Source organism: Equus asinus, chromosome 7 (genome assembly GCF_041296235.1).
Source record: "Equus asinus isolate D_3611 breed Donkey chromosome 7, EquAss-T2T_v2, whole genome shotgun sequence".
NCBI lineage: Eukaryota > Metazoa > Chordata > Mammalia > Perissodactyla > Equidae > Equus > Equus asinus.
In genome coordinates, this window is record NC_091796.1 from 69,174,591 (window position 1) to 69,246,679 (window position 72,089).

Genomic DNA, 72,089 nt, shown 5'->3' on the forward strand with positions numbered 1-72,089 from the left:
TGGAGGATCCGCCTCTCGGATGCCTTCTTTGTTCACATATCTACATCTTGATGCTCTTCCGTCTCTCTCTCCACACAGCATCTCCCCCTCCAGGGCTTTTCCACATGGCTTGAGGTTCTCACAAACTGGTGGTGTCAGGATACTCTGACTTCTTATATGGTGGCTCAGGGTTCTAAGAACATATGTTTCAAGAGTTTGGAAGTGGCAGCTGGCAATCTCTTAAGGCCTGGACCTAGAAACTAGCATAACATCATCTCTGCCACATGCCATGGGTCAAAGTCACACAGCCTGCCCAGAATCAAAGGGAGAGGACATAGGTCCCCCAAATATTTGGGGGAGAAATGTACTAGACAGCAATAATTTGTTGCCACCATCTTTAATCTGCCATACATTTCCTGCAGTCCGATACGGGAGGTCCTGTTGCTACACATCCTTGTAAACACTTAGTATTGTCAAACTTTAAACTATTTGCCAAACTATTTGCCAATCTGGTGATGAAAAGATAGCAATATTTTTGAACACCATTTATTGAATATTTACTGTGTGTCAGGCATTGTGCTAAATGCTTTGCGTTTTTTTCTCTCATTTTAATCTTAACTACAACCATGTGAAGTAGATACTATCCCCCTCAGAGAGCTTAATTAACTTGCCAAGGGTCAGAGAGCTAATAAGTAGCAGAATGTAGATTTGAACAGAGATCTCCCTGACTTTCACACGCATGTATTTAATTTTTCCTGCCTGACCCAGAATGTGAGCTGAGATGGCGATTTGAGGCAGAGGTTGAACTATGAAGAAAATGCAAGACATTAATGATGATTAAATAATACACAAAGTAATAAGAAAGAAAATACGACAAAAATTTTATTCATCTAACTTGGGGGCACCATTTCTCCCTTTCTCCATCAAGCAATGAAAAATATTTACTTGACTCCAAAAGTGAAAAACAAGAAACAAAAGAAAAAGAAAAAGAAAAAAAGAAACAACAAAAAAAGAAACTTTTTAACACTTGACAGGAATCCATATTACAGTTTTCGGAGAGGAGCTGGAGCTGGCCTCACGGTGCATGGAGCCTGGAGGGAGAAGCAGATGCATTCCTGTCATCTAAATCAGAGCAATGGTGCACTTCTGTGATTTGACCAGCCCAGAAGGGAAGGACAAAAATGCTCTTGCCACAGGAGATTTTGAATTACACGTACCTTCCAGCCTGAATCAGAATCCCACTGGTCAATTTTCTATTCTCTGTGTTCCTTTTCCCAATGAACAGGAACAAGGCTGGTGCCACGTCAGCATGTCATTCACCAGCCAGACATTTACAATGAAAAATCCGCTTTTCCAGAGTGTGAGGATTCCCAGGGCAGGAGCCAAAGCCTCACGAATTCACACGGAGACGTCTCACGGTTACAGAGCTTCAAGACCTAACATGCCCCGCCCCCATTTAGTTCGTGGATTGGTTCCCTTGTCCTTGAGGAGAATACGTTTTCTTGGATCCACTTATTGGATACTGAGTTCAAGTCAAAACTGATTTCCATAGGCAAGTTAGTTGTTTAATATCTGGGGTTCCAGATTCCAAATCATTTGGAATCCTTCCTTAGATACACCATTCTTTCCCCCGACTTCATTTCTTTTCGTTGACTGAAGTAATCTTCCTACTCCTTCTTTCCTCAGCCTGTGCTTTTCTAGGCACCTCTCTTGATTCATTTTCCTCTCTCAGCACCGTTGGAGAAGTCTCAATATGTTTTCTTCGCCTTTACTGTATCTCATCTTAACCAGCTTGTTTCATTAAAAATTGGTACTTCCAGGTTTCTACATGTGTCTATTGCTCTGAATGTTGCCAAAGTGGTTAAGCTTAGAGTTTTATCTACAATAATTACCCAAATTTGAGTATCGCTCCAAAGGGATGGGATGTGGATTATGTATGGGATCATTCATCCTTTGCTTCTTTGCCTTTTCTGTCTTCAAGAATGTTGCGTTAGTGGTTCTGCAGTCTGGCTTCACTTTCGGCTGCCTTCTTATTAGTTGAAAGCTGGACCGAAGAAGTTCTGATCACACGGAAAGTCCCCAGCTGCTAGTATGACACACACACACGCTCAAATTATTGACTTAAAATAGCAAAATTAGAAATTCTTTTAGTTTAAGAATCTCATGTAGAATGTTATTTAGGAACTATTAATATATTTGTGGTTTAAAAAATAACAGAACTAAAAGGAAGAAAATTTGTGCTTGTGGATAGCACACTACCCACTTGATTGTAGGGGACCCGAGCCTGTCAGGGCGATGTTCTCAGTCCTGACAGCTCTCCTCTCCTAGATGATTTAGTAGCCTTCTCAGTTTCTAGAAATGGGTTTTCTACTGTGGTGACCTCTAATGGTGACCAGATGACGGGGAGTCAGGGAGGAGCCTGCAGGTGTCTCTCGTGGAGGCAGTGATGCCAGCGAAGGCTGTGTGAAAATGTGTCTACTCTTTCCATAAATCAAAACTAACAGTTCACTTGAAAAGATCTACCAAGCATTAAGAGCTTTAGACTTCATTTTATTTTAACATCACTAGGAGTAGGAGGTTTGGTTCTACTCAGCCTGGGGAAAAATGTCTGATAAGCTTTTCTGGGAACCCTGTATTGTGAGCACACACAAGATGTGTAAAGGGACATTGTCTTATTTTTCTGCTTTGAAGCAGAGGTGATTTCCTAGATAGCTGTAGAACTTCTTCTTGCCCCAGTTCTAGGATTCTGTGCAGAATTGAGTCTTTTTGTGACATTTAGAGTCAGAATCTTGAGAGGCTCTTGTCCTCCTTCTGGCGTCTCCGGTCTTTGATGATTATTAGGTGTTCCCTCTTTAAACTTCAGGGATGTTAGAAACAAAACAAGACACAACAAAATGTTCTCTGTAGGCCTCATTGGTCTCTTTAGGTTCTCACTGGCCTGATTTGGGAGAAAGGTGATTTAATTTAGAGCCAGCTACCTTTAAGATTGGTGGAACAACATCTTATCGTATAACATGTTCCAAAGGGGAGTCCCGGGTGGGGGTGGGGGGTGGGGGTGGGTGTTGGCACCAGGACAGCTTGAGATCCTAGGCACTATGCTGCTCTCACACGGATGCTCCAGCAAATGGGCTATTGCTTTTGTCTCCTCCTGCCGTCTTCTCAGGCTGCCTCTGTCTTTTTTTCCGTCAAAGGCGATGTATGATTTATTTGTCTTTGCTTTTAAGTGAAGTCCCATTATACTACTACATGCCATATACAGCTGAGTCTATGAATAAGCACAATTAAGAGACAAAAAAAGTGTTTGGTCAATTTGAAAATTCTTTATACACTTTTATGAATATAGATAAGCTAGTCAAATGTTAACTGATATTTAATTTATTAATACAGGTACTCATCTACATTTAAAATGACATAACGAAAATAATATATTAATATAGAAATATTACTTTTTTCTACTCCCAGTTTCCCAAAACAATTTTATTCAAACTCTTTATATGTAATTTTTTTATGACTTCTGCTTAAGTGACAACACAGCTTCCCAGAGCTCACCATTCTCCCTTCTAAGTTGTTTGAAAAATAGCACTTTTGAATGCCTGTGTAAACGGAATCACAAGAACCACTGTGCCAAGCCACAAACTGGCTAACATTAGGTAGCTGGTTTTTCATTGTCATGTTGATAAGTATTTGTGATTTCCCAATGTAACCACTTGCTATATTGCTTTTAAAAGTTATTTTTAAAGGCTCGTTGGTTTATTTTTAACTACATTCAATAGTTGCAGATATAAATCTTAACCTACAGGAACAAATGACTAAATCCGGGTTAAATTTCTTTTGTTTCCTTTTTTACCAATTGCACACTGACATCTCTAACTACCCTAAACAAGCATGGATTGAGGTTGTTTTAAGGCTTTTGTGCCTTTCCCCCAAAGCACTGTGAAGTTCAAAATAAAATAATTGAGAAAACGCCTTGTTAGTTGTGAGATTTTGTAAGGAATCTAAGGAAAGACAACCCATTTTTTAAGGGATGGCCGCTGGGAGGTAGAAGAAAACGTTTGCCTTACAAAGGGCATTTGCAGTGTAACAAAGTGAGTCTATCACCAGAGATAGGAGGTCTACAAGAATTCTACTTTTTTATTTAAAGTGTCCATTTAATTTGCCTAATATGTGGAAGTACTTGTTAATCCGTTTCCTTCTCTTACTTTCTGCTTACAGTTGGGTTTGATAAACCAGTGGGAGGAAATGTGGAGAAGGCCTCTCTGCAACTTGCTGTTGTTTTCTCATACGGGTTCATTCAAAAGTCCCCTTTAAAAAGAGACAAAAGAGGATTATGTCTGCTGAGCAAACCCTTTCAAATCTAGCACTTTGGACAGAGAAAAAAATTGGATGGCAGTAAAACCGTTATAATTGTTAAAAATATCCGTGAATAATGAAACCCCTGTGGTGGGCTTGTCAGATTGCATGAGCCAGTTTTCTATATGATGTTTTGGAGTGACCTGGATCATTTCTTGATTCGGTCCTCATCATCACTGTCATCATCATTTTCATCATTACTATCATTCGCTGATCACTTATGGCGCCAAGGACTGCGCTCGTTGATGGACACAAATCACATCTCCTGGCTGCACACTTACATTCCAGCTGGCCTGTGGCAGGAAGCTTTGGAGAGGAAAAGGGTTGGTGTGCAATAACAGTCTTGCCCACCTCTAGCTTGTTTTCAGCCCCACGTCAATCTTTATAATATCAAAACCCATAAATTCATGAAGCGAACTAGCCTTATGCAAACGACAAAGTAAGACGAAGGATTCTCCAGTTCCCCTTGCTGTCGCCTGGCCTGCAGACCTAGTGCCCCTTAACTTACCTCCCTGCCCACTAACTCTTGCTTTCTTTTGGGATTCTCTTCCCTGTAAGGCTACTCTGTGTAATTGTTTTGTGTAAACTTGAAATTTTGAAGATTTGGCCTTGAAACCTGGGTTTCCCACTTAAGAACTGTGTTATCTTGAGCAAATCACTTAAGTTTTCTTATCTATGTTACAAGTGGTTGTGTGTGAATTGAGAGACAATGGCTGTTGCTGAGGCTAGAGTGTGATTTTGGTCCCAGGTGTCATTTGCATTTTAATGCAGCATTTAACCTGAAGGAGTGTTGGATGTGGGGATTTGAGTGAGAGAAGCCTTATGAGGGAGACAGGGTGTCTGTTTGGGGGCTGGAGCTGGGTACAGGGCTGCCAGCACCCCTAGAGTAAATTGTGATGGGGAGGTAGTTATTGTCATCCATCCACATCTGCCCTGTCTTCCTCATTCTCAGATTAGGACCATAGACTCTGAAAGCTCAGATTTTCGAGGTCTTCTAGCCCCAAGTGAAGTAACTTAGGCCCCGAGAGGCAAACGGTCTTGCCCGAGAGTACGTAGCTCACCAGCATCAGAGCTGGGGCAAGAGCCAGATGTCCTCTCTCCCAGGAGTGGAATTGATAGTTAAAGACCAGGATTGCAAGCGTCCATGTTTAGTCTGAAGGAGGCTTGTTAAATTCCATTTCTTCCTCAGAGTTCCTAACGGAAGCTTTTAGATACCTTATGCTTGCTTTTTTGTGAATCCTCTGGGTGAAATGATTTCACAAGAGCCTTAAAAAGGGAGTCAGGGGGGCTGGCCTGGTGGTGCAGTGGTTAAGTCCGTGCGCTCCACTTCAGCAGCCCTGGGTTCACAGGTTCAGATCCCCGGCACGGACCCAGCACCACTCGTCAAGCCATGCTGTGGCAGCATCCCTCATAAAATAGAGGAAGATTGGCACAGAGGTTAGCTCAGCAACAATCTTCCTCAAGCGAAAAGAGGAAGATTGGTAACAGATGTTAGCTCAGGGCCAATCTTCCTCACACACACAAAAGAATGGAGTCAGTCTTCTGGCCTCAACACTCCCCACTGAAGGCTGGTTAGGACTGTGCTGGGATGGAGATAGTCTCTTGGGCCTGAGGCCCTGCGTGCAGTCCTTCCAGATATTTGAGGAAGTGTGGGGAGCCCTGTGACGAATTCAGTGGGCGTCCAAAGTTGTACACTGGCTTTCATATGCAGACTCTTGTCTGAGATCCTGACTGTTTCTATGATGAAAGGTTTCAAGCATGCAGTAAAGCATTAAAAAACTGTAATGAACACTGTTACTCATTTCAGCTCCTCTAATCTTTATTTTTCCTTTTACACCACTTTTAGAAGGAATAAAACAATACAGGTTCAGGGGAAGTGCCCTGAGTACTCCTTCCGCTTCCTTCTTCCCTTGAGGAAACCACTACTCTGAATTCGGCATTCATCACTTTTTTGCATATTGTGTACTTGACATATGTATCCATAAACGTATGCTCTTATCCATAAATAGTACATAGTCAAGTTTTGCATGCTTTTGTAGTTTATATAAATAGCATCGACAGTACGGTTCCCATATCTTGATGATTTTGTTCAACATCATGTTTGGGGATTTATTCATGTTGAAAAATGTAGTCCGTAATATTTCAACTGCTGTAATTTACATTGTATGGATATGCCACTGCATATTTATCCGTCTTTCTGTTGCTCACCTGTCTCATCATCTGCACACTGTGCTTTAATCTTTCCTCCATCACTGTGTGACTCCTTCGGGGTTACGCAGCAAACCACACCTCACTGTTAGAACAGGAGAATACAGGTCATGATGCAGAATCTAAAGGCGAGCACGTAGGGTTTTGAATGGTAATAATGTGGAATTCTGTTCCGGATAATGTGAGGGCCACCTCTAAGCTTCGTGAAAGAAAATTTGTTTTTGTAATGCTAGGTTTCCTTTCCTCCTGAAGCGTATTCAAAGCAGACCTCTGAGTGACTTTAAGGTTGTATTTTTAAGGGATTTTTTTTCTTAAACAAACCATTTCTCTCTCTTGTTCTTGTTTTCTTCTTTCTACTTGTGAAGGGGGCCCAGTTGGACCTGAATGGTTGCCCAGGAACTTTGGGCTGATTCATCCTTTATTTACTGCATGTTCTTAAAGAATCAATAAAAAGGAGGGGGAAGCCTGTAGGAGGTTAGTTTGGTCGTTCCAGGGAGGAAGGTCAGGAACAACTCTTTCCGGCTCCACCGCCCCCGCCAAAGAAACTTCCCATTCTGCCTGACCCAGCGCCTCCCCGTGTGGGCACCGCCCTGAGCACACGGCTCCTTCACTGTGGCTCTATCTCCGTGAGGTCCCCTCTTCCACTCCTTCCTCTCCTTTCCTGGATCCATGAACCTCACTGAACTTATCCCATCTGGTTATGGGACGTCCAAGATCTCAGTTTAACTATATTTAGCAAGGCTGGGCTCACGTGTCCCAGCTCTTGGGGAGAGCTATTTCCAGGAAGGCAGAGGGCCAGTGGGGGGGCGGGGGGGGGGGTTGGGAAGGCAGACAGCACAGCTGCAGGGGACGGTTGTAAAAAAGATTAAACCCTCCCCACAGCTGAGTGTATTTTACCAATGTAAATGTTGATCTCCTTTTTTTAAACCCTCAAGGGACCTGGAGGAGCGGGATGTATCTCTGGAACCTTAACTAGGCAAAAAATGGTATTCTGGATGGGAATGCAGCTGACCCAAGACAAGAAGCTTCAAGAACTGAGAGAGGGTCGCAGAAAGGTCAAGGGAAAGGAAGGTGGGGGGATGAGGGAGCTCAAATGGAATGTTTCAGGCACTGTAAGCTTTTAAATAAATATTCCCACCCCTGCCCTTGGCTTATCAAGTTCTCTTAACCTTTGAAGTTGGCTGATCTTGCCACCCTCAAACTCGCTGCATTCTAGTTGATAGAGATGGGATCCGGTTTGAGCTGTCACGTTGTCCCAGAAACAGATGCAAATGAACACTGGGAGGTGTGATATCAGGAGAGCAGTATCTGTGGGGGCCCTGGGGCCTGCTGGGGAAGCCGGAGTACAGGTAAGTGGCCTCCTGACCTCTGGATCGGATCGCCTCACTGTTCTTCTAGGGTGCAGCTCACAGACTGGGGTGCTCAGGCGGCCTTGGCTGGGGGCTCATGCCTCCTCTTAGAATGTCTCAGTTTCTCTTTCTAGTGTAAGCTAACGATTTATTTGTGATATTTCATTTAAGATACTCCTCGCTTAATTGCAGGATTATCAAAACCAAAACAGCAAGCTCCAGATGTGATGAGCTTGTGGTGTGGGAATGGTCATAGGATTGAAAATATTTGAGAATCATTCCTTTTGAGTGTTTCCTGTGGGCCACATGGGTGCCACCGTCTATTTTAGGACATGATAAATCATATTTAAGAAGGATTAACATTTTCTGAACACTCCTCATTTTCCCCACACTTTGCAAAACACTTTATATGAATTCTCATTTCATCTTTCCAACAACCCCATGAATCCATCCTGTTTTATAGATGAGAAGATTGAGGCTTAGGGAGATTCAGTGATTTCTCCAAGGTCACAGAACTGTTATGTGGAAAAGCCAAGGTTTGAACCCAGATCAGAAAGGATCTAAGGTGCCTGTTTTCACTGTTACTCTGCATGGTGTGGGCCACGCATCTGTACATGGTACACAGCATGTGGGATTCTATTTCAGTGAGGATGCACCATTGATTTGGAAATTGCCTTTCTTATTAGTGTTCTTTACAAAGTTCACAGGGCTTTGTTCCTGGTATTAAAATTAGGAGGAATCTTTAGATGTCCCAGGAATTTCCCATTTTATCTTAGTCAAGCTGACCACTTAAGTCATTCACTCATTCATTCATTCATTTGATACTTACTAGGTGTCTGGTATGTCCCTGGTACTGTGCTAAATGCTGAAGAGGCAACGGTAAACAACAGCAGACGTAGACTGTGGGCCCATGGAGCTGGAGTCTAGCATAATCAAATAATGACAAAATTGTGAAGTTTCCCTTGGGCTAAGCACTGTGCAGGAGGAGTACAGGGTGTGGGCATTCATGAGGTGGGGACCTGGGTAGTCGGAGGGGTTGGGGAAGGCTTTCTGGGACTCGCTGCAGGAGCGATGTGCGCACGGAGAGATTCCATGACTGGTTGGGATGCTGTCTTTGGCTCTCAGCAGAGGAGCACCCTTTGAGAAATTCCTTGGATTAGGGCTTTTACTTGGGGTCAGCCTCTTTGGCCGGGAGAAAAAGATGCTCAAGGTTTTGAGAAGTCCAGGCTTGTTCAGAGAGTCAGCCAAACATTTCATATGCTCAGGCACAAGTTAGCATAGAAAGCCCAGCAGCAGGAGGCTCCCACTTGTCCAGCCTAAAAATGGACCTGAATATCTCTTGTCTGTGGAAAGTGGTCATCACAGGGACCAGCACTGTTTGTCTTGCTTGTACCATGTACAGGAAGCCAATCTCTAGAGTAATCTAGTATTTATTTAGGCTTTATGAAGGCATATGCAGTGAAATTTCTTCCACATGGAATAGCAATCAGAATCCTGGAATGCTAATGGTGGAAGGAGGTTAATGACCATGTTTGGTTCTAGCTCCCTATTGGCCAATGAGGGAGGTGAAGCCAGTGGTCAGACTTACATACTAGGCTCCCTCATTCATTCACTGTCCTAGGTGCTGTGGCCACTGTGGAGATCCAAACAGATGAAACTCCTGCCCTCGTTGAGGTCATGCTAGAGGGTCTCCAAAGTTTCCTAGCCCAGTTCTCTTTTATGTCATATTCACTTTCCAGATCTCTCTTCTCACTGGAAAGGAGTTCTCCTTGAGGCAAGAAGGCATTATTTTGATCAATGACTTTTCTGAAATTTGGAGCTCAGAGTTACAATGACCAAGGCAAATACCCGGGAGAACCTTCTATAGTAAAGTGATGCCAACATTTTCCTTAATTAACAAACAGTTCTTCTCTTGAAAAATGGAATATTACTGCCATGGCAAAGCCATGCTCTCTTTTGACTCCTAGCACTGGCTAGTGCGGGCGTTAGCTGGGGATTGTTGGGAACATTTGATTTTATTATTGCTGTTTGTTTTCTTTTATTGTTTCAGCAACCAAATGTTGATTTTTTTTTTAATGGCTGTTTTTGTTTATTGTTCTTAGAGTAAGAGTGTGTCCATTGGAGGTTGAAAAATCATCTATTTCTCTGAAAGTCATCTAGGCCTAATGTCTTCTTGTCAGATTATTTTTTTCATTTTACTATTTCTGTGTTAAGCGAGGAATGAGGTACTAACATTTTTTCCCCCTATAAATGTCAATCCCTGAAAAGTAGTATCTACTTGCTGAGTGACAGTCACCAGTTTTAAATTAATATACTGTTTTCAATGGTCGACTTTCCCAGTGAGGTACCATATATTTTTATGGCTGATGACCCTTTTGTGTGGAAACTAGATTCCCAGATATCCCAAATCAATGTAATGTAAGCCTAATAATAATAATAACTTACACTTATGCGGTGCTTGCTGTGGGTTAGGAACTGTTTCAACTGTTTTAAGAGAACTCATTTTAATTCTCACAATAATACTTGGAAAGTGTGTTATTATACAGATGAGGAGGCTGTGGGAGAAGGCTAAGGACCAGGATGTTAAAACATCACCTTTAGTTCAGCAATAACTCAATAATTCCTCATTTCATTCCCAAATCTTCACCAAGTATGCTGAACCCAACCCCAAGTCAGTTGTTTGAGGCACAAACTCACACTGAGCTTTCAATCTCTCAAAGTCAGAACTGATAACGACTTTGGCCACCAACTGGTTCCACCACCCTTCCTCTGTGACTCTGCATCAAACTTGCAGGGAAATCAAAGCTTCAGTTAAAAGCCCCACACACTCTTCACCCTGCTTCAACTGCCTTTTATCTAAATCTCTCTAATGATATGCTCCTGATGAGCTGATCTTTGCCATTGAAATTCTGGTTTTGTTTTGTTTTATATTGTTGTGTTGTCTCTAAGGGAGGTCATTTAACACATGAAAATACCCCTTACCCCCCTTCAGAGCTGCAGACTGTGCCACGTTTTATCAAGTTAAGGCTGCTGGCTTTTGGCAAGCAGTGATGGGTGTATGGGATTCAGAGGTCAAAAGTTCTCATCCTTGCTGCTCAGATTGTGGTCCAGGGACCAGCACCAGCGGCATCACCTGGAAGCTTGTTAGAAATGCAGACTCTCAGGCTCCAGCCCAGACTTACAGAACCAGAATCTGCATGTGACTGGTTTTGCATTAAGGTCTGAGAAGTGCTGTTACTTTGCAGGCGAGAGAATGGGATTGTTTGGGTTAATTTTAGGATTTTAGCTGCTTCACGTTGTTTCTCTTCTGTCTCCCCATCCCCAAGTGTCCAGGACAGATCTTTGCTTCGGTAATTTCTCTCATTAATATGCTTTTGTGTAAGTCTTAAAATGAAAATGGGTGTTCTCCTTTGGGTTTCACACCTGTTCTCGTTTCATGGAGTGCAATGTCTCCAGACAGCTTACATTTAAAAAAAATTCTGAAATGCCATGTGTGTTTCACAGAGTGACACTCTTTGTTTCTCTGAAGTTTTCAAGAAATATTATCCTTGTTTTCCCATGCTTCATATTGGTTGAAAAGAATTGTTTTCTTTTCATAAGCCAACTATGATACAGCTGCTTTTGATGTGAGATTAGAACCAACATCGCTGAGCCAAATCGTTTGCTTTGAAGTCCTGTAATTGCAGCTTGATTTCGACTAGATGTATTTCTTATCTAAACAAACCAACAGTTAATCCTTCATTGGGAGCATTCTACTGTTGTGATGGGTTTGGAGTAGCACTTTACTTATCAAATTGCTTATTTACTTTTCAAGTGGAAAAGAATATATTACATCTTTAACCATATTTTAAAGTTCCCAGGACTTAAATCAGAGCTCTCAGGTTTTGGTTTTAAATTTAGTTTTAATCTTAAAAAGAAAATCGTGTGAAGTTAAATGGACCAGGAAAAGGCACATAGCAAATCAGCATAGTCCTGGGACACGTAAGAATTCAGGATTTGGGGGCTGGCTCCGTGGCCAAGTGGTTAAGTTCGCGTGCTCCGCAGCAGAGGCCCAGGGTTCAGATCCTGGGCGCGGACATGGCACTGCTCGTCAGGCCACGTTGAGGCGGCGACCCACATCCCACAACTAGAAGGACCTGCAACTAAGTACGGGGAGTTTGGGAAGATAAAGCAGAAAAAAAAAAAAAGAATTCAGGATTTAGAAAAAACCTAGCTGCGGATAAGATTTTTGAAGAAAATTCAGAATGCCTTTGGAATGCTGCTGTGATTTTCAGTGCAGGCATTTATTAGGCATATACTGTGTACATAGTCCCATGTTGCCACAGCTCTGGAGAACATATGTCCTAGATTTTCTGGAACAGTCTCAATTTCATTTTTTCATGGCCAGACCACGTGTCTCGATTTCTGGTCCAGCAAATATGTTCACCACAGGGGAAGCAGAGAGCAGACGGTGGAAGAGCTGACTCTCAGTGAGGAGTCTTGACACCTTGTTTCCTTCTTCAGATGAGTCTTTGCTCCACCTGGAAAGGGTAGGAAATGGTTCAGAAAGCACACCAGACTGGGAAAAATTTATGCACACGGAAAGATTTTTAGGAAACTTTGCCCCTCTGGCATCCCCTTTATTTCACCCTGCCCCAGAAGAATTTGGTTATCTGCAAAGCTCAATTATAGGCCAATTAAAACTCCATTTGCATTGGACGTTGGAGATTTTTACAAACAAATTATGCAATCAGTGAATTAGGCATCAGTCAATAAAGTCCACACAATTAAATATTTTCATTAATTTATGTTCAAGACTAATAGTTCAAACTTGTCTGCTTTTATAGTCAACTTAGATTAGCTAGAAGAAGGAATTTAAAGATAGTGTAGTTGATCTGAATTTAAGGAAAATTACAGGCATCTTTTTAAACAATGTCCTTTCAACCTTTTTCCCCATCCGTACCCTCCTAATAGTCCTCAGTTCTTTAAACACATAAACAAACAGCAATAATGCCAGTTTGCATTTATTTTCACATTTATTTCTTCTGTGTAGCCTCCTGTGGAGAGGGCCTCCGGTGGAGGGGCCAGTGTGCAGAACAATGAGGGGATCTGCTCACCAGCTTTAGAGGCGAGAATCTGGGAGTGAGGAGGTTACCCGGGCGCCTCGTCTCTGCTTTTCCAGATATTGTGCGCTTAACGGGCAGCCTGCAGAACAGGGATGTGCCCACCCCTCTCTCTGCTGCCTTGAAATCTTCAAAACAAGGTGAGGAACTTCAGTTTAGACACCAAGTGTCCTCACCGTCATTTTAAGTGGTTATAGTTCTTGTCTGTGCAAAGTTATTTGCCATTCGTCTTTCTTCCCCAGAGTTGGAGGTCGGCTGCAGCATCCTGGGAAACACGGACTCCTTCAGGGTGCGGGGGAGGAAAGGGAGTGGCTGAGGAGCCAGACATCTGGGTCTGGATCGGGGCTTCCCCGCTTTCTTGCTCTGTTTTGGTAAGTCACTTAAACTCTATGAACCCCAGTTTCCTCATTGTAAAATGTGCACAATACAGATTTCACAGGCTTGTTGTATTAAATGAGAGAACATATGTCAACCTACCTACGGAGCTACAAAGAAAGTCCTCCCAGGTTATTTTTTCCTGATGAGTTATTTAAGGTTGCTATATCCTCTGCAGTTGGCACAATAACCCCCCACCCCAGCTGTGGCATGTCTCAGGAGATACCTCCCTGTGGAAAAGCCTGTAAATCATTCATTCATTCATTTGCTCGTTCATTCAGCATATATTACATATCAGGCATTAGGAATATAAAAACAACTACGACACAGTTTACTCCTGAGGGACTCTTCAGGGACCCCTCACTACATTTATCTTAATCATTGTCTTTTACAAAGGCTTCTTTTATGGTCTCAAATTTCTGGCCTGCCACCTGAATCGGCTGTTTCCTTTCATTTGGAGTCCATTGACTGGCCAACTGCACTGACCAGCAGACCATTAAAAAAAAAAAGACTATGATTTCTCTTTATTTGAGTTAATTTAATTCATACTATCACTGCTTATCATCTTCAAAGACAATTATTGCTTGTGGGAATTAAAATCCACAGATTCCAGGGAAAGATACAAACATACCCTCATCTGTCTAACACTTGGTAATGCCTCCTGTAGTATTGTATACAGTTGGCGTTGCATTGATTAACATGGCCTGAAACTTAGTAGGCACCTAGTATTAAGCGGAGTAGAGCATAGTTCTCAGAGAGCAGACAAGGCCGCATCTGCCATTCTGCTGCTCTGTAAATTAAGATTCGAATCAAAGAACCCAAGAGCAGTATCATTTGTAGCCTCTGGGTGAACTGGACTTGTTTTCTGAATAGGCGCCCCCCAGTGTAACTGTTGGGGGCGTGAACGGCGTGAGGGGACACGGGGTGCCTTCTCAGCTGGGCCACTCTCGCTAGTAAACAACTCATCGCCTGTTAGCTGTGACTTTGGGCAGCTCACTTGGTGTCTCCGAGCTTCTGTTTCCCCATCTTTAAAACAAGCATCCTAACAGCACAGAGCTCTCTAGCTGGCGATGAGGATTAAATGGAGCCTGTGTAAACTGCCTGGCCCACAGGAGCAGCCGGTGAGGGGTGGCTGTTCTCCTTAAGTCAGGTGCGGGGACCCAGGAGGTTGGAATTTTGGATGAATGGCTTTGCCTTTGGAGATTAACATTCCCATTATTATCACATAAATCAAATGGACAGTCTTTGAGGGTTTATGGCCCTTCCATCTTCCTAGGAGGCACTGCTTCCTCCAGATGTAGTTCTTAACCCAGAGGCCACCTGGAGGGGTTCCCAAAGCATCATCTATTAACAGGCTCAGGGCTGTATATACCCAGGGGGGAGGAGACAGTCATTCCCTGGGGATGGGGCCACTCCAGGTCCCTGCCCCCACCCCCACACTTTATTTAGCTTTAGTTCAGGGAGGAGGGCAGCAGGCCAGCAGATGGGAGCTGTTTCATCTTAGCTGGGTCAGAGGTTAATGGAGATAAGCAGTGTCTTCTTACCAGGAGGCCTCAGGAAAGCCCAGTGTGTTGCTGGAGTTGAATCAGGATCTCAGAGATTGAACAGACTGCTGCTCTCCTACCTTGGGGAGAGAGAGTAAGGCTCTGTGAGAGAAAGCTATAGCGGGCCAGGCTGCAGGGAGCGGGGTTACAGGGCTGTGTCGGTCACTGAGTGGCTCAGGGTGACACAGGGTAATTGCCCACTGAACAATCAAAGTCTGGGATCAGTGTACTTCACTGGACTAAATTGGGAGCTTTGTGCAGCCCCACTTTGAAATAAAGGCAGCTCCTGCTCCTGCCTCTGGAGTCCAGGACCAGAGTGGGCTTCTCTGCACAGACTGCCACTGCGGTGGCTCATGGTCTGGCTGCCCCTGTGACCCTCCGTCTGAGCCAATGTTCCCTCCAGCCAGAGTCTGTTCTGACGAGGCGGCTTCTCCGGGAAGGGCATGGGGTTTAGACCTGGGGTTCCTCTTCTGGGATGAGGCAATCTCAACAAGGCAGTCCAGGTTACCAAAGACAGGGAAAGCGTTTCTATATTAGGAATGTTCTAAACACTCAGCAAACTTCTTTTCTTCCAAAAAGCCTGCCCTGGTCATCCCTCCTGGAAATATCTTTCCTCTGTGTTTCTAGAGCACTTGGTGTCCTTTCCTCTCTGTGGCCTGAATCATTGGCTGCCCTGTGTGCCGGACTCCCTCTCATCTCTCACGTAATGTTCTAAAAGGGACTGAAGCAGCCTGACTGCCGCTCTCCCTCCCTCCCTCCTTCCCTCCTTCCTTTGTTCTTTCCTTCCTTCCGTTCAACAGTATATATTGGGTACCTGTATGCCCAGTACTTCTAGGTGCTGGAGACAATTGTGAACAAAACAGGCATAGTCCCTGCCCTGTGGAGCTGACGTCCTAGTGGGCATGTTCACTTACCCTCCTGCCGGACCACCCTCTCTGGGAAGCAGGAGCCATATCATATTCTCGGATCCCTTGTAGCAGCTTATGCCTTGCAGGTAAAGGGGCTAAAATTCTTGTCAAGTGAATCCAGTCATGCACGCATGCTGACATTTCAGTCAACAATGGACTGCATATATGACAGTGGTCCCATAAGATTAGTACCACGTGGCCTAGGTGTGTGGTAGGCTACACAACCTACGTTTGTGTAAGTACACTCTGTGATGATCACACAACAACGAAATTACCTAACAATGCATTTCCCAAAACGTAGCCTCATCGTTAAGCAACACATGACCATATATGCTTCTCGGTATATATGCAGAGATCACCATTCAAAAGCTCTTGGGAACAGAAAATAAGTTAAGTGGGCTGAGTATCTGGGAAACACTAGGGAGTGGTGGAGACTTTGGGAAACTGGAGAATGTGGGTACTGGCCAACAGCCATTACTGTCACTTCAGTGGGATGTGGCTATCTGGGAACGTGAGCCCTGTCTTGCCAAATCTTCTGATTCCTAAGAGAAACTGGAAATTGGAATTTTAATGAGAAATCTCATTTTTAAATTTTGAAATTTAGTTCAATTAGAAAACTCAAGAAAATACACCTGTGGGCCAGATGAAGAGCACACTGTCAGTTAGAGTGTTTCTGTTGGTAAGGGTTTACCACTTGGCAGTGTTTGTGAAGAGATGGGCTGTCACAGGCCATCACTAGAAATCTGTGTTAGCTCACAGACTCCTCCTTCTCTCCATCCGCTTGAGTCAAGCAGTCACCTCCTGGCCCCTGTCTGTTGCAGAGACACGCTTATCACCTGCCTGTCCTTTCAGCTCCTCCCACATTCTCCAGTGAACACTCATACATAGCAGAGGGGAAAGGAAATCTCTAGGAAGAAGCAAAGTGTGGCAGTGAGGAGCCTGGGTGTGGAGTGTTGCACTGTGGTTACTCCATTCATTTAGGACAGGGACAGACCTGGGTGTGAATCTTGGCACCACCAGCTCCTGCATATATGACTTCACTTCTCTGGGCCTCAGGGATTTCATCTATAAAATGATCATGATATCTGCCTTGCAGGGTGGTGGTAAGAATTAAATTATATATTAAGGCTATAAATTATATATAAAAAAATTAAAACAGGGCCTGGCCCAGTGGCGTAGCAGTTAAGTTCACGCATTCTGCTTCAGTGGCCCGGGGTTTGCTGGTTCAGATCCTGGGCACCACGCACTGCTCATCAAGCCATGCTGTGGCAAGCGTCTGATATATAAACTAGATGAAGATGGGCATGGATGTTAGCTCAGGACCAGTCTTCCTCAGCAAAAAGAGGAGGATTGGCAGCAGATGTTAGCTCAGGGCTAACCTTCCTCGGAAAAAAAAGAAAGATTAAAACATATATAATCCCCTTATTTGGTGCTCAAGGAAGCGCTGGAGAGCTACTTAGGCCTTCCAGGGTCATGACCTAGACAGGGCTGGCCTTGGATTTGTCCTGGGATTTGAGGGACAGCAGTGCGGCAGTGGGGATTAAGGACACACTGACAAGCTTTAGCGGGGGCAAACTTGGGAGATAAATTGCAGCTCATTCACAATTTGGGCTAGCTTCGTGATGGCCTCAAGTTTTCTCGGTGTTATTTTAATCTGTGATCAGAACGCTGCTGAAACTACGGAGGTAAAAAACAGTCATGGCCAGCTTTCTCTGCGTTTCAGACTGGCTGCGTAGTTCATGACATACGATGACAAAGAGGTGGCTGGCGTTTGAGAGCGGTGTGTTTTGGGAAAGTTGGAGGGGTCTCTTTCATGTATTCCTCTGGGGCATGTTGAAGAGAGGAGAAAGTTAAAAACTTTGTCTAAGTTGTGGAGATAGAATTCAGTACATGGAAGACACCCCAGGGTGGTAATATTTCACTGCGCCTGGAGTTACCCTGGTGTGTGTGTGTGTGTTTGCACACACGTGCGCATGCACATTCTGGTTTTCTGAAGATGCTGATAAACCACGATGTGTCTAAGAAAATAAATACACCAGGTAGAATAAGGGTCTATGACCCTACTTTCACAAGAATTTCTCTGAAGCCTGCCCCAGCGCTGCTATTAAGGTTATTGGCCCTTTAAGCTCAGCCTGAGAGAGAAACCTCAGGGAGCTGGCCATGGTGAGGATTGCCTGTACTGGCTTCTAACATGGGTACGAAATAAACAGCCCAGGTGAAAGTGGTGAGTCTCCTAGACTGAATGGTGGGCCGTCTCTCCCAGCGCTGCGGACTTGGAGTCACACGGAGAGCTCCACGGCTTTCCAACTGACAGTCTATGAAGATCACGTAACCTGTCTGGGCATCAGCTTTGGCATCAGTAAACAGGAAATGATACTTCCTATTCTGCAGGCCACGGCCAGCATTGCACACAATAATGGACGGAAAGTGCCTTCTGTGTAGACACAGATACTCTGTACCCTTCTGTGTGTGTTTACAATCAGGGCTGATCCCACTAAAACACAGAAACGTGTAAGAGTGTTACTTCAATAAACCGAAGAAAAAATTTCCGTTTTTATCCCAAACCCCACCCTTCCCCCCTCCCTTGAAAAAGCCTAGAAATAACTTTTCTAGAGCTCAGGACTAAGAGGGATGGAAATGTGCTCGCCAAACAGGATCTAAATTCAATCAGCGGTGGAGAAAACAACCAGCCTGGCAGCCTTCGGGGGCTTCTTTGGGGCGCGTCTCCCAGAAGGATAACGCCCGGCACCATCCAGCTTACTGGGCACCCCACCACCCCCGCCCGGAGTTCTCGTGGCTGCGGTGAACTGGGAAGTGGAAGTGAAGCCATGGGGCTGTGAGAGCCTCCGGGGCTCCTACTGGTGACTTCCTCCTATAAATCAGCCCCGGACAGCTGTGTCCACTTACGCCATGGGAGAGAAAAATAGACCTTGCTGCTAGACAGCAGTGCAGGCTCCACAAACATCGGGGATCAGAGGGCAGGGGGCTTAGCCAGGCACTAGGCAAACAGGCCCCAGCCCCACGGATCCGTTTGTTTGTTTTCACAGTGGCACTGCCTGTCTGTGCCACAGGAAGGAGGGAGATGCCCCAGCCCCCTCTGCTCTGCATGTGCAGACCACTTACTGCTCACCGCCGCAAAGGGCGTGACAGTAGCGCGGCCCGCTGACCTGCGGGCTCGTGTATTCATTTTAGCTGCACATAGACTGTCTGCGAGATCTAAGTTTCCAAGCTAATGGCGAAGCACGCGGTCTAGCACAGAACGTTGGGGTGGATTTTACTCGGTTTGCCGAATATTTGATGGAGCAAGAAAGGGAAACCTTGTACTGACATATTCACACCTCGTGCCTCCACGCATCCCTGCCACCTCCTCCCTACACTTCTATCCAGGGTCCTCACTTTCCAGTCAGCATCTGACCCACACAGATAAACAGGCTGTGCCAGCTGTGAGGCTGACCACTCCTTCCTTTGACTTGAATTCACCTCTTATAAATAAAAGCACTTTTCCAACATTTTATTACGAAAATTTCAAAACATACATTAAAGTGGAATGATTTTTACAGTGAACACTTGTATACCCAGACTTAGTTTCCGCTATTAACATGTTGGGATTCTTGCTTTATCAGACGGCTATCCATCAGTCTGCCGTGTCTTTGACACATTTTGAAGTTAATTGCAGATATCTGTACCCTTTCCCCTAATTACTTTGTTATGTGTACCACTAACCAGACTCCAATATTTGTTTTCAATTTTTCCTTTCCTTTTCTTTTCTTCTTTGGTTAGGAAGATTCTCTCTGAGCTAACATCTGTGCCAATCTTCTTCTATTTTGTACACAGGTCACTGCCTCAACATGGCTGACAATGAGTGGTGCAGGTCTGCACCCAGGAACCAAACCCGGGCCACCAAAGCGGAGCACGCCAAATTTAACCGCTAGGCCACGGTATCGGCCTTAGTTTTTTCTTTTTTTTTTTTAAAATATTTGCTTTATTTATTTAGGTGCTCCTGTGTTGGGTGCATCAAACAGTTTTTTAAAACGTAAGACTTACATATAATGAAATGCACGTATCTTTAGCATATGTTCGTTGAGTTGACAAATGCATTCATGTGTAACCCAAACCCCTATCAAGATAGGACACTTTGGCATCATCCAGAAAGTTCCCTCACGTCACTACCTAGTCGACAACCACCTCTGTGCCCTCAGAAGAGACTACTGCTCTGATCATCTCCCACCTTAGATTTGATTTGCCTGTTCCAGAACTTCGTCTAAACAGACTCACACACTAAACTCCGTTTCTGTAAGTTGTCTTTCACTCAGCATGTTCTTGAGGTTCTTCCATGTTGTTGTCTCTATCAGTAGTTTGTTGCTTCTTATTGCCAAGTAGGATTCCACTGTATAGATATGGAAGAATGTTCCACAGTGCGTTCTTCCATTCTTCCATTTTTGAGCTTGGGCTGTTTCCTGTTGTTGGATAGTCTTCAAAAACTTACTATGAATATTCTTGTTTAAGTCATGTTGTGGCCATACGTTTTTATCTTCTTGTATAAATGTCTAGAATTAGAATCTCTAGCTTACGGAGTATGTGTCGACTTGATTTTGTAAGAAACTGCCAGACATTTTTTCCAAAGTGATTTTAACATTTTACACTCCACCAACAAAGTATGCGAGTTCTGGTTGCTTCGCATCCTTGTCAACATTTGGTGTTGTCAGTATGTTTAATTTTAGCCATTCTGGTGGATGTATAGTAATATCTCATTATGTTTTTTTTTTTTTTGAAAGATTAGCCCTGAGCTAACTACTGCCAGTCCTCCTCTTTTTTGCTGAGGAAGCCTGACCCTGAGCTAACATCGTGTCCATCTTCCTCTGTTTTATATGTGGGATGCCTACCTCAGCATGGTGTGCCAAGCGGTGCCATGTCTGCACCCGGGATCTGAACTGGCGAACCCCGGGCCGCAGAGAAGCGGAACGTGCGCACTTAACTGCTGCGTCACCAGGCCGGCTCCTCATGGTTTTAATAAAGCTTTAATTTAGTCCTTGTTCTATATTCTGAGACCCGATTGATCAGTATTCCTGGCCTGGCTTTCAACTTTAATCTTCATTTTCTAGAAGTAGGTTGGATATAGGTACTTGCCTTAAATTATCCAGAGGCTGAGTTAAACATATATTTTTTCAGATTCCTATGATCACTGTCCATTAATACTCTCCTGGTCTGAGAATCTCAATGTTAACAGTTTTTTGGGGGTGGTGGGAGGTGTATCTTAGGGAGTAAGTAAGGGACATACTTTTGAGAATAGGATTTGAAAATATAGAATCTTGGGGATGTAGTCTTTGAATGAATAAAGTCAACAAGCATTTCAGTTTTTAGGAATTTTTGCACGGCTTGTCTTGTGGCGGCACTTGGAATGCCACACACTGAGCTCTCGGAGCTTTCGCTTCTATCCTTGGTCTGAACTACTCAGAATGGGCCTCTGCTCCTCCTCGCAGGCCTCTGGCTCTCCGAGCAGCCTGTCCTGACTTCTGTCCTGCCTTTCTTGCTGCTGCTGCTCAGGCTGCCCCTTAAACAGGCCCTCCTCCTACTCTGTGTGCACTGCCTGTGTTTCAAGGCCCGGCTCTTGGCTTCAAACCTGTCTTCTCTAGAAAGGTGACACCTCACCAGAGCTATTTTCTAAGAGTGCAACTCTGATTATGATTATTTCATAATTCCCATCACCTGTGAGAGAAAGCCTGTAATAGCTAACGATTTTCTTGAGACAAATTTTTGAAATGCTAAGCCTGGTTCTGTACTGAGCCCTTCGTGTGCATTATCCCATTAAATTTCCACAACAACATCTATGAGGTAGGTAATAGTTTTGTGTTCATTTTTAGATAAGGGAACTGAGACTTAGAAGATTAAGCAACTCCCCTGTGGTCACGTTGCAGGTAAGTTGTGGAGATGATATTCAAACCCAGCAGTCTGACACCAGAATCTAAGCCTTTATGTTCTGTATTGTTCCTTAGTGACGTCACCTCACCCTGCTCTCCGAGTGTCAGTTCTGACACTTCCTCTGTCCTCTCTTGCCTCACTCTGGGCTCAGCCACGCTGACAGATTTACTGTAACTTGAAGCAAGCCAGGCTCCTTCATACCTTTTTGACTTGGCAGATGCTATTGCATCTGCCTAGATGAGTTGCTCCCTTGGCCCCGTTTTCTATCCGTTGACCTCATCTGTCAAGGATGAAGCCACGTGCCACTTCCCCTGTGAAGGCTCTGAAACAGTGCTGTTGCTTGCTCCCAGTGCTGTTTTTCTATGGCTCAGATGTTTTGGTGGTCCAGCCTGTGAGTTACTTGAGACAGGGACGGGACCTTGTTTTACTCATCTCGTACTCCTAGAAGTTAGCCTGGGAACTGGGAAAATCCTGGTTACTTGATCTCTTAGGTGGGGTTCCTTGGGAAACAGACACTGAGAACAGCACCTGGGAGGAAGGGAGGGAGCAGAATCGGGCAGAGGAGGACTGAGCTTAGTGCAGTTACTGCAGGAGCCTCAGCTGGTCCATGAGGAGCTCTGGAAATGTGACTGTCCTTTGGATTTGCTCCTCATTGAGGCATGGGGTCAGGCCTCTGTCATCCAGTGTGTACCAGTCATTAGATGTGGGCTTCCCCAAGATGGGGCATCCTTTAGGTGGCACCTACAGTGGTTCTGGAAGAGAACTTAGCTATGAGCCTGCGGTACCCAAAACACTTTGGGTAGCTCAGGAAGTGAGTGCCTCGGTTCTGAAGGGGAACCAAGTAACGTGCCACCAATTTACCACGCTTAGCAAGCGTGTGTGGAAGAATGAACACACGAATGGGAGCTGTCTTAAGCGACTAGATTAAATATACTGTGTAGCCTCTGATTCAGTCTCCAAAAGAGAGAGAAAAATTTAGAGAAGTCGGATTAGTAGAGCATTAATAGATTAAATCTGTATTAGAAAAATAGATATTTGTTTGATTTTGCCAGGATAGAAATGTTCCTCATATGCTGAACATTTGACATTCCCAGAGGAGGGATGGTGTATGTCTCTAAAATCCAAAAGGCTTTTATTTTGCTTTGTAATCTGCTAAACATGCTAAGTGATGCAAAAGTGTATGGAAGGGCTGTTTGTTAGTCATTACTGGATTTTGAGACCATGAATGTGACTTGGGTGCATCCCTCATCTTTTCTTACTGAGGTCACTTAGAATTAAATGGGCCTGTTTCAGCTTTCTCTGCTGACTTCCTTTTTCGAGTAGAACCAGTGCCTTGAGATCCCAGTGTGTTCTGAGTGGTGTCTAGCTTTATTCAGTAGAGTTTATGAGTCAGCTGTACCCCACTCCCCATTCCTGTAGTTTTGTTGATTTAGTCCTAGGATGTGGTTTGGTTGGTTTACGGCCCCTTTAGATATCGTCATCAACCAGAATTATCATCCTGGTTCCTCTTTCCAGGAAGAAGGCAGAAGCAGCCCTGTGGATTAAGACCCTAGCCCCAGAAGACGCAGAACCTTTGACCTCGAGCTGCCCTGTGGAATCTGAGCCACCTCTGGAGAAACTCAGAATGACTGAGCCTGTTAATGGACTCCGTCCCTTTGTGGAGTATCTGAAATTGTGGTCATTTAGATCATTATTATGGAATTGTTTATTGACCTGTATAAACACATACACCATTTATCACTATAAATGTAACAGGTGCCTCCAAGGCTGCCAGCTGGAGGTACTTTAGGGTCCCCAAATAGGAACAGAGCAGTATTTTTCAGGCTCGGCTCTCTTCACAAAGAACTGCAGAAACCTCAGACTTCTTTAAATTCCCCCTTTGGGTTCCAGGCAGGAGAGGTTTGGGGGAGGGACTCTGTGGCATCTAGCAAATTGCTGTCTTTCTCCACATTCTACATAGTTACCTGACTTTCCATGGAAAATGCTAATGGTAGAGCAACCGCTCACGACACATACTGCTCTTGTCTTTTTCATCTCGATGGAGGGGAGTTCTCAATATTTCACAGCAATGGCCTCATTCATTCATTCAACAAACACTTAAATTGAATGCCTATTATGTGCTAAGCATTGCTCTAGGTTGTAGGATTATGGCTCCAAACAAAGCAGATCCAGTCCCTCCTCTTACGGCGCTTATAATCTAGTGAGAGAAAGAGATGCTCTATGAACAAGTCAGTACAAGTCAGGCGGTGACATGTGCTACAAAGGAGAGTAAGGCAAGAAAAGGGGTGTAGAGCAGCGGTGGAGTGGGTGCTATTTAATACAGAGAAGGTGATATTTGAGCAGAGATTTGGAGGAAGCGAGGGAGTGAGCCGTGTGGATATCTGAAGAAAGAGCATTCCAGGCAAAGAGATAGCAAGTTCAAAGGAATACAAGCAGGTTTGACATATTTAAGGAACAGCAAGAAGGCCAGTGGAGATGGAAGGGAATAACGCAGGGAGGGGAGGGTAGGAGCTAGTGTGGGCAGGTCACATGGGACCTTATAGGCCATGTTGTTCCATTGAGTTGTTCCTTTGAGTCTCACTCAGAGTGAGACAGGGAGCACTGAAGGGTTCTGAGCAGATGAGGGAGATGGTCTGACTTCTAGTTTAACAAAGTCTGATGGCTGTGTGGAGAACAGACTGTAGCGGGTGAGGGGCGAGGGCAGAAGCAGTGCTATCAGTTAGGAGGCCCCTGCACTTGTCGAGGGGAGGGACGGGGACGGCTTGTAATAGGGTGATAATGGTGGCTGTGCTGAGCAATGGTCAAATTCTGGGTATATTTAGAAGGAAGGGTTAACAGAATTTGCGACGGTTTGAATATGAGTGTGAGAGACAGAGAGGATGAATCTAAAGATTTTGGCTTTAGCAATTGGTTAAAATGGAAAAGTCATTTACTGAGGTGGAGACAACTGAAGGAGGATAACGAGGATTAGGTTTGGGTGGTAAAACAGGTGTTCCATTTTGACATATAAAATGTTGAGTAAGTGGTTGGAAATGTGGGGTTGGCATAAGGGGAGATTTGGGGTTGGAGAGATACATTTGGGAGCCACAGCATACAAAGATATTTCAAGCCAGGTACTAAACGAAGTCAGAGGGAGTGCAGATGAAGAAGATGCAGTCTAAGGATGGAGTCTGAAGCCCTTTGATGCTTAGAGGTCAGAAGAGAGTGAGAAAGAGTGACCACTGAGGTCTTCTTGCAAATAAAGTGAAGAAATTATTTCAAGAAGGAATGATCAATTGAGTCAAATCCTCCTGATGGGTTAGGTTAGATGAAGACTTAGAAATGAATACTGGTTTCGGCAATGGGAGATCATTGGAGACCTTAAGCAATCTTGACGGAGTGTGGGATTGAAAGCCAAACTGGGGGGAATTCAAGAAAGAATCGAAGGAGAAGTAGAAATGCAAGTACACACAAGCCTTTGTGGTAGTTTTGTTGTCAAAAGGGACAGAAAGATGTAGCTAGAGGTGGAGATATAAGGTCCAGGGAAGTTTTTAAAAATAAAGTTGTGTGTGCAGCAGAGTGTTTGTATGATAGTGGGATGATCCAGTAGAGCAGAAAAAATTGATGGAGCAGGAGGGAGATGATATAACTGTAGGAACTGTGTCACTGAGCAGATGAGAGGGGCTGGGATTCTGTGCATAAGCGGAAGGCTAGGGCGTGGATGACTTACTCATTACCGCGCGAGAGAAGGCAGTATATGGGCACAGATGCAGATAAGATGGCTGACTAAGTGACGGGAGTGTGCCCAAGTCCTCTTTTGACTCTTCTGTTAGTGAGCTGAGAAGCAAGCTCAGGGGCTAAGAAAGAGAATGAAGAGTGCTGTTGGAAATTTGAAGAGAGGTGAGAAGGAATGAAATAGTTGTCTGGAAGAGCGGCAAAGTCCATCGACAAAGAAAACATAGCTAATTTGAGGCAGAGCCAAGGTCTTACTTGAGAATTTGAAGCAAGACATGTCAGTGCGGTTTCCACTTTTTTTCTGGCCATGCTTAGTTACTAGGTGGAATAGGCTAAACACTGGAGTTTTGTTGGATGATGGCAGAGGGAGACAGTGACCAATCACTGATGGACTCTTAATGAAAAATGAATGGAGAAGATACGTGTCACTGCTGGTAGTTGTTTGTCTACATTAAGCCACAGAGCACACTCTGAAACTTGCGCAAAGTTAATGGGACAGAAATGTCATTTCATCCAAAGGCCCTCCCCTATGACCCTGTGTATTATACCGCTGCCGCAGTGACGTGCCCCAAGCTTCTCTCCCATCCAGACACAGGAGAGATAAGCCCAGAAAGCATGTGATTATAGGATAGTCCTTGGTCCCCAGTGGCTGACGGGGCTGTCATATCACCATTCCCTACTCCTGACCCCCGGCATCTAGTCATTTTCTTTTTCCAGCCCAGCCAAGAATTTGATTCCTCAAGTAGCAGGAGCCCTTCAGTTGTGTCTGAAATGTTCCCTGGCTGTATATGCACAGAAGGGGTCTCAATGCTGGCACCTCTGTCATCAAATTGCCCCATTAATTTGTTTTCCTAGTGTGTGGATCCTCTAGTTCCCAGGAAACTTGAGGAATAAATAAAGTGGATATTTATTTATATTGTTGAGGTAGAGATCCACTCTTGCATTTATTTAGTGATAGACTTAAGAATGACGAGAAAGCCTTCCTTTCTTTTGAAAGCCCTCTGAAAATGTTTGTTCCAAGTAAGACGTTCTGTTTAAGCGGCACTGATATCCGTGTTCTGTGAACTTAGAGTCACGGGTACATCACTTGGAAATGGCCCTCTGTCTTTCTGAGGCTTAATATGTATCTTTCTCTCAAATTAACTGAAATTTTCCATTAAACAATGATGATCTTGCAAAAGTTTCCTCTCACACGTACCACGTCTTGACACACAGTGTCCAACAGGCGGTAATACAAAATTGGAATCACAGAAACGGCCTTCTGTTATTGTCCTGGGATCAAAAGTCGAAAATCATAAAAGTGCCCCGCTGATCCTTCCAACTGTCCTTAAACTTTTCTTCTAGTACTGTGTGCCCAAGGCAGCCAAACCCTTGTATGCATGTTTTTTTGTATGACTTGGAGGTATACATTTTCTTACCATATCAGATGTTTCTTGCGTTTGTGCTATTCAAGATTTCTTTCCTGAAACCCAGCCTGCTTTTAACTTGTGCCCTTTCCAAGTGTTAGAAATGGGACTGAGGTGCAGCCTCTATGGAGAACAGTATGGTGGTTCCTCAAGAAATTAAAAATAGAGCAACCATATGGTCTAGCAACCCCACTTCTGGGTATACATCTGAAGGAAACGAAGCCAGTATCTTGACGCGATAGCTGCTCTCCCATGTTCCGTGCAGCCTTATTCACAATTGCCAAGGTATGGAAACGACCTAAGTGTTCATTGACAGGTGAATGGAAAAAGAAGTTGTGATACACACACACACACACACACACACACACACACCCCAGAATATTATTCAGTCTTAAGAAAGAAGGAAATCCTGTCATTTGTGACAACAGGAATGACCCTGGAAGGCATCATGCACAGTGAAATAAGCCAGACACAGAAAGACAAATACTACATGGTATCATATACGGAATCTAAAAAGAAAGAATCAGACTCATAGAAAGTGGTGGCCAGGGGCTCGGGGGAGGGGGAAATAGGGAGAGGTTGGTAAAGGGGTACAGACTTTCAGCTCTAAGGTGAATAAGGTCAGAGGATCCAATGTAGAACGTGGTGACAATAGTTAATAATGCTGCATTGTGTAATTGAAATTTGCTAAGAAAGTAGAGCCTAAATGTTTTCACCAAGAAAAAGAAAGGGTAAATATGTCAGGTGATGGATGTGTTAATTAACTAGATGGGGAAATCCTTTCACAATGTATATGTGTATCAAATCATCGTGTTGTATACTTTCAATATCTCACAATTTCATTTGTCAATTATGTACTCGATAAAGCTGAAAGAAAGAAAGAAATGGGACTGAGCTGGCTGCAGAGCAAAGAGCAGCATGCTCTACCCGTCACTGCAGCCTCACTCACTGAAGTCAAACCTGGGCCTTCAGTCACTCACTGCTAATTCTCCACAGTGAGCTCTTGTTCAAACGGCCCTGACTCCTCTGACTTGATTTTGTTGAGGGTGTGAGATAGAGGCTGCCTGTCTGAGCTGGAGAAGTCAGAGGAGCAACGGGGAAGGGAAGAGCAAGGGTGATGGATGATCTCGCCGCGCTGAGTCCTGGGAGGCAGTGATGAAAGGAGCCTCCCAGAGGTGTCGCCATTGGCATCAGGAGCCTGAGCCTTTGTGCTGTCGTAGGGCAGGGCAGCTCTGCTCTCCCCACAAGCTGTAGAACTCAGAAAACAATGTCTATGGAGAAAACATCTTCTCCAGAGCAAGGGACGCTCTTGAGTCCTTCCGGCCCACACTTACACTGGCACTATTCGTGAGAAATCCACCTCCTGAGCAGTCCAGGTTGAGAGGGACTGGTGAGAAGACAATAGTCCATTGAACAAAGCAGATGCTTTCAGCTCCTATTTTAACCTCCTTCACATCCTGTCATCACTCCTTAAAGTGCAGAGTTTTCACAGATAGGAAAGGAATTGTCTGGAAGAAAAGCCCGTCCTTGCATGTGTTGGGCACGGGAGGGGCTAGACCCAGCATGTAAGTACAGGTAGAGATGAGCAGTGGGGACAGGAAGGGCACACAAGGGACAATCCCAGCCCCTACACCAATCTGTTCAATGACTTCTTGTCATGCTTAATGTACAATCCAGCCTTTCTACCCTAGCTCATTCTAGACCCATCCAGCTCCTTCCTTCTCAGGGCCCTCACAAATGCTCTTTCTGGAAATAGACCCCTCCTGTGACTTCCAAGGCACCTGTGATAGTGGCTAACATCTATCAGGTGCTGACTCTGCACCAGATCCTGCTGAGTCTGTATATGATTATCTCATTTAATTCTTGCAGCTATGAAGTAGGAACTATTATCTCCAGTTTACAGATGAAGACTGCACAGAGAAGAATTTGCAAATGCACAGAGAGGTTAAGAAATATGTCAAGGTTTCATAGCTAATGAACAGCTGAATCAGGATTTGATTCTAGGTCAGTTTGGCTTCAGAACCTGTGCTCTGTTTTATTTACTTAAATTTTTTTTTTTTTTTATCATTTTTCTTCCATTAGATTGATGTTCCAAGAGGGCAGGGACTATGTCTGTTTTATTCAATATTCTTCCCCTGGAACCTGGCATGATCCTGGCATATAGCATACATTTACTAAAATAATGAATAAAAAGTGAAATGAAGCGTAGTTGCAGCCTCAGGATGCTTCGCTGTGGATGTGCTGATGTGTCATTATGGTTCCTATTCTCAGGGAACACAATGACCCTCAGGCCCCGACAGGCCCCACTACCCTCTGGTTTGAGCAGTAATTTGGAAGACATACTTGGGAAAGATTCCTCTCCTCTGAAACCCAGAACCATATATTCAACTACAACTTGACGTAACCACTTAGAGACCTAATAGGTTTCCCAAATTTAATGTGTCCTAACTGGTCCTTCCTCATTCTTCTCTATCTCAGTAGCCACACCACCCACCCACTTGCCAAACTGCAAAAACCTGAGAGACATTCTTGATGCCTTCTGGATGTTATTCCTCACATCCAATCCAATTGCAAGTCCTGTTGATCAACCTCCAAAATGTATCTTTAGACTGTCCATATCTTCCACCACTACCCTAGCGCAAGCCCCTTTGTAGCAGCCTTCTTACTTAAAGGATGCCTGGTTTTGACTAGGGTTTCTGGATCTTTGTGGCTTCTCACTGGCTTATGAACTTCTCTGAGAGGAAAAGGTATATCTAGTCAGGAAACCATCACCAGTTAGGGTGGCACAGCACTAGCGGTTGGGTTGGTTCATTTGAGCATCATATTGGTCAGTGTATGCTGGAGGAAGTGGTAGGCAGGACTTAGTGATTAGAGAACAGCCCTGCTCAGCAAAGGGAGGTCACAGCTCAGCACCCAAGCCCTGGGATAGCTGTGGCTGCTCCTCCTCTCCTATTCCCTCCCTCTCTGTTCATCTCCTCTCAGCTGGAGCCTCCTCAGGGACTCAGAGGTCCCGATGCTGACAGCATATTGTTTCCTATTTCCCTCCCCTCTTTCTTCCTGTCCTTAGCTCAGCCCACTTGCATCTTTCCCAAGGCACACAGGTGGACAAGGCCAGGACTCCTAGCCTCAAGAAAAGCTCCTAACAGTTGAGGGGCACCTGGTGATGTCCTCGTCAGCTTTTCTCAAATGCCCAGATATTCTGAAGCCAGATGGATAGCTTGATAATCTCCTAGAGCACCTTGGGAACTTGGAGGCTTGAAGTTGGTATGAGGGTTGGTTGGGGAGTCGAACCTACCTGTTCTCCTTGTTTCCTGGCATGTCTCAAGCCTGAGATGGGAAATAACTCTGGCCTCAGGGAGGGAGAAGAACTCTCTGAAAAAGAGCTCAGTGGTATACCCATACCTCAACAAACAGCCCCTCCCTCACGTGTGCAAACTCCTCCCCCTCACACAAACATACAAACACTCTCCCACCCCCAGCACACTCATAACACTTTGGAGCCTCGGGAAGGCCTGAACTATAGAGGAGTAAGAAGCAGCGTCTCCCATACAGGGTAGAGAGAACAGAGACGAAAGACACGAGATGGCGGCTGCAGGAAGAAGAGCTCATCAGCAGGAAAGGGAGTAAGATTCAGAGAGGCTTGTGGGAGAACAAGCGTGAAGCAAACCTTGCACTTTCAGCGGCTGGTTTCAGTGGTTGTGTCGGAAGAGATGATTATGCTTTCACATCGGATGCAAGTGCCTTGCAGACAAGGGTCGTGCCCTGGTCATTGTGTACCCCCTCACCGCCCCAGTGCTCTGCGTATGCTTATCAAACAGCTGTTGCATTTATCCAGAGCTCAAAATAGTTGACAGACTCCCTGGGAAACATTCTAAGCACATCTCCATGCTAGCCCACCATCTGAGATTCTGGGAGGATGGAAAATAATTTCTGTCAGACCAGCCCCAGGATTATTCAGAACTGGCACGGAGAGGATTATCAGAGTGAGCGATTTTGCAGTCAGGCTCCTGGGGCCTCTTTGAAGAAGGTGTTTATAACACATTTTGCTGACTGCTTTCATAAATCCCAAGAGCGCTGGTAATTTTATATCAGAAAATAAGAAGTGAAAATGAAGCAATTTGGCAGTGAGAACATCTTTGAATTTCTACTGGTTGCTTTTGATTATAATTTGGCTGTGAATAAATTTTTGCCGTTTGCATTATGGTATGAAGAAAAACACAGCCTGATGCTTTAGACAGAACAATGTCGGAAAACATCCTCAAGTTCAGAGGGCGAGGAGACGTCTCTGCGCAGGCTTGGCCAGAGTCCTGAGAACACAGGGAGGAGACTCTCCACTCCCTGAGAACCGCTGATGCTGGCCCTCGTTTGCCTGTGGTAGCGCACACACTGGAGTCGAGGAGGCGTTTGGAGAGTCGTTCACTGGAAGCTGGTGCTCCTAACGTGTGGGGAGACCATGCTCAGATTCAGGGTCCTGAGTTTTGGATGAGGCTAGAACTCAAACATTGTATTTTTCTATTGTTCTTTGTTAATTTAAAAAAAAAAAAAGCTTTGAAATAATGAGACCAAGAAAAACAGAGAGTTGAAATAATAATAGCTAACTCTTATCAAGTGCTTACTAGGTGCCAAGAACTATTTTATGTGCATTGAGCCATTCCATCCTCACAGCATCACTATGTTCAATGATGAGGAAGCCTAGAAACAGAAGTGAAATAAGCCGACCACGTGGCACAGCCGGGATTCAGTCCCACCTTAGCCTGACGCCAAAGCTGAGCTCCTATCCCAGGATTGCCACTGAGTGTTAGTGCCAAACTGCAGCAAAGCTGGGGAACCAGGTCCACGGGCTTCATCTATATCTTGTGCTGAGCTCTGGTACCTAGGCCCCCAAAGTTAACCCAGTTATAAAAATTAAAAATAAAAAAAGCCTAAAACCGAAGGGTCCACCCTATGTCTTCCACTAGGCCAAGGCCAGGCTGACAGAGTCAGTTTGGGGCAGTTCAAGATTTTCCCTTTCTGTGGCCAGATCTGCTTTAGATCGAATCTTCCAGCTGGTCCTGATTTGCAGAATGGTGTTCAGTTTTCCAAACAAGCCGTGCGCTGGCATCTCAGAATTCCACTCCAGCTCATGCTAGCTTGGTTGTGCCACAATTCCTATGGCTGAGGGATATATGATCCTCTTCTTCTTCTTTTTCTTTTTTTTGTAAAAATGGAGCATAACAGTTAATTCTTGTTGTTACACGTTTAAATATTTTTACAAGCAATTTTCTCCTTCAGTCCTTTGCTCCCTACAAAGGAGGTTGTGGGTATGATTATTGCATCATGTTTATAATAGAGAACAGCTGACTTCATGGATTTTTACATTTTACCTAGTTTTCCAGCTAGGTCTGACTTTGGCTTGTCATGTGAAGCATAAGGGGAGGTGGTTTGGAGGAGAAAGTAGGGGAGGGTGTCAAATGATTGCTTTCGAGGCTAACATCATGGTAAAGTAGCTCAGGAGAGCAAAGGACGGAACTCTCCCAGCGAGGCTCTTTCAGAGCCTAAGAAAGCCTTCTGGAGAGCAACGTCCGAATACAAAAAGGGAGAGAAACGTGTAAGTGACTGTGTGGGTCATGGCGCCAGAGCCAAAATTCTACTGAGCACTAAGGAACTGTGCTAAGCACTTTAGATGTGTTACTTCGTTCGATCCTCACAATAACCCCATTTTGCAGATGAGACAACTGAAGGAAGGACAAGGATGAAATGTCAGTGAGGGAGCTGGGATTCAAGCCTGAGATTTTCTGAGGCCAGAGACCAGGCTCTTAAGCACTCATCCGGCTCTCCCTCCCTCTGGGCTTTCCTGCTAATGTAAGGTTCTAGTTGGAGAAGCATTCAAAGACCCATTCAGAAGGATACCTCAGCCCTGCTCTACCTCCATGGTTTCCTGGATTTCCCAGTGGGAAGTGAGTGCCAACTGTGAGGAGACCCCTCTCTTAGTCTGATAGGAGCTCTTATTGTCAACCCATATTCTCCCCCACCCCATCACTTCAATATTACCCTTCCCCTGTACGCCTCCTTCAAAGCCCTGGGGACTTCAAAAGGGCGGGTGTTCCTATTTATAGGGTTCTCTTACGTGGGAAGTGTTTATAGACGTTAAAGACGCGGGCCATGGACGGCCTCCTCTGAGCATCGTTCTATTTGCTGGAGATTCTTAGCACAGTGAGTCACTGGACCTCTTGGTCCAGATACTTGCTCATAAAGTGAGTTCTCTGTGAATTATTGAGGATTACAGTAGTTGCTATGGTCTGAATGTTTGCGTCCCCTCTACATTCACATGTCGGACTCCTAATGCCCACCCAATGTGATGGTGTTCGAAGGTGGGGCCTTCTGGAGGTGATTAGGTCATGAGGGTGGAACCCTCAAGAATGGAATTGCTGACCTTATAAAAGAGATCCCATGGAGGCTAGGGACCCCGAGCCCTTCCCGTCGTGCACAATACAATGAGAAGTCTGCCACCCAGAAGAGGACTCTCACCTGACCATGCTGGCACCCTCATCTGGGACTGCCAGCCTCCATAAATTTCTGCTGTTTACAAGCCACCCAACCTGTAGTATTTTGTTCCAGCAGCCCAAATAGACTAATTCTCCAGCCGCCATTGAGTAGACAAAGGAAGATATGCCAGAATTTTATGTTGACTCAGAAGGAAAAAGGAGCAATTTTCCTTATCAGTCAGTCCCGTGTGAATGCTACCTGGGTCAGGCTGTCTTACCAAATGCTTGGTACCTTGCCTGCTGTTCTCATCCACCCCTCCACTCGCTTGGTTTTGGGCTTGCTCTTGGCAAGCAATGTTAGGGCATATTTTATAAGTGAGAAAGGGACTTAAACTTGAGGAAAAGTATGTGCAATTTATGAATTTTCCTTTCCTTTTGCTCTGTGCTGTGGCAGTAACATTGAAAATTGATGAGATTATTCTTGGCTAGAGTCTATCCCATAATTTCATATAATTGTTCCAAATTCTGTGCAACAGAACCGAAGTTTTCAGGTAAATCTACAGGAATTAATGACTTGCAGCCTGGATTTCTTATAGAAGGAGACCGAATGATTTTGATATTCTTTTTGGCTCTTTCATCACAGATTGGGCCACAAATTTACCAGATTTCTTTGATTTAGTGAGAGGCCTTCTGCTCCTTCGAAAAATTTATGCCTGCTTCTTTCTTTCTAGAAAGGAAAAGAAAACATCTTTATTTTTTCTTAGTGGACAAACTATTCTTTGAAATATAAATATTGAGTTTGATGCCATTCATCAGTGTGGTTTTTCCACTGGGGGGACTTTTGCTCTGTCTTCAGCATTGGGGTCCTCCCCCTAAGGGAGAGAATTCATTTCCTCCTGGGTATAGTATGTTTGTATTCAGGTGGCTCCATGTTGTTCAGGCTATGGACTCAAGGGCCAAAGAACAAAGCTTTCCTCTTAGGGGAGGGTACCTGAGTGTATAGCATATTTCTCACCAAAGTGAAAGGAAGAACTTTATTCACCAGAAATTGTCCGTGAAATTACTTAACAACAACAACAACAAATCAGAATAATTCCCAAAAGGCTACATGTTTCCTTCTCAGAGGATTGGAGAAGGATCTGGTGACATGGGGTCACGCAGTGAGTTCTCCAGACAGGTGGCCGGGAGTGGATCAGTCCTGGAGGTCACACCTGGCTAGTTAGCCAGGGAAAGGGCTCACAGGCAAGTGGAGGAAGTGAAGAGAGAGAGCAGAAGTGTGGTGAGGCAACATCAAAAACGACAGAGAACAGGAAAAAGTTCAGCAGCTGTACTGGTTGAGGAATTTGGGGGGATAAAGACTGAGGTTTAAACATAATTTCCAGAAAAATTTCTGGTTGGTACCATGTTTAAAACCCCTGGATGACCCATTTTAAAAAGTCCACAGCAAGTATCTACAATGTTGTCCAAAGTTTAGAGATTATCTCTATATACAGTAAGTACCTACAATGTTGTTCAGAGTCTGTGAGGTCGGATTTGTGCTTCCTTTGAACATAATGCCTAGCTGAGACTGAGCCACATGGGGCCTGGGAGATTATTTAGGTTAAATTACATATTATAAAATATAAACATATTCTTTAGTAATTAATGTCAACTCATCGCAGCAGCATAGCATTTATAGAGAGTTTTGAGCAAAATTGAAAGAAATATGAATAACTAAGTAGAACCAGGAATTTTTACATCAATCTTTCTGCCTAGTGTCAATTCTTTGGCCTACTCAATTGAAAGTTTGAAGAGAGTTTAGTAAAGGGACAATTTACAGGGCTGTGGCAGGATTAAGGGAACAAAGAGGGAATGTTGAAGCCCCCAGGGCCCAGCACAATGAGAAACTGTTTCCTGGGACTGAAGAAGGGAGGGAAGGAACAGTATTTCTGGGGCCCACTGAGGAGCTGTAGTCAGACAGGGACCCAGCCACTGCCAGAACCATGGTGCTAAGTAGGGAGCAAGCAGGGGAGAAATACCCTCATGGCTCTCTTTTCCCTCCCTCTGATCCCCTGCTGTTTGCCTTTCATTAGCTGAACCTTACAGGGCACCAGAGCCCAGTGAAGCTAGATAATACTATCTGTAAGCATCAGGTCCCTGGGACACAGGTGGCCAGAGGAGCACAGAGAAGGGGCCTGGGCTGGTGTAAATGGAAGAGAACGAGCGTCTCATTCTAGTGAATTTTGACCCTTCCTTAAGAAAAGCTACTCCATTTCGGAAGCTTTCCTGAGGCATCCAGGCTCTGTCTAAGGCTCTAAGACCTTTAAGACTCTCAGCTACACTTGCCTTCACATCCCGAGAGTTTTTCTTCTGCCCAAACAGTATTTTTCAAACCTTTTTCCTGTCTCAACACATGTGAATGACAGAACACAGCACCGGGACGCGCTGGCACACGGCAGTAATGCTGGAGTGCAGCTGAGGCGTGATTCTCTCCAGGAGAAGGGAACACGGTGCCTTGAGGAAGGATAAGAGAACCCCGTGGGGTGTGGGGTGCCATTGGAAAAGTCCGCTCCAAATGATTCTGCTAAGCCTCTGTGCTCCTCTGAGAATCACTGTGCTTTCCTGGGAGGCTCCCGATGGCACGAACTTTCTTATTCTGACAGGCAGGGAAGAGTTTATTTTCAAAACACTCAGTTTTCTACAAGTAGCAGTAATGGAAATGCTTGAGAATTTGTTTTGCAGGGAGCTGGATTTGAATCTCATTCTAACTATGTGATCCTGGACCAGTCAGTTAATGTCTCTGAGCCTCAGTGTCTGAATCTGTGAAGTGGGCATAACTATACCGACTTCCCAGGGTTGTTGAGAAGAATAAGTTAAAATCAACTGAAGTGCTTTGTAAATGGGAAGGTGCTCAGTCATTGTTATTCATATTATCATTATTATGAGGTCTTTTCACACATTGGAAAGATTGGCTTTTTGTTGCATGCAGCTGGCCTAAAACTGGAAAAAAGATGTTATAATAATTTGTGGAATCACCCCAGTTTGAATCCCTTGCACCAGTTCGTTTCCAGGCAGAAGTGGGCATAGTCTTCTGGCTACTAGCATATTCTTTGCTCTATTTTTTGAAGTCCTGAGCTTATGTGAAGATGGGTTTTGAATTAACATAATTCTTTTCTTAATTATAAATTCTTACAGCTTCCTTTGAGTATTACACCCTAACACTTCAGCCACAGACTGTTTTCCCTCTAGAAGGGGCAGTCACTCCTTTATTTCAAGCTTCCAAATATACTTGTGATAATACACTAAAAGTAAAATGGTCATGTCGCCATGTCCTGAGATTATAGGTGAATCCACACTTGCAGTTTACCTTAATCTTTTAAATTATTTCTATAAATAACAAGGCAAACATTCATTTAAATCAAATATATTACGTTTTTCTTTGTAATTTATTTCCTTTTGTAAAAGCAATATAAATACATGCTTATTGTAGTAAACTTGGAAAATTCAGGAACATTGCACCTGTGGACTTTCTTCAAAAACAGGTTACTCTTTTAAGGCTATTTTCACTCCATTTCCCCCCTCCCCATGCATATATGTTAATAGCTGTGAAAATTTTCATCTCATATTTCTGTTTCCTTGGAATGTGAGTATTCCACATTGTTACTATAGATTTTTCATAAACAATTTTGATGGCTATACAACACCCCGTCAAATGGATATACCTTAACATTACACATTTAGGTGACTTGTTCTACCAGATCTTAATATGTATTAAATTGAATAAGGGCAAGAGAAGTTCAGGAAGGAAAGAGGAACTTCTCTCCATCTTTTCATAACTGCCTCATGTTTTACCTGGATCTCTTCCATGTCTCATTAAAATTTAACTAATTTGTTTAACAGCAACTCCTAGAAACTCTGGCAGTGTGATAGACACATCCCTTCACCCTTGATCACACAGATGAGGCTGTGGTACCACTCTGGCAGAGGCAATGAGCCAGAGGTATGTGCTATTTTTTGGAACTTCCCTAGAGAAAATCTGAACTTTCAAAGGTCTGGGCTTAACAGCTGTTTCTATTATAGACATATACAAACACACTCACAGATACTGAATATTGAGAATCTAGGTGGCTTGTTTTCATTTCAAAGAAGTTTTTCTCTTTCCCAAGATGTCTAAAATACTGCTATGAACTCCACGAGTCATGGAAAGAGAGGGCCTCACACATGATGAACTGGTCCTCAGCTTCACAGGTGTAGAAGCAATTTTGTCAATTACACAGAGACGACCAGCCCACAGGAGACAGGGTGTTACTAATGAAATTCATAAAACATTGATGTACAAACCAGAAATTCCTATGTATTAAATTATGGGATGATGAACAACATTTGTCAGAATAAGTCTTTGTAGTTATACCTGGTTTTAGGGGTCTTCCTCCTGGTGAGTACCTCCAGGCAGGTATATAAGTTAGGGGCCTAAATGTGTCTTGGTCAACACAGAATAAGAATGGACGTTTATGAGGGATGGTTTCCTCAAATTGTTATTTGAATTATTATATTGAATTGGTATTGTTTCTCCTTCAAAAGAGCTTGATAAATGAAGAAATTCTCACCATTACATCGTCTTTAAAACTTTTCACCAAAGCCATCCTAGCCCCATGCTAGGGAGGTTTCAACGAGTTTTCTTTTCTATCAAATACATTTCAGCTATCTTCCTGAGGATATTTGCTGCTTTCCCCAGTTTCAGGAACAATATACTTGTAAGCTATTTCATAGGGGTGTCCGCTTCTATAGCGGTCTAAACTCCACGCATATTGATTCTTACTCTAAAGAGGCCTTTTCCCATCTTTATAAGTTCTATGAGCTCCTGACTGTGGCTTCCAACAATGACTATTTTAGTCAAGTCTTGGCTTCTCAGCTGGTTTGGGGCAAATTACTTAGCCTATAAATATTTAAGTTAGCTTTTCAAAAAGCAGGGATGAGGAAGTTGGAAGGATTTACAAAAAGAGCCAATGCCTTAACTGCAAATATACTTGGAGAGAACAGGGTCAAGCTGTTCTCGAAATTCAAGGCACTGTTTTCTGCCAGAAGGGAAAGGCACAGGCTTATGGTCATGAAGGGCTCTGTTGGGTCTATGTGGTGCTGTTAACGCCACTTAAAGCCAGACTTCTTGGTTTGCCAAGAGTAGCTACTACAGACTAAAGTGCTAAGGAGCAGTTGGGGATACTATAAATTTGCTTCACCTGCGTCATTTCCGAACACTTCCTAGCCCTGGTAGAGGGGGACATTCTACTTCTCTAACAAGTAGGAATAGGAGGACCTGTTTGTGGAGAGCTGCGTATACTACGGTACATCTATTTCCATAATCGAAAGGCAGCCTTTACTATTTTATAGCATTGGACAATAGAAAGCTCTCAGTGCTTTGCAGTTCTTTTCCTCTGGATACTTCTGGAACATAGCTACATGCCTACTACTCACTACGTGAGGGAATCCATGATGTGGGACTCTATTTGGCTTCCATAGGGTCTCAAGTCAGATCCAAAACTTAAGAAGGAAACCAATCAATTAATCAGTGATTGTACGACATTAGCCAAACGTCTTTCCTAAATCAAGGTAGAGTTTACAGTTCCTAGGGGCCAATTCCTAGAGCACTGCTTTCTTATTCAGCGAGGCAGAGACATGCATTACTTGGCCAGTATTTTAGGCCTGTGAACACTGAACGGCAGACACAGCCCAGGGCCAGAAGGGGAGCTTGCTTTGTACGCAGTCACTAGCTGCAGCCACACGTGAGACTCAAGCGAGACCATATAGCAAGGACTTTGCAAAGACGGAAGTACTATATAAATGCAAGAGGATTTGCAGCTAAATAAAATGTTTTCATAACTTCAGTTTCCATCAAGCTGCCCAGGAACCAGTGAGTTCCTTTTCTCAAGCTGCTTTAGGAAATATGTTATCTGAAGACGTCGTTCCTGACCACTGTACCCACAGCGGAGCTGTCTTCCCCCACTGTACACAACATGCTGCTTTTCCGTCTCCGAGGGAGTGATTTTAGAATCCGAAGGTGGACCTGTTCCTTTACTGTCCTCTTCAATGTCGTGATGCTCAGCCTCTTCCCTGTAACCTCGTCTCTTGCTATAAAACTCCTACCCATTTTTAAGATTGAACTCAAGTCCCAGTTTCTCCACAAAGTCCAACTTCTCCCTAAAGTTCCTCTGAATTTTTATAGCCCTTTTAGCACTTATTGTCTGGTCTGAGTAGTGAGCCTGGTTGCATGCTGTTTTATCTTTGCTTTTTAATGGTTTCATGTGCATAATGCTCTTCAACAAAACTGTAAATTAGTTAAAAGCCGAAGAGTCTAATCCTTCAATGTTCTCTTGTTATTTCAATTTGTCTTTTATTATTGCTGTATAAGCCATATTTCATGCATAAGATAATGAGATATGTATTGAACTCAAGGTCTATCAACAGGGCAGAATATTTGAAATCTGGATTATCCTGGAGAAGCCAGGATATACTGTTTCTGTAATTATGATGCCACTTGTACTCCTGTTATAGACTTACATTTGTCTGCCCTGCCAGATTTTGAGCAAAGTGAGGTTAATGAAATAATATTTATGTTTGCGTTGCCATCCCCCACCATTGTCATCTGTTTTTCACTTTTATTTGGCATGTCTTCTGTGCTAAACACAGCACTTTCCTCACAAACCGTATCTTCATAAGATAATAATGTTCACCTATTATCTCCATTTTAAAAACGAAGCATCACTAGTGCAAAAGAGAAGGCACACAAATAACTTTGGACTAATGAATAAATCGATGCTGAAATGATGGATGACCAAGATGTCTGCATGGGCATATTCTTCTTGCGCCAATTAGGAAGATAGTCTTAGAGACTCACATTATTGCCCTTTTATATTTTTGGTGAGGAAGTTTCACCCCGAGCTAACATCCATTGCCAGTCTTTCTCTGTGTTGTATGTGGGACGCCTCCGGAGCACGGCTGATGGGTGGAGTAGGTCCGTGCCTGAGATCTGAACCTGCGTACCTGGGCCACTGAAGTGGAACGCAGGGAACTTTAACCATTCGGCCATGAGGCCTGCCCCTCATTATTTCCTTTTTTTTGAGGTAGATTGGGGACTGTGAGGATATGAATGGTTATTTTGATTCTTTAATTTCTTACATAGTGTTCTACTTTGTGGCATTTTGTTTTAAAATAGCTATTGGTTTGTCAGTGTTTGGGGATACTTCAGTGTTAGAAATGATCAACTTTCCTGTATTAAATTAAGAGTTGTTGAAGGAATTGCTGTGTGGGAGTAAATGAGAGGGAAGAGAAAGGACTGGGAAGAATCAAGTGGTGGTGGAAATATTTACGTAGTTATATATATTGAAACATACCTTTTACACTTGCAGTTCTGGATCCATTTAGTGAAATATAAATACCGCAACTAAATAAAATTAAATCTTGGGATTGAAAATTGAAATTTCACATAAAAGAGAAGGAAGAAGAAAGTTTAGAGAAGGTTATTTCATGTCTCTTGTAAGTAAAAATTATTTGATAGACGAGTATTTTGAGGGCATAGAATTTCCAAATAGTTTAGTTTTATGCATATGATTGCCAGTTGGTGACTTATTTTGTTAGGAAGAAAAAAATAGATGACATATTCCAAAATTATAGAAGCCTCAGGCTATGTAATTCTTGTGAAATATCCCTGAGATTACTAAATAGGGGTGAAAAAGTAAATTTTGCAGCGGTACAAAACTTACTACTTGAAATGTGCTCAAAACTCTACATGAGCAAGGATTTGAAAATTCTTACGACTGTGTGACAGTTAGTCGATCAGATAGAAATCTCTCCTAAGTCGCGGTCTGACCTGGAGATACCTTGTTGATCGTGGTTAAATCTTCACTGCAGAAAAGCAATGTAACAAGGCAGAAGATGTTATTCCCTGCTCGATGGAACGGGGCTAGTCCTCAGTCAAAGGAACACATTAACGATGGCAAAAAATAAGGATAGAGGATTCAGGGGTTTTCTTGAGATGTGCTCTATCTGAGGTCAGCTCGGTTTTACCTGATTACTTTCAGTTTAGGGGTTTGGATTAATCATCTCAGTCTGGGCTCTATGAGGAGAACCCAGTTTTTCATGTTTTCTCATCTTCCTCCAGGGTTCAGATTCCTCACTGGGTTTGGGCCCGCCCGGGCCTGCCTTCAGAGTTCTGGTGACCTGAGCTCTGACACACAGCCCTTGCAAGCATGGCTCAGGTTACGGAGGATGAGAATGGACCTTCCCAAGATCCAGCCAGCACTGAACTGGCTTAGGACAAATCACGAGCTGCTCAGCTGCTTAATAGATGTTACAACAATCCCCGCCACTTCTGCTCGGCTGGCATAGCAGTTGACGGTGACAGGGAAGTCATTCACTGAGTGCTGTCCTTCTGAGGAGGAAACATGAGATGAGAAAGTGAAGACTGTGTTTGCTAATTCTGCTCTGGAGAGGTCATGGAGAAGGACACCAAGGGGAGTGGGGAGTTCAGCTGCGAAGAGAATAGACAGCTGTTTGAAGACCTCAGATTAAAAGGTTACTTATATTTGGTGGCGCAACTGACTGAGAGGACAGGGTAACGGGGACTAGTTCTTCCTGTGGCTGGAAACTTGTAGGATTAAACTCCGGAAAAGTGCAGGAGAGAGGAACAACGTGCCCAATAGGAAAGCGGAACTCTACTTTCAGAATGTCGTAGAGTATTAATATTTCTAGAATTAAATTCTACAATCTGGGTGAGGAGTGACGTCTCTGGAAACAAATTGACTGGGTTTAATCCTGGCTCTGCCACTTAATAGCCCACTGATGCCACTTAATAGCCCACTGACGTGGTGGGTAAGTCACTCTACCTCTCTGTGCTAAAGTTTTCTCATCGTTAAGATGGGATCATTGTAGCTATGGAAACTGACCGTGAGAGGGGATGCAAATGCTTTTTGAGCACAGTGCCAGCGTGCTGTGACGCTCAGTAAGGTACTTCCCACGCAGTTCCTGCAACCTCTTCATCGGTCGCTTCTGTCAGCTCTACCTCCAAAATCGTAAATTCATCCACTTCTCTCCTTCTCCATTGCCATCTTCCTACAGCAAGCGTCCCCAAAGAGGCTTCCTCCTCCAGCCTGGCTTCCTTATGTTCCCTTCACTACCCATAGTCAGAGCTGCTGCTTAAGTCCTTTGAGATTTCTTTTCATTTTACACATAGTAAAATTCAAGTTCCTTCCATGGCCTTCAAGACCCTAGGTAATCTGGCTTCTGCCCACATCCCTGAGCTCACTTCGCGCCACTGTGCTCCAGCTGCACTGACCTCTTTCCTATTCTAGAACAAGGCAAACTCTTCCTCTCTCAGGGCTTCTGCATCTGCTGTTCCTTCTGCCTCAAAGGCTTCACCCTTGTCCCTTAGGTCTCTGCTCAAATGTCACCACCACTGAGAGGCCTTCCCAGAGTCCTCCAGCTCTGGGAGGCTCTCCCTCCCTGACACGTTGTCACCGTCTTTCACATCTTTCTCTGTAATTACTTCATAGGATGTATTACAATCTGATCTACCTCCTTCATTTATTTACTCAATTGTTTTATTGTTTCCCCCACATTAGAGTGTAAATGCCGCATCTTTTCAGTGCTGTGTCTCCATTGCCTAGAACAGAGCCTGCCATGCAGGAGGCATTCCATAAATGTTTGCTGAACGAATGATAATTGTTAGTTGCTGCTGTTATTATAATTATCACATCAGATTTTTCATTATATCTGAGTCATTCTACCATTGGCAGTATGACTTAGAAGCAGAGCATTTGAGAGATCTTAAATGTGATCATCTAGAATTAATCTTTTCTTGGATAGCGAAAGGAGGGAGAGGGGAAACAAGTCTCAAAGCTATATTTAAATGACTGATTGCTTTGGAAACTCTGTAAAGTGCAGGATGTAGAATCTAGGTCCTTTTCCTGAGGGACCATGGTAAAGCACATCAAGTTAGATCTTAGAGTGTCTCAAAAGCAGACAGCAACCTTTATGTCCTAGGCTATTGGCCATTGTGTATTCCGCTTTGAGACTATATTACTATGTGGGTGTGTAGTCGGTCTCTCCAACAAGATCCTCACAGCCTGGAAAGTGTCTTCTGCTCTTTCTCTAGGGACTCTGCCCATGGTGAGTGCTCAGTCAGTGGTTTAAGTGGACTGGTGGCCCCTCGTGGTCACACAGGCTGCTGTTGTCACTTTGATTTCTTTCCCATGGAGGTACAGAGTCACCCAGAGCCTGCCTATTTCAGCAGCTTTTTCCTTCATGCCCCTCTCTCCTACATCTGTGAAGTGCAACAGTCTGTAGATTCTGAGACTATTTTTATTTTATTTCAAAATGTACTCTATTAAAATATTGCTCTCGAGTGGCCTTGGTGACAGTGACTCTGATTTTTGTGTGTGTTCAGAAACTGGGCCTCTTGGCAGAGCAAGCCCCACATGGTGAGCCATGAGAGCTTAGCCATGCACATTCCTGGAATTTGGAGTTTTCTGCTTCTGGATTACTGAGAAGCCCGGCGCATCTTGGCTTTCTCCATTTCTTCTTTCTGTAGCCTAAGTTTAGGGGGAGAATTCTCAGATTTTCTTTTACAAGAAAATGCAGTTTCATAGACTATAGCAGAACTGCTATATAAGAAAAGATTACAAATAATCTTTTACACCTTTTTTTTTCAGGCTCTTTTAAGTTTCTCTCTGCTCCATTTTGCCCATATTCAATTCTCCTACCAGAAGTCATAGGAATTTTGTTTGGCAGTTTCTTGAGTTAATACATCAGTTCAGAGAGGGCTTTATTCTTACAGTCCTGTACTGTATAATGACATTTCAGTCAACAACAGACCACGTATACAACAATGGTCCTATAAGATTTGTACCATAGAGCCTAGGTGTGTAGCAGGCTATACCATCTAGGTTTGCGTAAGTACACTCTATGGTGTTCGCACAATGACAAAATCGGCTAATGACACATTTTGCTGAACGTGTTCCTGTTGTTAAGCAACACGTGACTGTGTAACCAAAAAATGGTTAACACATGTGTTGCCTTGAGAAACTGATTGAAATCACATAGGCACTGTGAAAATATGGCCTAGGCCAAAATGACAGCAGGGGAAAGAGTCCCTGGTGTTCAGCTAAGTGACAAGAGAAATCAACAACAGATGTTTAGAAGGAGGGTAAATCTATTCTAGAGTAGTCATTTCAATTGTTCTCAATATTCTTCAGGGCCCTAGAGTTTTAAGACCATAGCTTCTAAGTACGTGTTCTCAGGGATGCTGTTCAAATGATTAAACAGCTGGTCTTGCTCAGGCACGGATGGGTCAAGACGGCAGAGTGGATGCCAGCTTTAATGCTAGAGCAAAGGAATGGACTAGGATTACGCCTTTAGTTGCTGACTGGTAGGAAGATCAAAGATCCAGGGAGAAGGACCAGGGTGGCTGGAGTGTTGGGGACATGAGAATGCAGTGGGGAGCTTGGGGCAGCAGCTACTAACCAAGACATATATGACTATTTCAATACTTTGACAACCAGTATGACTGTACTAGTTTCTATTAGCTGAATGTCAGTCGTAGTAGTTCTGCTATAGTCTATGAAACTGCATCTATCATGTTGCCTAAGATCACAGTTTCAGTTGGCCTTCCAGCTAGGATTGGCACCAAAGGCCAATATTTTGTGTTTGTCTCATCACAATACTCTTTGTCCTATTAAGATGGTCACACATTTTTGGGTTTGGGCCAGCTGAATAGAAAGAGTTACTGTTGTAGAAGAAGGGGCCACTGGGAAAAATGGGTCAAGGGGGAAAGCTGTGGCTATCAATCACTCCTCCCAGCTGAGATTTCAGCAGAAATGTAAGAAGCTGGTCTCCGTAGTGCTTGCAGGGCTCTTAGGCACAGTTCAGACTAAATCAGGGTGTAGATGGAGACCAGCTGCTTTTGATAAATGACTGGACATGGTTGAGTGTTCCACAAAAAGAAATCTTTAGCACTGCAAGCATGCACAGATGATGTCATGAGCCTTCAAATGGATGAAGGCTAATGGATCAAAAGCAAGCCTGATGCCAAAAAAAATGGCTTCACTGAGCGAGAACTCAGGGATGGAGTTATTCCTTGACACCAGGGATCCGGCAGCCTTGCTCTTCCTCAAGGCCTTAGTTCAATGCACTTCTCCAGTTTATTTAACTCTAACTCGAAAACACTAAATGTTCTTAGGGTTTTTTTTTTTTTTTTTTTTTTGCTACACTTAAGTATTTTCATAATCTAAATTTTCCAAGGTGGATAATTGCTCTAGGGATTGTCAATGTTATAGCAAGAGATTAAGGAGGTTGGCTGGTAAATCCCAACACTTGTAACCCTTGGCAAAATTCTGATGATTTCTACCAATATCTTGTGCATGATTGGATCTGGGTGGAAGATTTGACTTGGGTGAATGGATCTCAACATTTAGCCTTTCAAATGAGTGGCAGGATTTGCAGGTGGATTTGTTCCACAAAGTGGCTGATGAATGATATATATGATTGCCAAAGTGGACCAAAGCCTGGAAAGATTTGGTGAATGTGGTTTATGCTGGGTGAAAAGTGAATGCCCCTAGACATTTGTGCAGCCTCTAGTTCTTAGGTGTTCAATTTTATGTAGGAGAACAGATTCCAGGAGGTATGTAAGAGTTGTGGTCACCTACCCACTTTAAGAGACAGATCATACTCACTCTCATTTGGCTTAGTTTATCTGGAGTTAGGATAGGGCTCTTTGAAATAATTAAGAATAGTAGATGAGTTAGCCAAGAGTTACTAAACAAAGGAGAAAATGGCTACACCAGGTCTTAACACAAATTGCCTGAAAGTTGTGCAAAGACTAAGCTGGATAAGATTTTTGAGAACAAACCAAGCTAAACAATCCACTGAAGTGCTCTCCTCAGCCTATACCCAGAAAGAGCAATTTAGCTTTTGGGAGACATGCTAAAATAGTGGCTTGGACTAGTGCCCAGGCTTCTCTAAGATAAGGTAAAGGAGAGTGTGTCTTGGACCAGAGCCATTTCCCCAGAAGATGCAAAGGCAAGACAGAGATCCTTTCTTACTATAATGGAATCCCGCTTCACATATGCCTTAGCAATCTCTGGTCTCCAGAGAGAAAGTGGATTCTACTTTTTCTTCACCCCGAATAAGGTTTAGTCAAGCTGCCTTGGGGCATAAGCCTTGTGTAATTTCTTAGATTTCCACGACAACTGCTTTCTTCCTCTCTTGCTTGGTACCCCACCCTTACCTGGCTGCTCCTTCACTTTCGGACTTCAGTGAAACACTGCTCTGCAGGCATGATATCTGGAGTCTCGAGGGACTCTCGAAGGGCTGGGTAATGCAACCAAGAAGTGAGTGGGTGTTAGCTCCCCTGGGGTGAGCCTTGACCAGTGGGAGATGGGACATGAGAGATGGCTGGGCAGATAAACTCCCCCTCCATTCTATCTTCCATGGACTGCTCTGGAATACAATTCCTCCTTGCAGCCCTCTGGAGAAGTCCCACGTGCCATGTGAACCTGCCTGCCGAGGGGTCCGCTCGGGCTCTTCCTGGGTCCTGTGGGGGAGTGATGTGGGGAGGGTGGGTAGCACAGTGTATCATATTGCTGTGCATCGTTCCTTAACTCCTTTTCTTCTTTCCCTTACTGCCCTGGGCTTAGAGCTCCCAAATAAAGTGATAGCACCTTAAGTCCCTGTCTTAGGCTCTGCTTTCTTGTGTACCCGGGCTTTGGACACCAGGTTAATCAGTAAATATTGAACCAGTTCGTTAACAGATTGGCCTAATCAATATATGACACTATTTTTCTTAAGGTCAGACTGAAAACTCACTTAAGTCTTTTTCATATTCATAGTTTAAATTTGTGCAACAACAGTCAACACCAGCCCTTCTCAACGGGAGCTCGAAAGAATTAAGCCCCAGCGCCCGAACGCACCTGTTGTGTGTGATGGATTAACTTCTCTTCTATGCATCCGGAACGTACCATCCTTGGGGGAATTGAGAAAACAGCTACTCAACTCACTTTCTGTAGGGCTTAATTCTCTTGAGGAGCCCTGGTTGCGAAGGGCTGGTCTAGATATTTCCCTGAGATTATTTTTATTCAGGTTGTTACTAGACAAGAAACGTGTATTTAACTTATTTATAATTTTTTCAATTTAGTCCTTGTTTGGCTACTAAGTAACAAAGAAAGTGAATTACTTGATTCTTATTTACTTAATAAATATTTGAACACCTACTAAGAGCTTGGTCCTAGGAAAACAAAGAAGAACAAGGCTTGCTCTCTGTTCTCCCAGAGCTGTGCTTAGTGGGAATGTAATGATGTAATGTAGACAAATATCACACTATGTGTGCCTTAGAGGTCTGCAGAAAGTGACATGAGAACTGAGGCGGCTAATATTCCTTTTTCATGTTGTATATTGGCCTCAAATTTGTGCCACTCATAGCATATATAGCTTTGTTGTGTCCTAGAGAACATAACTAAAATAAACCATCTGTAAGAAAATTATGATGAAATGTTCTTGACCATTCATATTGCAACAATTTTTCTGTATTCTCTAGAAAAAAGCTTAGTTCCACATATTATCAAACAGGGAAAGAGTTTGAAACTTGCGAAAACATCCAGACTTATGTCTACCAGCTAGGTTACTTGTAACAAAGTTTCTGGTGCAGTATGTTGTTTTTTTCTGACACTTCTCATGAAAAGAAAAGTGGCATAGCTAAAGCCCCTTGTGTTGTTTTTCAGAGCCTGACTTTCAAAGTATCCTGATTGTGCCGTTCACAACTCTGGAAGACCGGAAATTTGGTGCCAGAATCAAAAAGGTGTCTGTCATTTTTATCTTTTGTCAAAGAGGCAGGTCTGCAAAAATTTTTGCTAAGTGAGGGTCCATTTAAACTCCACTCAAATATTCATGTATGTGCAAATTACTCTGCTAGCTTTAGGGCAGAAGAAGTTTATCAATCAAATGTGCAATTTCAGAAAATACTCTAAAGCATTTAAAATTATGTAAATCACTCTAGCCCAATCCCTTGAGGAGACATGGTCAAGGAGAATGGCCTTGAGCTGTGTTAGCTCATATGCCTCTAAGGAAGGGTGGAGTGAATTGCAAAACTGTGCTGTTTAAGAAAAATGAAGTAAAGACTCATTTTTGGCATATAATTTTTCAGATAACAGAATTACAAATCTCTGACATTTATAAGGTAAAGTCATACCATAAAGGTAATGAGGATAAATGTTCTTATTTCAAGTATAATGAAATATTTTACAAAATTAAGTGAAGAAAATAGGGAATACAATTTCATTCTTGGATCTTGAAACAAAAGAATCAAGATTCTATCATGGGACAATCTTCTGTGGGAACTGATTGTAGGTAATAAAGCATACCTGTCTTCCGGAAAAAAAATTCTATTGTAATCCTTGTTGGAATCTGCCAGAAGCCCTATTTTTTTTTCTGATGCTCTAGAAGAGATGACAGAAATCACAACTCCGTAGTCATATTGAGACAGACCATGTCCCTTAGCATCCACAGAACTTCCTCCTTATTTTCCATTGTGCCCATTGTTAATTTTCATCTCTGTGAATGAATGCAAATCTTCCACATTCTGGACCCAACTCAGAGTCACAGCTGGAAAGAACATCAATCCTAATCAAGTCCTTATTAAACATACAAATCTTCTAAATAGTCATTCTTTTCTCTTGGGCATATGTAAGAGAGTATCCATTTTTCATTTCTAGAAACAATTCCATGAGAAACATAAACAGCAGAAAATCATTTCAATGGTGATTCTTTGCAATTTCAGAATTACCCCAAAATCTGATGCTGATTTAATTAGCTCTGATCTGTTGGAGAACAATGAATTCTGCATTTTTCTTCCTCTAATGAGCTCTTCATGTTTATCAGTCCCTCAGCAAATTTTGGACACAGCCTCTTATACTGACGGGGATGCAGGGAGGTCATACAGGCTGTTTTATTTGACTATTCTTTTCTCAGTAGCAACTCATCCTCCCAAAATTCTCTAGCAAGCAATTTAGGAGTGATCCAGGTGAAAAGTCAGAGCTTCTCCCGTGAGGAATTGAAGTTTCTGTTCTTTGAGCTGCATGATTTGCCACCTTAGTCAGCCTCTCCCTCGAATCAATGAGGAGTTCACAGAATGAAATGTTTAGGGCTCTCTTGGTCACAAGCCAGGGATGGCTGTGCCTGCAAAACAAAACAAATCTCTAAGAAGAACATAAACAAAGATCAAGTGATGGATGTCTGGTATGAGATGATGCCTGGCATCTGTACTTTTGGGGGAAATTTGTGCAAAGGAGCAAAATGATTTTGTTCTTGTTACCACTCTTTTCCCTTAGATGGGTATTGAGCTCTCTGGAAGGGTATCTTTAATTTGGAATTTGGTCTGAGAAAGTGTTACGCTGCCTTTGCCAAGTAACTTTTCCCTGTGTGTAGTTTTACCCTTCTGTTTGAGACCATTAGGAAACTATTTCTTGTTCAGAAAAAAAATGGTACCTCTAAGTCCCCATGGGAAGTTGAGAACAAATCACAGGTGTAGGAGACACAATGTACTCAGGAAGCAAACTTTTGGCTAAGAAATGTTGACTCATCTACGTTTAATAGTACTATCCGCTGCCTTTTATTAAACATATACTGTGCTACAGGCACTGTTACAATTGCTTTAAACAAACAACTAAAATTATCTCGAGCTCTGAGTGCTGTTCTAAGTGCTCTACGTTTATTAACTCATTTAAGCTTCATGACCTATACAGTAGGTGATATTATCCTCACTAGAATGTAACCTCCATGAGGGCAGGGCCTTTCTTTCTCTTACAGCATACAGTATGCACTAGCTATACAATAAATAAATAAGCCCATTTTACAGCTGTGGACATGGAGAGGTTCAGTGTATTGTTCCAGCCCAGAGTTTCTCAACTTCAGCACTAAGAGCATTTTGGACCACATAGTTCTTTGTGGTGGGGATTGTCATGTGCATTGCAGGATGTTAGCAGCATCCCTGGACTCTGCTCATTAGAGGCAGTAGCACCCCCTCTGCTGTGACAAGCAAAAACACCTTCCCTCTTTCCTTCTCTTCCTCTTTTCTTCTCAGGAGTCTGTCCTGCACCATAGGCTGATGACTCTTCCCACCTCCTCCAGCTCCTTCTCCGTTTTTCCTCATGGGCTGTTTTACTTTCCTGGGGCTCCTGTAACCCAGCACCACAAACTGGGTGGCTTAACAACAGAAATGTATTCTCTCACAGCTCTGGAGGCCAGAAGCCTGCGATCAAAGTGGTATCAGCAGGGCCATATTCTTTCTGAAGCCGTAGGGGTGAATCTGTTCCATGCCTTTCTCTTAGCTTCTGGTGTTGCCAGCAATCGTTGGTGTTCCTTGACTTGTGGGTGCACAGCCAACCTCTGCCTCCATTGTCACATGACCGTCTTGTCTCTGTGTGTCTGTGTCTTTACGTGGCTCTCCTCTTTGTGCATGTCTCTATTCCCCTTCTTATGAGGACACAAGTCATGCTGGATTCAGGGCCCACCCTAGTCCAGTATGACCTCATCTTAACTAATTACATCTGCAACAACCTTATTTCCCAATAGGGTCACATTCTGAGGTTCCAGGGAGGAGAGGAATTTTGGGGGAACACTATTAAAATCAGTACAGCAGCATTGCCCCCTGACAAGTCTCTTGTATGTCTCATCCTCTCTTGGTATGTGTTTCATGGAGAACCTTGACTAATAAACAAAATTTCAGACCTAAAAAATTGGCAGAGCCCGGATTTGAACTCTGCCTGTGTAATGGGTGCTGCCATGAGCTCCTGACATCCCCCTTCAGGTCTGCTGCTGGGCGTGCTGCTGGCAGACAGTTCCCAGCTCGCAGCTCTCTTTGGAATTGCCTTGGGAGGGTCACCTCATCCAAGGCCACATCTCTTTCCCAGGGAAGCTTCTGTCCCAAACTAGTCTATGTGAGAATATAAAGATCTGGACCCCTCAGCTCAACTTGGAATAATTGAATTATCATTCCAGCTTCAGAATTCCCTATCATGTCATCTAGCACCTCTCTCTCAGTTTACACCTAAGATAAATAGATACAATGTCTTATGACAAGCTGGCGAGAAGGACAAATCCTAAGTGGTTCACAGATGGGTTGACTGAGAAAGAGAGTGCAAGGAGAAAGTAGAGCTCAGCCACACCATAGCCCACTCAAGGTGGCCTTGAAAGGCAGTTAGGGAAAATGCGCCCGTGGGAAGAGCTTGCTGTGCATAGAGCAGTCGTTCTGGTGGGGATGGAGGCTAGGCATGGGTTCAACAATAGGGGCTCCCACTTACCACAGCGGATCTAGCCACTGCCTCAGCATGTGCCCAAGTGCCAGAAGCAGAGACTATCACTTGAGGAGGCCAGCCATTCTCTTGGTGGAAAGTTAACTACATTGGACTCCTTTCACCCCGAAGGGGCAGAGATTTATTTCAACAGCTATCCATACTTGTTCCAGGCATGAGTTTGCTTTATCTGTCTTCAGGGCTTCAGCCAGCACATTTTCTTGACATTTCTCTGCGATATTTGAAGCAGCATGTGGCTGAACAGCGGTAGGGATCATGAAGAATATCTACTTCTTGACTTGCACATAGGCCCCCAGGATTTATTGTATTTCCATGGGAACGCAATTATCCATTTGATATTTTTATCATGGGTTGACATGTTTGGAAAGAGGGCCACAGGTCATATTTAAATTAGCAACCAAACTCTGGGCTTAGGAAGGATAGTGTGATGTGGGATGTATGCATGATACGTGGAATTGTGGGAGCTGCTAATTACTCATTGCCTTCAGCCTTGATCTTACACGCCTTTGTTAAAAAGATTCTTGAGAACCTGTAAAAGATCTAGAATAAGGCAATGGAAATTATTAAAAATAGAAAAGTAGATCAAAGAAGAAAGGTTAAAGTTACAGCTATTTTTCGCATGCCCATCTTTACACGTAGAAGCTAACTGTAGACAGCATGGAGGCCAAGGAGGAGGGGCTCTAACTAACTTCAGTTAGACCTTAGGCTGTGCTGGATGGGAGTGATCACACATACTGGTGATCACGGGTGTTACCAACTAAAGTTGAAAATAAAAGAGGATGGGCAGAAAGAGATCTTCCAAAATCTTTCAGAATTTGAAGGCTTCTCCATGCATAGCTGCAGGAGGCAACTGAGAAAGGCAGATGGCATTGGGAAGTTTAGGACTGGAGAAAGGAGGAATAAGCAGTCTGAGCTGAGAAGCTAATCTCCTGGGACTCTCCAGCACATACTTGATCTTCTGTGTCAGGGTCTGAATGGGAATCCAGATCTTTGGATTAAAAAGTCTGGACGTGCAAGGAGCATGGAATAACAAAGGGTGGTGTGTCTGGGTAGCGGAGAGGCTGGAGACATGAGAATGGTCAGGGAAGACGTATATGAAATGTGTGTTTCCTAGGGAGAGAGGTCATGGTTTTCATCAATTTATTGAATCTTTCTGTGACTTAAAAGTAGATTAAAAGCTACTGGCCTTTACAAAAATGATCAGAATTATCCTCGACATACGAGATCCTTCACGATTTTTGTGTGTGTGTGTGAGGAAGGTTAGCCCTGAGCTAACATCCGTGCCTATCTTCCTCTATTTTATATATAGGATGCCTACCACAGCGTGGCTTGACAAGCAGTGCGTAAGTCCGCACCAGGGATCTGAACAGGTGAACCCTGGGCAGCTGAAGTGGAACGTGCAAACTTAACTGCTGTGCCACTGGGCTGGCCCCTCAGGATTTGTTTTTAATTTGGCTTTCCTGCATTTACCCATCCCCCATACCATTGTTTTCTGATGATAATGACCTATGCATCATTTGCCCACTGTTTTTCCCTCTCCATGCACAGCCATCCCTGCTGTCTGGAATGCTTTTCTCTCCTATTCCGGTTGGAGAATATCTCCTCATCTTTCAGGGGACCAGATGAGCCATTGTTTGTTCCATATGGCCTTCTTCAGCACCCAGACGGAGTTGGCTGACCCTCCTCTGTAACCACCTCTGTTGTATCCTGATAAAGTGGCATTAACACGGTTTGTTACAGGCCTGTTTCCTTCACTAGACTGTGAGTTCCTTAGGCCAGGGACTGCTTATTTTCTTTCTAGGCCCCTTGCTTGGCATATAGCAGGTGACATAATCAATGCTTCTTGCAGGCATAAATTTAGAAATGAATAACTCTGAAGATGGCTAATCAGGTGTCTTCCAACTTGTCACTAAATAAGGAAAACATTTTTAGAAGCATGAGTTTGCACAGGGAAGATGCTTATTAAGTATGTGTAAAATAAATGTTGAATAACATTGCAGAAAATATTTTGTAGGGAATCTTAAGACCAAGGTAGAAACCTATTTGTCTCTGCTGACAGAGACATAGTCTGGCTTTCATTTTCTTTTCTGTAATTTTGTGATTGAGCATCTAAATCCCATAAAGTGAACAGCTGATAAACTAGACAAGTATCAGAATATAGATAATGAAAAAAACAAATATATCCTTTATTTCGCCTTCTCTCCATTGTGTCACTCGGTCAACTGTTTCCATGATGAAGTGTTGGTCATATTCAAGGAGAAAAGACAAGAATAGGAATTCGTAAAAGGGTTGTTTGTTTTGATGGGGGAAGCATTCTATTCTTTTAATCCCATATTTTTTGGTTAAGCAGTATTATTTGTGTTAAGCTCATTTGCCTCAATATTTCCATAGAATAAAACCTCAATAATTTAGACTAGTAAGTTAAACTACTATAAAAATGAATATTATAGAATATTTTGAAAAACCAGTTAGCACTTCTCGGTGCATCATGAAAGGAAACAGAATACAGGAAAGCATTCATGGAGAAATCTAGTTAGGCATGCTTTAATACACATATGACGTGTTTTTAGAAAGCTGAAACCCTTTTATGTGCAAATAACCACTACAAAAGTATTTAAAAATTTAGTTCTCACAAGTAGGATTAATGTGTCCTCTTATAATCTTATTAATATATTTGCTTATTTACACTATGTATTTGATTAAACAGCTTCTTTTGTCATAGATGTTAAAGATATAAATGTCAGCTCAATTCTGGTCTAATTATTAAGAAAAAAAGGACGATTATTCAAATGATTGAATTTTTAGCCGTGCTTGTGTTCAGCCTAACTCAGCCACTCGCTTTGCATCAACTGTTGACTTGTTTCAAGAAAACAGCCAATACGTCTGGAAACATTGTGAATGCTCGGAGAAGAATTTGACCGGCAGGATGTCTTATAGTCTAAACAGCATGAGGGCCTGTTTGCTTCGTAGTCGGGGCATCTGCTTTCTCAACAGATCCTGAAGGTGGAGAACAGGAGGAGCCGAAGGACTCTTGTCCTGCGGTGCAAACAGATAATCGCACTTCAACTGCTTCTCCACACAGGCGGGAGGTTAGACTGAGCAATTTGTTAGTGGCTTTTCATTTCTTAATATCTGTATCATTAGTTGGCAGATGGATTTCTGTCTGAAATCTTATGTCAAGAAAGCCGTTTCCTGCGAGATAATCTCCTTAAACTATAATTGACAAGTGGAATGAATTTCTTTTTCCTAAATCTTGGATGCATATACTAAAAGTTATCCACTCCTTCAATCTGTGAAGCATATTGTTTCAATAAATATTTATTGAGTATTTACTGTGTGCCAAACATTCTGCTAGGACCTGGGATACAATGGAAAATAAGAAAGATACTGTCTTTATTTTTCAACGCCAGTCAACAAATGAGGATTTGGATACAAGTAATCTTATGAAATAGGATTTTTCATGTTTATTAAGAAGCCTGTGACTAAAATTCTGTCCTTGTTGTTCTTCACTTTTTTAGGTGAAAAAAGGAGATTTCCTAGTTTGTATGAAGTTTGTTTTTTTCCTATAAAAAGAGCAATCAACTTCTCCAGTTAATTTTTTTTTTTTTATTAACGTTATGATAGATTACAACCTTGTGAGATTTCAGTTGTACATTTTTGTTAGTCATGTTGTGGGTACACCACTTCCCCCTCTGTGCCCTCCCCCCCACCTTTTCCCTGGTAACCACCGATCAGATCTCCTTATCAGTATACTAATTTCCACCTATGAGTGGAGTCATATAGAGTTCGTCTTTCTCTGACTGGCTTATTTCGCTTAACATAATACCCTCGAGGTCCATCCACGTTGTTGTGAATGGGCCAATTTTGTCTTTTTTTATGGCTGAGTAGTATTCCATTGTGTATATATACCACATCTTCTTTATCCAATCATCAGTTTCTGGGCATGTAGGTTGGTTCCACGTCTTGGCTATTGTAAATAATGCTGCGATGAACATAGGGGTGCAACGGACTCTTGATATTTCTGATATCAGGTTCTTAGGATAGATACCCAGTAATGGGATGGCTGGGTCATAGGGTATTTCTATTTTTAACTTTTTGAGAAATCTCCATACTGTTTTCCATAGTGGCTGTACCAGTTTGCATTCCCACCAACAGTGTATGAGGGTTCCTTTTTCTCCACAACCTCTCCAACATTTGTCACTCTTGGTTTTGGATGTTTTTGCCAATCTAACGGGTGTAAGGTGATATCTTAGTGTAGTTTTGATTTGCATTTCCCTGATGATTAGCGATGATGAACATCTTTTCATGTGTCTATTGGCCATATTCATATCTTCTTTTGAGAAATGTCTGTTCATGTCCTCTGCCCATTTTTTGATCAGGGCAGAGAGAAATTCCCTCTGATCTTTGCAGGCCAGTGATTACGGACGCGTCTAACAAACCACAGCCCAACTTGTCAGCCCACCCCTCGGGGCTTTGCTGCTGATGGTGAGAGAATCTACCTTTACGTTGTTCTCCTTCTGTTTGCCAATATATTGGGATAGAAGGTTCTGCCTAAAAATTTTATCTGGTTCAAGGGAGACGGGTACACGGCATGGGCAGAGCTTCCCAGCAGGCGTGCTGGGCCCCTGAGAGTAGGTATGTGCCAGCACACTGCTTCCTCTCCCCTCTGGAAGGCCAGATGGGGCCTGGGGCAGACTCCTGCCGTAAGCTTTCCAGTCCATTTATCCTATTGTGATGTATGAGTTTATCACACCAAGAGTTTATTACATACCATGATGGAAGTTGAGAAGGACCGTCTCGGGGTGTGACTCAGGAGAGAGGGATTCTGCTGTTAGGAGAGGCCCTCTGAAGCGTTCCAATGCCCAAACCTAGTTGGGCTCCCAGGAGTCATCAGGAAAAGGGAGATGATGAAAACAGAAAGTAAAATCACTAGGCACAAGAACATAAAACACTCTTTGTGTTGTGGGCAGGGAAAAGCTTGGCAGATTTTTTGTTTGTTTGCTTGAAGAGAATATTTTTCTTTGTTCATATAGATTTGGAGTATGCTGCGTCAGACAATTATTTTTGCTCTTGAGATGTACATGTCTGCATCATGCATGCCTGTTTTCTCTAGGAGTTTTCTATAGGACACCAGAAGACTAAAGGAAGAATCTGGGGGCATATTACCTTCAGATCACTCTGTGGGGAGGTCTCCACAGGGGAGTGTATTTGAAATACCAAAGCCCAACTGGGATTCTTGACCAAAGCACATTCTTGATGAATGATCTCAGGTGGGAAAGGTATTGCTGGGGACTGTGGAGCCCACGCATTTCCTTGGTAGGGTAGTGGATTGGTCCTAGAGGGGAATGGAAGTTCACTCTGGAAAGGATTGCAGAAGCAGCGGTCCCTCCAGGGGGCAGGGGAAAGATGGACGTTAAAATAGGGAACTGAGACTTGGGACTGGGTGTGTCTAATAGGAATCCCCAGGAAGGCTTGACCTTGGTAGGCTTCTTTAGACACTGAGCGGCTGTGCTCAGTGTTCAGTATTAGTTTCTTCCTCTGATGCAGTATCCTCTAGCTATCCCCAAGCCTTCCACAGAGTTGGTTGCATCCACACCCCCTGGTGTGTCAGATGAGGAACTAAGGGAAGGAACCCTGAAGGGTTCTCCTTTTGGCCCTCTGCCAGGCCAGCCTGGTAAGGGCAGCCTCATGTCAGGGGAGAACCATGCTCCTAGCCTCCATGGGGTTCCCAGGAGCAACACAAGTGGAGGCCCATGGTAGCCTTGAGACCAGCGAGAACATCATATGATGGGTGGCAGGGCTGTGAGTGAAAGCTCAGTTCCCCCAAGTGTGCTAGAGGAAGGTTAACCTTGAAAGGGGGCTGACGGGAGGCAGACACCGGCCTGCTCACACAAGTTCTGTGCACACACATCCTTCCTGGGTCCACTCTGAAGGACACATACTGTCTTCAAGTCCTGGAGGACGTTGTGTGTGAGTATGAGGCAGGAGGAGCCATCCCCAGCCAGACGTGTGGAATCCTGGGAACCATTGAAATACAAATATTCTCTCTCTAGTCATTACATTTTGGGAAAAAGGAATGTGATGGTTAATTTTATATGTCAGCTTGGCTAGGCTATTGTGCCCAGATTTTTGGTCAAACGCCAGTCTAGATGTTGCTGTGAAGATATTTTTTAGATATGATTAACATTTATAATCAGTAGACTTGAGTAAAGCAGATTACTCTCCATACTGTGGGTTGGCCTTGCCTAATCAGTTCAGCTTTGCTTTTAGACTGCAACATAGAAACTCTGCCCAAATCTCCAGCCTGCCGGCCTGACCCCCAGATTTCAGACTTGCCAGCCCTTACAATGCCATGAGCCAATTCCTAAAAAATCAATCTCTCTCTCTCTCTAGATGGATACAGATATAGCGAGATACAATATCAATCAATCTATCCACCTGTCTTTAGATATCTTTATCTTTATCCATTTCTATAGATTCTGTGGGCTCTGCTTCTCTGCAGAACCCTGACTAAAGTAGGGAAGAGGAAAGGGAAGAAATATGCAGTGTGTTATACTGGAATTCCACCTAGAATCCACAAGAACAGGCCCCAAAACCCTTTGTCTGGTTGGGAAAGCATGTAGAACTCTGCCTCGGTCCATGGCTTCTGATTAAATATCTTCTGAGAGCATTGTCTCCTTTCCTCCCTCTCCTTGATTCCTATCTACTGACGAGAAGAAGGCAGTGTTCAGACCCTTATGTCATCCTGTGTTGTCTTTGTCCCATTAGCAACCGCATGTGGCTGTCTGTGGTAAGTAATTGAACAATCGCTCAGGGAAGTGTGTACCCTAACGGTGCGTGGCAGCTTTACAAGCACTGTCTGTTTGAGTTAGACCTGAATTGTCCTCTGATTTAAAGATTCGTCTGTGACTATCTGGGCCTTGGGGATGATGCTGGCCAGAAAGAATGTGCATGGCCATTATTGTGCCAATTTTATAATTCATCTTTTAATAATCTGTAACTGAAGAGCTGAGTGGAATGCATCAAACCCTGCCTTGTTTCTCACTGGGGAGCTTTCTGTGTTTTGTTACTGAGCCAAAGCTGAATGCAGCTGTTGGAGCTGTCACCAGTATTCCGGTTCACCCAAATATTGATAATAATTACTCCTGCTTCACATGGAAAGCATTTGTTTAAATAGCTATAATGGAAAAACTGTTGTTATTGATATTAAAGCTTTACAGTGAGTACATTAAAATGTGGATATGACGTTCATAAACCATGTTTGAGAAAAAGCTGTATCTTTCTCCTGCATAGGTTGCAGGATCCTGGGCTGGTATTGTCGATCATCTGTTCTTCATAGAAATAGGGAGAAGTTATTACCAGAGAATAATTAAACCGGCAGAAATGTCCAAATGCTGGCAGGCTACAGTCGTCCCCAACACCACACAACAGTCTGTTAGGATCGGCAAAATCTGACAGCTGGGGCTTTCAGTCTGAGGGGGGTAAGTAGCACGATGAATTTACTTTACCCATCATCATTCCTCTCCTGGCCTCCCTGGATTACAGTCACAAGGTCGCATGCATTTATGCACGCTTCATGCACAGTGCTTTGGAGTGGAGCCTGGGATCTTGTCCAAGCGGCAATGATCATCTTATCAACGCAGGAGTGAAAAGCTGCTTTGGACCCTTGTCACTCACATCACCAGGAAGCCCTGTGCTAGCAAGACCCATGGCTTTATACTTCCTTCTTATATTTTCCTTTTTTTGTCCTCCTTGCCTTTCCTTATTTGCCTGCCCTGGGTGGTCTTCTGTCTCCTGAATCAGATTTTCTTTGTTCCTTATGATGTGGGCTATGTTAGTGGCTCCAATCAAGATAATTTTATTTTGAAGGTAGCTTCTGATCACCTCCAAGGGCATGTTGGAGCCTCGACTAGGTAGGCTTTGAGTAGCAAGGACCTCAGCTGGGGCTTAGCTGTACCCACAGCTGGTGGCGTGACAGATGGCCATCTCTTTGCAGGGGCTAAAGAGATCTTATGGGAAGGAGCCCTTGGTGGGGCAGGATTTTATATCAAAGCCTTACTCATCAGAGGGAAGGAGGAAGACTGAGTGCAGCCCTGGAGCTCTTATGAGACTCGAATCACAGGCCCAGCCCCTGGAGCACATCCAGGCTCGAGGAGAGAGACAGCTGTAAGTGAAAACCATGCCATGACACTTTCTGACAGGCTGGGGCTCAGTGATGTACTGCTTAGGAGCCCATCTAATAGATGGTAACAAGAGGGGAGGGAGCCTCCTCTCCTCCCGGGAGGACTGCAGCGCCAGGAGGAACTGTGGGCAGTGGGAGGCCTCACTTGCCCTGTCCGCCAGGTGGCCACCTGCAGAGGCCTGCTGCAGCACCCAGCCACACGGCATGGGTGCCGTGAGAACCAGCATGCGTCAGACACCCTCTGGGGACTCCTAAAAATAACGGGGAGCATTCCACAGGCAGCTGGAGATTTCTTATTAGGCTCATAGGAGTAGAATCAGCAAAACTGGGAGATGAATGCGGATGTATTGGACCACATTTGTCCAAACAGGACGGTGATCCCTGGGGGAGTCTGAATTCCATTAGAATGTTCTTGAATGAATGGACAACACACCTTTGCCCTTCCCTTCTACATGTATTAGGTGGTCCATCTTGGGTGGTCAGATCCTTACTCCAAGTATTCCGAGTCCTTTGCCAAAGAAGCTGAGTCAAGTTCCTTAGAAAGGCGTCTGGATTTCCCGAGGGAACCTGCCTCCTGATCTTAGCTAACAGCAAGAGTCAGGGTAGTTTCTGTCTTACAACACAGCTGCAGGCTAAAATTCGATGGGCTTTCCAATAGCCTGTTGACTAATGAAGAAGTTTGTTTTCAAGGAGTAGCTTTTGTGACTAAAGTGGATTCACTGGAAAGAAAAACTGGAGAAAAGTTCAGGAGGCATAATATCTTTAAGACAGAAAAACACTGGGTAAAAAGAAAGTGATGAAAAGAATGTTCTACTTGGCCAAGTCAACCATTTAATGACAAAACTGCTCTTGTTCAAATTGGGAACTGTCTATTTTTGGCCGATTAATGTAGTCTTAAAGCATTTTCTTAATTTCTGAAGGCTTTGTTTTAAGAAAGCCAAAATAATCAGAGTTTAACCATCAGTTTCAGAGCACTTCTGTTTTAGGATGGACTGGGTTGAGGTTCAGAAAGACACATCATGTAATTTCATAAGAATCCCTTATAATGCAGTATGAAATTATGCCCACATGCTCTGAAGTTTTTCTAAACGGCTCTGGTCACATCTTGGATATTCATTGTCTGAGAATGTATAATTTAAGAAATCGTAACGAGACGGCCGAATTTTGTTCTAGAGGATTCTCAGGGAGCTGACCTCCACTCACTTCAAGTTGTGTAAGCTCTTTTCTAAGACAACTCCTGCTACCATCACCCCCCAAGCCGTGTTTTTCAGAGCTTTCAGGACTGTCTTCCAGCTTGGGCTTGTGGTTTGTAATACTGGAAAGAATTTGCTGATCCATGGGACACTTTCCTCTCGTTTGATGCCATGAATTTAGGGCCTGCCTTCTGCTCTGTTTTGTTCTCAGCTGGCTGTCAGTTCCTTGCGAAGTTAAGTGATGATTAAGGTCTTAGCTTAAGGCAAGCGGAGTGACCTGCCCCTCAAAAAAGAAATTAGGTGAAATTTGGTGTATGGCTAGTAGATAAGCATATTTTACGGGAAATTTTTAACCAGAATTTTAAAGAGTTTTGTAACATAAAAAGCTTAAAAAACAAGGAATTATGGAATTGTGCTTGTTAATGTGTCTTGAGAACTCTAGGTTAATGCTAACTAATGATGAAATAAATGGTGATTCGACTGGGACCTGGGGGGCCAGGGAATCACTGGCCGGCACTCTCTGAGCTCCACCGTTTAAGGGCTGGCTTTGCTTGTGGACTCTTCCACGAAGCTAACCATTTTCTCCTTGTCTTTCATACGGCTCACTGGTTTGGGCTTCTCGCCTCGTGCTTTGCCTACAGGTGTAGTTCTTTCAGAGGAGCTGTTCCAGTCCAGAGAAGCTGCTTACAAATGAATATATGGTAAATTGAATACTGCTTTAACTCTTTAAGCTCAGCAAATTTTTAAAGAATTTCTTTGGTCTAACCTTTGTGTGGTGAAGAATGACCAAATAATTCATTTCCTTGGGGAACCCAGGATTTGCATGTATCAGGTCGACTTACAATGGGGCGATGGTTCCCAGTGCTTTCTGCTCTGAACCAGCACTTATCTGGAAGGCCAGTGGGGGCGTCCGACTTCCTGCCCTCTCCCACACTGCTGCTGCTTCTGAATAGAATAATTTTCTTCGCCTTCAACATTGATTACAAAAGTAGAATAATCTGATTGTAGATTTGGTCTATAAGGAATATAGCCTGTTCAGAAAGGAAACTCTTGGAGAATTAGAATTACTAGGTTTTTTTTTTTTTTTTGGTAGGAAGCATAAGAATGCCTACAATTTTCAGGGAAAAAGAGAGGTCCCAAGTGGCAATGTAATTTTAATATTTTGTATATCTTTATGGAAGGCATGAAGATTTGGAAACAAAAGTGTAATGATATTCAATGCTTTCCTTAATTTTTAAAGTTGATTTTTAAAAACAACATGCATATTTGTGTTTTTCTGGATTATATTTGAATATACAAATTTTTTGTCTTCCTGTTCCATTTTTCTTTTGTCGGTATTGCTTATCCCCCCAGAGCATTTATTCGTAGGCTCCAACCTTCATGCGGGCCAGACTGAGGCGAGGGAGGTGTTAGCATCCAGAGGGGAGGGAGATGTGGGAGGGGGAGTGGTGCTGAGGGAACAGTGTAAACAGTGGGGACCCAGACGCACAGCTTAGCCCCTGCTGGAGGCCGTGGTAAGGACTGGCTGAGAGAAAGAGGGAGGGGGGAAGAGCCCCAAAGTCAGCACAGCAGGGGTGGTCATTGCGGCAAGAAAATGGAGAAAGGCTGAGAAGAGCTTAATTAAAGAAGTAAAAGGAGCAAAGAGATGAGAGAGAAGTTGGAAACATAAGGGAAGGAAGGAAGGAGCGGGCATTAAAGGGGAGGGTACGGGTATGGTAAGTCAGAAACAGTTTGCGCTTTCTCGGCCTGGTGGCTTCCATTTCATCATCACTGATGGGTGGGTGAGATGTGGTGGGGCAGAGGGATAGGTTCAGGGTGAAAAGGGATGCCAGACACAACCCCAAGACACAAAGAGGATAAGTGCGTGATACATAAAGTGTATGAGGGAGAGGGTGAGGGCATGAGGGCGGGGCTGGCCTCTGTGGCATTCAGAATAGGAGGTGAATAATAGTAACACAAGACAGAACAGAAGGTTGGCCTCAGAGGGTGAGGGAGTCGTTTTCCAGAATGTTCTGCACCTGCTTTCCTTTTCTCTCCGCCACTGAGAACTGAGATGAGGGGGGCATGAGGAGACCCTCCTTCACTCCTTCTCAGGAGGAGTTGAAATTAGAGGCTAGAAGTCCATTGGCTGTGTTCATCTTGGTACACATTTGGATCTTAATCAAGCAGGTTAGCCCAACAAGATGTGTAAGCAACACACAGCTCACTGTAATAATCACATGCTTCCTCTAAAATACCATTCTTGAGTATTTTAGACCTCCTCGCCATGGAGTCAATCATAAATAATGGTGGAATAACTGGTAATGGGATTGCTATTTGGGGTCCTGGAAACCTTGACTAATACCCTTTAAATTCTACAAAGCTGGGTTGGCTGTGGGTTCTTGAAACTCACATTTTTTCTCATTTATATGAATCAGTGGTCTTGATGTGTTGAACTCATGTTTTGCCGCCAGATACACTTCTCTTTAAACTCAGAGTTGAGATTTCGTTTATTTCCCTCCGCCACTGTACTCCTCTTCTCTGTGCTCATTCTCATCTTCCTCCTTTTCAATTCTTTTTGTTTTATTGAATAAATTTGACTTGTAACATTGTATACATTTAAGGTGGACAGCGTGTTACTTTGATACATTTATACATTATAATATGATTGCCCTTGTAGCGATACTTACCCTAGTACGTAGTTATAGTAGTCATGTGCTGCCTAACTACGTTTCAGTCAAGGACAGGCTGCATATATGACTGTGGTCCCATAAGATTAGTACCATATAGCCTAGGTGTGGAGTAGGCTATATCATCTAGATTTGTGTAAGTACACTCTGTGATGTTCAAACAATGACAAAATTGCCTAATGACACATTTATGAGAACATATAACCATCAAGCAACACATGACTATATACTATTATTGTCTGTATTCGTTATGCTGTGCCTTAGATCTTTATGGCTTATTTGTCACCCATTATAAGTTTGTACCCTCAAACACCATCAATCTTACCCCCCACTCCCCATCCCCTGTAACCACCATTTTACCCTCTACTTTTTTTACAGGTTTGACTTTTTTAGATTCCACATATAAGTGATCTTATACAGTGCTTACCTTGCTCTGTCTGACCTCGTTTAGCATACTGTCCTCAAGGTCTATCCATATAGTCACAGATAGCAGGATATCCTTCTTTCTCATGGCTGAATAATATCCCATTGTGCATCTATACCACATGTTTGTTGTCTACTCACCCGTTGATGGGCGTTAGTTACTGGATTCTGGCTGCTATGCACCCTGTCTGTCTGAGACTCAGTTTTGGATCTATGAAGTAGAATTAATAGTACTTCTTTTGCCAAGCTATCCTGAAGATTTAACTCAACTATGGGTAGTCGTTAAGCACCTAGCATACATGTAAGAAGCCCCGAATAAATAGTGTCATGAACGAGGGCAGCATGCACAGAGATTTTGTGTACGTGTAAATTATTAATTTACAAATAACAAGATGAGAGATGAAGCAGAAAAGGCAGCTCAACCAAGAGTGAGGAGTCCTAAATTCTAGATTCACCCAGAATATTTTGTTCCATACCCATTTTCTAGGAATTTTTGACCTACCCACATTGCTGCAGGGGAAGTATTCACATTATGATGTGACTGCCTTGCTGGGCTGTGGGAGATCGGTCAGGGGAGGGCATCTGAACGAGGCTGGGTCAGCGAGTCCATTCCCTGGAATCTTTGGCCTTCATCTGGGGAGTCAAGGATCAGGTCGAGAGAGAAAGAAAAGCACTAGAGAGCAGCAGTAGGGGAAGAGAAGTTGAGGCTGCAGACAGGGCTTGAATGCCTGCTTTTATCTGGTCCCCATGCCTACCTACACGTCTGCCCGGGAGCTGCTGGAGGCACTCCCCTATCCCTATCGTAATTATTCTTTTTGCTTAAACTCGTCTGAGATGAAATTCTGTTCCTTGCAACAAGCGGTCTAATACAATGACCCCTTGTTATAGAAAATTATCTCTGGACCTCAGTTTTTTCATCTGTAAAACAAGCAGTGTAAACTAAATTATCTATAAGGCCCCTTTGATTTCTGGTTTTAAGTGAAGGGGGTGTGTGTGCGTGTGTGTGTGTGTAGCTGATTTTAGCAGGGGCTTGGCAATCATGAGGTTCCATCTGCTGCCAGGGAAATGCTGAATGGACCACAAATGATAAATGGAACCAGAAAATGGCAAGGTTTGGGGGCAGTAAACACTTGAGGGGGTTGCCAACTGCATATATGACACGATTACATAAACATTAGAAATACAGCTTTCAGTTACTTTCCTTGAGTCACTTCTTAACTCTGTTTGTTGATAAGTATAGGGGTAAATGTGACAAAGATTCCAGGGAAATAGGAAAATACAATTGGAACTTGGTAAATAGGATGCTCCAAAATCAAGTAACTTTAGCACCATTTGATTGTCCCTGAGCCCTGGATCCGGGACAACCGTTTTCAGATAATTTCTGTGAAATGAGTGGTGCCCTGTCCCTGAAGCAAGAAGGACGGGTGCCCTGCAGCTGTCCCTTCAGGAGGGAGTGTGCCAGGTGCAATATGGCATTCTGGGCTCTTGACGGTGATTTATGAGCTTTGGGCTTCAGTTACCATAAGCTTGATGGAGATGTAATTGTCATTGTTTTAGGGAATGTAGTTCCAAATATTTGAAAAAATAAAACTCAGCCCTGCCTTATTAGTGGTTTACTTTTAAGGGATCCTTGTGCTAATCACTTTCGATGGGTGACTTTTGTTGCCTTATGTCTGGGCTAGAAGAGCCGTTGCTATTTTATTTTAAGCTGGAGTTGGCTTTCATTCATTCTAAACTCAATTTTGCTCCCTACCACACACATCAAAAAGCCATTAATTTATCAATAAGCACTACTGGAGTTCAGCCTATAGGGTGGAGCCAGCTGACTATGGGAGTAATACTCTCTTATCCCACAGACTGTCTTGGTTAGTGGGTAAGAGGTCAGACTGTCGCTGGACTGCCCGGGTTCAAATCCTAGCTCTGCCACTTATTATTTGTGAGATCTTGGAGTTACACAATATCTCTGTAGCTCCAGCTCCTCGTTTATAATGTGAGTATAATAACCTTGACTGAAGGGGTAAATGTAAGCCAAGCACTTATATGGGTGCCCTGCACCTGGCAAAGGCTCTGCGAGGGTTTGCTATGATTATTCTTCATTGTAGACAGAAACTTATTTCTTCATTAGAAGAATGGGCTTAAAAATCAAGTCTCCCCAACCCCTACCCGAACAAGAGATTACCTCAAAGCACACGACGGTAAAATTTGTGTGATATCTGATGCTTTTCTAGGAACGGATCCTTCCCTTGGATGGAAGGAAATCTAATGGTGACAGGAGATCCCTGGAAAAGAGCCCCAGACCATTCCTGTCTGGCAACCTTCCACTTCCAAGGGGGGAGCTACGGGCAGGTTGAGAGGTTTGCCTCTTCTTCCAAGTTCCTGCTGCCGTCCCCCTGGAGCCCTACAAGCCAGGGTTCCCCATGGAGACACCCAGTCAGAACTGTGACACTGAGCGCCTCCCACAACAACAGTGCAGTTAATAGAGTGAGTTTGAAATAAGCCATCTTCTGATTTTTCACAGTGTTTCGATAAAGAACAGAGTTCAGGTGAAAGAAATTATCTATCATTTTTCGTTGTCTAGGGTATCACTCACCCACTACAAAGGACATGATCGAGGCAGCTGTGAGGATGCAGAGCAGCAGGCCCCAAACCAGCTGGCAGATCAGAAGGGGTGTTTTCTGGCTCAGCAAAGCAGACATTAAGTAAATTGTAGTGCTGGCTCCTGCAGTGATCAGCCTAGCTTTAGGCAATGCGAATTTAGGTGGGAAAATGAAGCCTTTGATATACAGGTTTCACAATCTTAAAGAGATTTTTCTGAGTTGCATTTTCTTTCCCAAAAAGGATGACTCAAGAAGCTTTTATATCTATTGTCTTGCTGTATTGTTGGGCAACGATTCTCCATGGGTCCCTCACATTTCTGCACATCTTGTGAGCAGAGACAGTGGCTGTCCTTTGTTCTAGACAGTCTTTCCAAGAATGTTTGTGATCAGCCTGAAAGATAGTGTCTGCCTCTTGAGCAAAGGGCAGGCATGCTTATTGTCCCATATCGTAAAGATCATGTCTGCTTCCGGAGAAAAGGGCAGCTATGCTTCCACTGCCCATTAGGAAAGATTTCGACTCCCTTGGCTCAGGACTCCCCTCTCATGATACAACACGCTACGTGTGAAGGTGTTATCTTCCCCTGTTCGCATGGCCTCAGAATTGGGAACTGGAGCTTGAGGAACTGCCACAAATGAATGCCAATACTCTGGCTACTGGTATTGCTGTAAGTAATTAACTGTCCTTCATCTCTGACACAGGAGTCTTGTGTCTTCCTCTGGCATCCACGAAGCTGTGGTCGGCTCACTTGTTAGCTTGCAAGTAGAGTACAATCTCTGATCCTTTATAATTCTTGACTTGCATTCTTTCCAGGCTTCTTGAGATTGTGGAGCACATCCTAGGACATCAACAGTTCATACAACCCAGTGTGATTCTCAATGGCACACATTAGCTGTATGAATGAAAGTCTTATTTCTTTCTGCTAGCTTTCTGGTCTATGTCACTTTCGGGAGAACTTTTTATTCCTATTTAAAAATTGAATATCTTTGCTAGGGTTTAAGATTTATCTGATAAGTTATATATTATCATGGCTTTCCTGGAAAAAACATACTTCCCCTCCTCAAGATGCACCCCACCTTTACCCTTTTAACCCCCTCCCATAAAGAACCCGACCTCTCCAAGATCCCCTTCCTGAGAACCTATTCCATAAATAGTAAGTAGTTGAATGCAGTCTTGTACATCCTATCCAAGGTCTGTCTGAATCCAAATCTCATATGCTTTCTGCTATATCACCCCACTTTTCCATAATAAAAAGAGTTACTACTAATATTTATGTCAGTGCCTGGCTGGGCATTGAAATAAGAGTTTCATGTATATTCTCTTCCCTAAGCCTTACAACAACTCCATTGAAGGAGGTCCTTTTTTTATCATTTCCACACAGATGAAGAAACTAAGGCTTAGAGAGTCAGCTAATGTGTGCAATCTATCACAGCTGGTAAATGGTAAAAATGCAATGGGAACCTGGCTCTGTCTTCTTAACCACCAGACCACACTGCCTCCCAGGGAGGTCCTGCCCAACTGGTCTCCAAATAACATAGCAAGTGAAGGAGGCTTTATTGAAATAAATATGCCACCCACAACATATTCATTTTAGGTTTTAAAAGTTAATTGCAATGAAGCGAAGATTACATAGTCGTGATTCTCTATTGTAAAGAATCGAGATGAAACAGTTATGCTCCTTGTTACATTTTTTCAGACTTGCTATTTTGGCATTTGATAAAGTTTTTAAATTAGTCTAGAAGTCTTTCCCTTCACCAATGATGAATATTGAGTAGTTTATTCATCTTGGCTTGGTCAGATTGGGACTATGTTGCTTATATAGTGATGAGAATAATGAAATACAGATAATTTAACCGTAATATAACCAGGGATCCATTTCCCTTGTATTTATGCAGTGTCAGGTATGGATGACTATCAGATGCCCAACGGCTAGGAATTGTTTCTGTCTCTTTGCTTGCTTACTTGCACAAGCTTTATCTTGCACAGTATTCTTTTACTTAATTCCTTTGTTAGATCTCTTAAGTTCCATTCAGTAAATGGTACATTATTTGAGCTTTATCGTATGTTGTAATGTTTATAAGCCATTATTGCAGGCAAAAGGAAAGAAAGCCTTACCGAGGCACCTGAGGTTCTTCGTGATATTATAGAGACAGTAGAGTAAACAAAGAAGAACACAGGGGGGTCAACTATGGGTCCGAACTCAGCTCCTCTGTTTACTGTTGGAGACTTTTGTCATCTGTAGAATGGGATAATATTATCTAATTCACAGAGTTTTGTGAAGATTAGAAATAACGTATTTAAGGTAACTGGAACATATTAGGCACTCAAGAAGGATTGTTTTAAAGGTACTATTATCATCATTATTATTAATGTACATGATTGCTAAGTGGCTAATATGTATGAGGCACTGTTCAAGACACTCTATGTGAATCTCATTTTATTTCATTCTGACAACAACCCAATGAGTTAGGTGATTATTGTTTCCCCAGGTCACACAGTATGTGGCAGAGCCGGGATTTGAGTTCATTTCCTCTGACTCCATGGTCCACACTCCTCTGATAACCACAAGGATAAGAAAATTTCGTTCACAATAAAACAGCCCAGTCATTGATATTTAACAAAGCACCGAGGAATGTGTATGTGCAAATGTGGTGTCACCTACGAAGACGCATGAGACCTCTCACTCTGTGAAAACCACACCTCTAAGGTAGAAGCTCTCACCACACATCTCTCAGCTCACCTGGCAAAACTTCCACTAACCTAGATGAATTCCAGGTTCAATTAACTCAAGTCTGATACTAAAATGAGTGGATTCTGTTGTAAAGAGTGAATTGGAACATATCCCAAGATATAGGGAAAATGCTATCAAGGCTTCAACTGTCCTTCCATGTGCCAGTGAAAGTAGTGGGGGTGTGTGTGAGATAGGTTTCTGTGCTGCATCCCCGTGTCTCGACACAGCTACTTAGATATACAGCTACCCAGTCTTACTAACCAAGTAATAGTCACGAGAATAATTCCTTTTTTTCCCAAGCAAATTTAAATATTTCTCTGACTTTTTACCTTCCTGGAACTTAAATCAGATTCTCTGGGTACAAAAAAGTATTCTACCATAAGTAGATACTCCATACCGAGCATTTAATTCACAGAATTTCAGACTTTAAAAATGAATAAACGTGGCCACAGGCCTCTCTTAATTTGAACGTTGGGGCTTCGGGATACCATTTCTTGCCCCTACTACCAGCGGGGCGCCTAGCTTCCTCCATGGGGATGAGACAATATTTCTATGGCAACTGGCTCAGCATTTTACAAGACTCAAAAGAATCCGTTCTGATATGTTAAGAGCACCCAACAGCAATTGCCATTTAACTCCAATTCCAGTCTTACCTCCAGTGTTTTCCCTCCATTCACCCACTTCCTTCGAGTAACTCTGCACTAGTTTCTGATGACTCTTAATGTTTTCCTGTTTCATTTTGTTCCCTTTTCTTAGAATGTCCTCTCCCTTCTTTTCTCCTATTGAAATCCTATCTACCTTTCCAGGGAGAGCTACAAAGTTGTTTTTCCTGGAGGCCCATCCCACTATTATCCAAGCTGAAAAGCGTTTTCTACTTTTAGAACATTGAGATTTTCCTGATAATCAGACGCTGAACTCAAATATCTTCAAGTTGGTGAGCCACTTGTGCATTGTAATCTTCCAGAGAGAAAAATGACCATCTGCACATCCTTATTGCTGCATGGCGCCTAAGAGAGTCCTTTGCAATCAATAGTAGGTGCCTGATTTAGGTTTCTTGAAAGGATAAATAAATAAATGAATGATTTGTTTGGAAACAAAAGAGTCGGACACTGGCTAGTGTAGCAGGAAAGCTACAAAATACTGGGCTGGAAACCCAGGCCCGTTGCCTATTAGGTGTGTGACTTGGGAAAATAATTTAACCTCTCTAAACTCAGTTTCTTCATCTGTAAAAACACAAGTGATCCTGCCTCTGTGCTTTTCCTGCCTACTTACGGGATAGTTGTGGGAACCAAATAAGGAAACACGTGTCCACGCTGAAGGGCACTGTGAAAACTGACCTAAGCTGTTCGATGCCTAGACAGCTGGACAATCCAGCCGACACTGGGCACTTTTCATTGCAAGGTTTACACACTATTATCTCACCCCATCCGAGTATGTTATCAAACTCTTTTGATATTTTGTAGTGAAGCTGGTTAATTTACTCCCTTACCTGCTTTCTCTTCATTCATTCAGACATATTTATGAAGTGCCTACCGCATACCAGGTACCACACTAGGCCCTGGGGCCATAAACATGAAAAGATTGATCTAGTTCCCTGCTCTCATGGACTTTGCCTTCTTGTGGAGGAGACCTGGAATAGACAGGCCTGCAAACCAGTGAGCCCACAAATAAGGTAATTTCAGACAGGGTTGGTGCCGGTAAGCAGATGAAGCACGTGACATGCTAGAGAGTAAGTGGGGTGGGCATCGTTAGCATGGTCAGGAAAGGCATCTCTGGAGCCACCAGAAGGAAGAGAAGGACCAAGCTATGCAAAGGTTTGGGGACAGCAGGTGCAAACACTCTGAGGTGGGACCAGGGTCTGAACAATTAGAGAGCAGAAAGAAGGCCAGTGGGCTGAAGCAAAATGACCTGCGGGAGAATGGAGGTATTGGATGGTGGAAAGATGATCTGTTTGCACAGAATGATGGAGAAAGAGAGAACAATGTATTTTCTTTGGCAATAAAGATCAAAGAATTTAAGACTGGTTTAATTCTGGTGAGACCTCAGCTCCTTGGACTATACTTTAGGGTATTTACATAACCATAGTGTTAGGGACTTTTGAGCTCTACTTTCTCGTTAATTTTAACACTAATGAAAGCAAAGGAATCTTAACATTGTCTATGATTGTCAATATTTTACCAGAATATTTTTCCTTCAATGTGTATTCTTATTATTATTTTGGTGATTTGCTCTACCCTTTACTGTCATTTCATCATAACCAATATTTAATGGAAACTTTGAATTAAAACATTTAAAAGAGATTTAATTTTACTTAATTCATAGTATTTCTTCTGTAGGAAGTGCCAGGCTCTCTGTAGGTACTAGTTGGAGGGAAAGAACCATAGTCCGGCGTGGAGTCCTCATGGAGCACACACACACACACACACACACACACACAATTAAAATTGTTAACTGTGATGAATACTGAGAAAGAGAGGCTACATGGAATTATGAGAATTCTTAATAGCAGGAACTGACCGAGTTAGAAAGGTCAGGAAAGGGTTAACCTGCCCAAGAATTATATACTAGGAGTCCTGCTTTAATGAGTAGATTAGAATGATCCTAATAAGCTGCTTCTACCTCCACTGTAGCCTTACCTTTCCTTAG

General features: G+C 43.4%; 1 long non-coding RNA gene across 2 annotated transcripts; it reads left to right on the forward strand.

Moving 5' to 3' along the window:
• Positions 1 to 7,643: 7,643 nt before the first annotated feature.
• LOC139045693 (uncharacterized) lies at positions 7,644 to 29,045 on the forward strand. Of its 2 annotated transcripts, XR_011504612.1 has the most exons (6): positions 7,644 to 7,886; positions 12,919 to 13,128; positions 13,231 to 13,359; positions 19,650 to 19,753; positions 21,677 to 21,730; positions 23,250 to 29,045. It is a non-coding gene; the product is annotated as an uncharacterized lncRNA (long non-coding RNA). The 2 variants fall into 2 exon arrangements; XR_011504611.1 differs by lacking the exon at positions 19,650 to 19,753 and having other exon boundaries at positions 7,648 to 7,886.
• The last annotated feature ends 43,044 nt before the right edge of the window (positions 29,046 to 72,089 follow it).